Source organism: Miscanthus floridulus, chromosome 18 (assembly GCF_019320115.1).
Source record: "Miscanthus floridulus cultivar M001 chromosome 18, ASM1932011v1, whole genome shotgun sequence".
In the NCBI taxonomy this organism is placed as follows: Eukaryota; Viridiplantae; Streptophyta; class Magnoliopsida; order Poales; family Poaceae; genus Miscanthus; species Miscanthus floridulus.
In genome coordinates, this window is record NC_089597.1 from 118,117,939 (window position 1) to 118,187,836 (window position 69,898).

The window sequence follows — 69,898 nt, forward strand, 5'->3', positions numbered from 1 at the left end:
GTGCCGATTGGAGTTGAAGAGACACTTAGAGTAGTTTAGGACTTTGTTTTTCCTTTGGCCGTACTATTAAGGGGGTATGGATGGGTAGCTTGACCTAGGTAAGTCTAGTGAGTTAGGTGTGGTGCACACTTATTAAAACTAGCGCTAGGTAGCTCCTACATATGCCTAAGATCCAATGGAGCAAACTTCATTCACATATGATTGAGAGTTGGAAGTGAATGAAGGGTCAAATACTGACCGGACGCTGGCTCTGGTGTGACCGGACGCTGGCTCAGGGTCCGGTCAGTTCATTTGACCAAGGTGATTGCGTCTGGTTTGACCAGACGCTAAGAGGTCAAGTGACCGGACGCTAAGAGGCAGCATCCGGTCGACTCCAGTAAGGTTCCAGAGAGGGAAAATCGTGACCGGACGCTGCCAGCGTCCGATCACACTGTAAACACTGGAGTTCGGGGTACACTGACCGGAGCGTCCGGTCAACATGACCGGAGCATCTGGTCACCCCGCAAAGGCACATAACGGTTTGTTTTTTAGCCAATGTTATAAATACCACCTCCACTCGTGTGTGGGGGTACTTTTGCTCATTTCAACAGCTGAGAAACACCTTAGAGAGTGCCAAGAAGAGCAAGGTCCTAGTGAGGTGATTGAGATTTGAGAATCCAAAGAGAGACCTCATTAGTGAAGATCAAGAGTACCAAAGTGTGCATCCACCTTCTCATTAGGCTTGTCATGGTCAAGTGAGAGTTCGTGCTTGTTACTCTTGGTGATCGCCATCACCTAGACAGCTTGGTGGTGATTGGGAGTTCAGTGATCACCCGGCAGAGCTTGTGGGTGACCCAACTCAAGTTGTGAGCGGTTGTGGGTGATTCACCGTGACGGAGTGTCGAAGAATCAACCCGTAGAGAGCACTTGATCCTTGTGCGGATCAAGGGGGAGCTACACCCTTGTGCGGGTGCTCCAACGAGAACTAGTGGGGAGTGGCGACTCTCTGATACCTCAGCAAAACATCACCACGTTCTTTCCTCTCTATTTACTTTAAGCATTTACTTTGTGCAATTCAATTCATGTCTTTACATTCTTAGAATTACCATGCTAGAGTAGGATTGGAACTTAGGTTTCAAGTCTTTTGTGCGGTAGAACAATCAGAAACACTTTTTAGGCATAAGGGGTTAATTAGGCTAACCATAGGACTTAATTATTGCGAAGAAATTTAGAATTAGCCCAATTCACCCCCCCCCCCCCTCCTCTTGGGCATCTTGATCCTTTCAATTGGTATCAGAGCCTCATGCTTACGTTTTTAGGCTTTATCGCCTAGAGCAAGATGTCACACGGGGACGGACCTCCTCCTATCTTTGAGGGAGATGACTTTCCTTATTGGAAAATTCGCATGGAGGCGTATCTTGAGGCTCTAGATGTTGGTATACTTAGAGCCACCGAACAAGGCTTCCCAAAACCTCAGGATGCTACTAACCTACAAGGCGATGAGATGAACTATGAGAAGTGGAATGCAAAGGCTCGAAACACTATCTTTAGAGGTCTTTGCAAAGATGTGTTTAATCGGGTGAGGAACCACAAAGACACCCATGCACTATGGTCAGACGTTTGTGTGCTCCATGAGGGAACTAAGAGTGAGCGTGAGGAACGCTATCATCTTATCATGAAAAGCTCAACTCTATTGAAATGCTTCCTAAAGAAAGTGCTAATGAAATGTATTCACGTTTGAATGTTCTTATAGAGGAAGTCAATGGGCTTGGACTTACTCAAATGCAACCATCTAATGTTGTAAGAAAGATCTTGAGTGTCCTCCCCATTGACAAATATGGGCATATTGTGACCGTGCTACACCAAGGTGATCTTTCCACCGCTACATCGACACAAATCTTGGGGAAGATCAATGCTCATGAGATGTATATGCACATCACACCTCAAGATGGCTCATCCTCTATAAAGAAGAAAGAAAAATATTTAGCATTCAAGGCTAGCCAAGAGAAGGGCAAAGCAAGACTTGAGTATGAGAGCTCAAGTGAAGATGAAGTTGATGATGAAAGTCTTGCTCTCATGGTGAAGAAGACCGCCAAGATGCTAAAGAAGCTCAACAAGAGTGGCATCAAGTTTGATGGCAAGAAGAAGAAGTTCTTCACAAGCTCTAGAAGGAAGCCAATCTCCAAGATGGATTGCTACAATTGTGGAGAACTTGGTCATCTAGCTCATCAATGCACAAAGCCCAAGAAAGACAAGTTCAAGAACAAGAACAAGGGCAAGAAAGATGACTCAAGCAATCAAGATGAAGATGAGAAGAAAAAGAACAAGCCATACAAGAAGAGAGATGGCAAGAAGGACTTCCACAAGAAGAAGAAGAGTGGAAAGGCTTACATCGCCGGTGATTGGCTCACGGACATTGATTCATCTAATGGATCATCCGATGATGAAAGTGACAACGAGAAGCACTGTTCGCCTAAACGGCCGTTTAGCCTGTTTACACACCGTTTAAACGCTACACGGTGGTACACCGTTTCTGTTTAATCGGTTGTTTTGACCGTTTAAACGGCCGTTTTTCCCGTTTAAACACCCGTTTTGCCCGAATAATGGGCTAAACGGTAGGTGACCGACTGTTTACCGTTTAGCGTTTAGGATAACACTGATGAGAAGGTGGCCGCCATTGCTATTGATTCATCATCTTCACCGCCACCACCGCCATCATCCTCTACTCACCTATGCCTTATGGCCAAGGGTGAACGCAAGGTATCACATGATGATGATAGTAGTGGTGATGATCTTGCTCATAATGATGATAGTGATAGTGATAGTGATAGCGATGATGAATATGAGTCACCTACTTATAATGATCTTGCTAAATTACTAAAGAAATACACTAAGATCATTATAAAGACTAGAGCTAAAAATGGAAAGCTTAAGATTAAGAATGATTCTCTTTTAGCTAAATGTGAGATAGCCGAAAAGGCTAGTGTTGAGCTTAGAGAAGCAAATGATGCTATGTCATCCAAACTCAAGGAGCTCAAATCTTCTAAGAAAGAGCTCAAAGATAAACATGATAAACTTGAGTGGGTGCACAAAGAGCTCATCACTAGCCATAACAAGCTAAAGGATGAATATACCACTCTTAAGGTTAATCATGATACCCTTATTATTACTCAAGAATTTTTACCCAATGAGCCACATGATGCCACTAATGATGTTGTTAAGATTGATATAGCTACATCATGTGATGATCTAATTGATGAGAGCATTGAGCAAGGATCTAGTGGCAAAGGCAAGCAAGTGGTTGAGTGCAATGACTATGATGAGTTTGTCAAGCTCAAGCATGACAATGAAAAGCTAAAGAAAGAGTTTGAAGAGTTCAAAACCCACAACACCATTGTGCTAGAAACTCTTGATCATGATGGCAACTTGATTCTTGAGAATGAGAAGCTAAAAGAAGAAAACAAGAAACTCAAGGAAGAAAGAAACAAGGTTGCACTCAAGGAAGATAAAAGTAGTGATACACTCAAGGAAGAGAACAAGAAGCTCTAGTTGGAAAAAGAACATCTCAAGATTAGATTGAGCAAGTTCACTAGAGGCAAATATCTTCAAAGTGAGCTCCTAATGAACACCATCATGAAGATGGATAGAAGTGGCATTGGGTACATGGCAAACAAAGAGAAGAAGGCTCAAGCTCAACAACAACAATCAAAGCCAAAGCCAAAGAGATGCTTTGAGTGTGGACAAGAAGGCCACTGTGCTCATGAGTGCCAAACTCCACCACCACAACCCTTGCCCAAGCATGCTAGACCATTTGCTTTCAATGCTCACTACATGCTTAGAAAGGATTCTAGTGGAAAGATGAAAGTAATGTTCTTAGGACCTCCAAACAAGAATATGCCTAAGAAAATTTGGGTTGCAAAGTCACTTGTTGAGAAGGTGAAGGGCCCTCAACAAGTTTGGGTTCCTAAAGCTTTATCTCTTGTGTGTAGGTGAACTACAAGACCGGTGGAAGTCATTGGGTTATTGATAGTGGCTCACACAACATATGACCGGTGATCCTCGTATGTTCACCTCACTAGATGAAGAAGAAGATGGGTAAGAAAGAATCACATTTGGAGATAACTCAAAGGGCAAGGTCAAAGGATTAGGCAAAGTGGCAATATCAAATGATCATTCCATCTCCAATGTGCTATATGTTGCTTCTTTGAGTTTCAACTTGCTATCCGTTGGACAATTGTGTGATCTTGGCTTGCAATGCTTGTTTACCAAGAAGGAGGTTGTTGTATCTAAGAAGGATGATGACCATATGATATTCAAAGGATTTAGATACAACAACCTATATCTAGAGGACTTCACCTCCGAAGATGCAAATTTGAAGACATGCCTATTCACCAAAATAACACTTGGGTGGCTATGGCATAGAAGACTTGCTCATGTTGGGATGAGCTCACTCAAGAAGCTTATGAAGAATAATTTGGTGAGAGGGTTGAAGGATGTGAAGTTTGAGAACGACAAGCTTTGTAGTGCATGTCAAGCCAGCAAGCAAGTTGCAAATACCCATCCAACAAAAGCTTTCATGTCAACCACAAAAGTGCTAGAACTCCTTCACATGAATTTATTTGGACCAACAACATACAAGAGTTTGGAAGGAAATCTATACTATCTTGTGATTATTGATGATTATTCAAGGTATACATGGGTATTCTTCCTTCATGATAAATCCGAAGTTGCATCTTGCTTCAAGAAGTTTGCCAAGAGAGCACAAAATGAATTTGAAGTGAAGCTTAAGAAGATAAGAAGTGACAATGGGAAAGAGTTTGACAACACAAACATAGAAGCTTATTGTGATGAAGTTGGAATCAAACATGAAGTCTCTGCAATATATACCCCTCAACAAAATGGTGTAGTTGAGAGGAAGAACTGGACATTTATCACTCTTGCTAGAACAATGCTTGATGAGTACAACACCCTCAAAGCTCTATGGGCGGAAGCAATCAACACCGCATGCTATGCATCCAACCACCTATTCCTTCAAAAGTTCCTTGGCAAGACACCTTATGAGTTGCTCAATGGGAAGAAGTCGGATGTCTCCTTCTTTAGGGTGTTTGGTTGCAAATGCTACATCTACAAGAAGCGGCAACACCTAGGGAAGTTCCAAAGACATTGTGATATTGGTTTTCTTGTTGGTTACTAATCAGAGTCCAAAGCATATAGTGTACTTAATCATGCCACCGGCTTGGTTGAAGAAACATATGATGTGGAATTTGATGAATCTAACGGCTTCCAAGGAGCACATGAGAATCTTGATGATGTAGGTGATGAACCATTGAGGGAGGCTATGAAGAATATTCTGGTTGGAGACATCAAGCCAAAAGATGATGAAGATGATGTACAAGTGATTGATCCACCCTCTTCATCAAGTGTACCACAAGATGGTGAAAAAGATGGGAGAGTAGAAAATGAAAACACTCATGTCTCCCATGAGCAAATGGTGGTACAAGCACAAGATGTTGATGCTCCACAACCTCCTCCTCAAGTGGTCAATAGAAGAAATACACCTCTACTACAAGATCATCCACAAGATCTCATCATAGGTAGTCCATCAAAGGGTGTAATGACTTGATCTCAAAAACTTGCTTCATTTATTGCTCATCACTCTTTTGTCTCTTGCTTTGAGCCTACTAAGGTAGAAGAAGCTCTTCAACATCCAGATTGAATAAATGCCATGCATGAAGAGTTGAACAACTTCACTCATAATGAAGTTTGGACTCTTGAAGAGCGGCCAAAAGGTGCAAGAGTCATTGGAACAAAGTGGGTGTTCCAAAACAAGCAAGATGATCAAGGTGTTGTTGTGAGGAATAAGGCAAGACTAGTTGCAAAGGGGTTCTCTCAAGTTGAAGGTTTGGACTTTGGAGAGACCTTTGCACCGGTTGCAAGATTAGAAGCCATCCGTATCCTCCTTGCATATGCATCACATCATGAAATAAAGCTTTATCAAATGGATGTGAAAAGTGCTTTTTAAATGGCTTTATTAATGAACTAGTCTATATTGATCAACCTCCCGGGTTTGAAGACCCTAGATATCCTAATCATGTTTATAGGTTGTCCAAGGCACTATATGGGCTTAAGCAAGCCCTAAGAGCTTGGTATGAGCGCCTTCGGGACTTCCTCATTGAGAAGGGCTTCACAATTGGGAAGGTCGACACCACACTATTCACCAAGAAGCTTGATGGGCATATCTTCATTTGTCAAGTCTATGTTGATGATATCATCTTTAGATCATCAAATAAAGACTCTTGCAAAGAATTTGGTGAATTGATGTCGAAGGAGTTCGAGATGTCCATGATTGGTGAGCTTATATTCTTTCTTGGTTTTCAAGTCAAGCAAATGAGAGACAGGATTTTCATCTCTCAAGAGAAATACACTAATGGTCTTCTCAAGAGATTCAAGATGGATGAATGTAAGCCAATCAAGACACCAATGCAAACCAATGGACATCTCGACCTAGATGAGGGAGGTAACCCAGTTGATCAAACTCTCTATCGCTCTATAATTGGTAGCTTGTTGTATTTGACCGTATCTAGGCCCGACATCATGTTTAGTGTGTGTATGTGTGCTAGGTTTCAAGCTAATCCTAAGGAAACTCATTTAATTGCCATAAAAAGAATCCTTAGGTATCTTAAGCACACACCAAGCATTGGCCTTTGGTATCCCAAAGGAGCTAGATTTGAATTAATTGGCTATTCCGATTCGGATTATGCCGGGTGCAAAGTTGATAGAAAAAGCACATCTAGAGGGTGCCATTTGCTTGGTAGATCACTTGTGTCTTGGTCCTCTAAGAAACAAAATAGTGTGGCTTTGTCTACCGCCGAAGCGGAATACATTGCCGCGGGTGCTTATTGTGCACAAATCCTTTATATGAAACAAACTTTGCTAGACTATGGTGTAGTTCTAGATAAAGTACCTCTTTTGTGCGACAATAAAAGTGTGGTAAAACTTGCAAATAATCTGGTTCAACACTCTCGCACCAAGCACATAGATATCCGCCATCATTTTCTAAGAGATCATGTGGCTAGAAATGATATATCACTAGAAGGTGTAAGGACCAAGGATCAATTGGCGGATATCTTTACTAAATCGCTAGATGAGGCAACATTTTGTAGATTGCGGAATGAGCTTAATGTGCTTGATTTTAGTAACTTCACTAAATATTGAGCTTGTGTTGTTCCTTGCATTGCATTGTATATACAACATGTTTAATGTTTTATATTGCATATAGGGCTTGTCTAACATGGTTAAGATAGCCGTCGAAAAGCGTGTGAAGAAGCTTAACCTTGGATCAAACTTGACAAGCAACTAGATTTACTTTCAAGTATTGCATTGCATATGCATGAATGTTGTTTTCTCATTTATCTTAAATCGCCCTCTTATTGCCTATTTTCTTAAAAAGAATTATAGCCTAAGGCAAAATATTTTGAAAAACTTGAGGGTTTGAGAAAGGTCACTCACATCAGTCCCAATTGGTGTTTATTTGGATCTTATTGGAGTTGGGACTTGATTGGGAACAGGCAGCGCGAAGGACTTTGAAGATTTGCTAAAGAAGGAGTGACCGGACGCTGCACCGGACTCTGATGTCCAGCGTTCGGTCAGTTCACAGGAGGTGAACCTGCTGCCGAAGGAGTGACCGGACACTAAAACAGTGTTTTTCTAGCGTTCCGGTCAGAAGGAGCTTTAGCGTCCAGTCGATGATGAAGATGTCAAGGCTAGGTGACCGGACTCTGGCTACATCTGGTCGGTGTCCACCAGACACGTCCGGTCGCGATTCTAGAGGATTTGGACCTCTCCGGAATCGACCGGACGCTAGGTGGTAGCGTCCGGTCGCTACCACCGGAGCGTCCGGTCAGTAGAAAACGTGCGGCATTAGATCTCTTTTCTTGTTTCCTTCTCTGATTCGGGGGGCCACCTTATTTAATCCAACTGCCGGCGTTGACCTATCCTATTCCTCTCTCACTCCGCGCCGACTTCGCTCGTGCACCGTCGTGCTACCCTCCTCTGCACCGCCGTGCCACTGCACGCCCCAGCCGCCGCTGTTCCACGCCGCCGCCACAGCCACGCCTAGGTCGCCGGATCCGCTTGCCCGCATGCCACCGCAGCCGCCATCCCGAGCCCACATGGCACCAAGCTACCTCTCCCATGCCATGGCCTACGCCGCCGTGGTCCAGAGCCGCCCCTCAGCCATCCAGTGCCGGTAAGGCCTTGTCCTATCGCCGTCGTACCCTAACCCACATTGCTTTGTCCATAACCTAAATCGATTTCAAAGCATTGTTCTCAATTGCATTTAGGGCAGTCGCTTCACCACAAACCCTAACCCTAGATTCGATGGTTTCCCGCGGATTGCTTCTCTTCTTTTTGGATCACCGGTTCGTCAGGTAGCATGCCCGCGTTTCAATTTTGTACCTAAATTGCTTGCTTCCTAGGGTTTCACATCTATTAGGTATATTGTATTTATTTGTATACCCTATCTATTCCATCGTGCAGCGAGTCAGTGCCGTTGAGATTGTGTGGTAGTTGATAGTTAACTCGGGGCCAAGCTCGTGAGTAAGGATCAAGGCCAAGCCTCGAAAGTGTTAGCGGCAGTTGATCTTCAACAGAGGCAGTTGTTTCTTTGTCAGCGGCAGTTTTTCCTTAGATCTTTCAGATGGCTCGGACGAAGAACGTTGGAGGTGGTCCCGGTGATGAGGATCGAAGGCCCTCGCCTCGCCAGCCTGTAGACCCTAAAGGCAAGGCGACTAAGAAGCTGGCAGTCAGGAAACACAAGTATCTAGATGCAGATACAGTAAGGGCCACCACAGTTGTAGAGGCCGCAGAGCGTGCCGAGAGAGGAGGCGCTCGTAGTGGAGTTGTTATTGCATATCATCTGTCACCAGAGGCACAGGGTAGACTTGAGCGTATTGAGCGTCTTCATGGTAGTCCACCTGGGACTGTCATGATGCAAGGATGACGTCTTCCCATTATGGAGCCTCAGCCTCAGGGGGAGTCACAGTAGGAGCCACAACAGCAGCCCCCACCAGCAGAGCTGATAGAGCAGACTCAGGAGGGCCAGTAGGCCAAGGAGATAGAGTAGGCACCTCAGCCACAGCTTCGCCGCTCTGGTCGTACTCATGCCCCAGTCACACCGAGGGCTGACACACAGCGGAGGGGTTCTCGTCCACCGCCCAAACCACAGGGTCTGCCTCCATTGACCCATCTTGACTTGAGGGCCGCCATAGCCAAGCAGGTTCAGCAACTGAGATTTGTTGATTTTGAGGTATGGTTTCCGCCGAGGAGGGATGAGAGAGCTTCAGAGGGCTTCTACACTCTACTGCAGGAGGATTTCTACAATGCCTATCTCAACAGTGGGGCAGTTTTTTGATCTCAGAGGGTGTGCCACATTGACTCTATAGTTGCAGCAGCTGGAGAGCACATTCGCCCCTACCTCTCATATTTGCCGGGGCTATCAGGTTTGATTGGATGGACCAGACTATATGTTCCATCTAGGGTTCAGCAGTTCTATGCTTCCCTCTGGATTGACCCGTAGCATAGATATATTCACTTCGCATTCGGAGGAAAAGACTACCGCCTGACAAGCCAGAGAGTCAGGGAGATACTAAGGCCTCAAGAGCAGCCAGTCCGACTTCATGAGGTGGGCTATGTCTAGACAGCACCCCCCCTAACGTCCTCATGGTGGTAATGTGCCCCCTACAGACTTGGTTCACCACTGCTTCACTGAGCCCTTTGGAGAGGGATCACATAGGAACCCCAGTGACCTAAACCCCACTGCTCGCATACTTGAGGCTGTTATGAGGAGGACACTACTTCCCAGAATGGGATATAGAGAGGGCTTGACATGTATACAGTTGTGGCTGATCAACTCTCTGATGTAGCAGACAGTCTTTGATATTTGGGATCTTATTCTGTCAGAGATAGAGGACACTATAGCTGAGGGCTTCAGAGGACACAGGCAGCTACCTTATGCTCACTGGATCACATGGCTTATCCATAGGGCAGTCATAGTGAGGCCACCAGAGATGCTTACTGAGTACAGTGGTGCCACCACAGAGTTTCCTACCTATAACATGACACAGATGATCAGGCATAGTACACTTACAGCACCTAGTCAGCCGCGTCGATGTCCTGAGGTGCTAGAGTTTGCAGCCTAGCAGGATGATATTATCAGGGGCATTGCAGCTACTGAGAAGGAGGAGCTTGCTCAGCAGGAGGGTGTAGTCGTGAGCGACCCCAATGATAGTTCTGATGATGACTACCAGCCCATTCCTCAGATGCCTCCATAGCGACATGATCATGAGGCCAGCAGTTCTAGCTCAACGCCACCTGCCCCGCAGATAGACCCCGCTCTCCTTGCTATACTTAAGCGGATGAGGCAGGACCAAGCATGCCAGGCTCAGGAGACAGCTACTATGTTTGCACAGTTCCAGACTCAACAGGATGAGTTCCAGCAGCAGCAACAGGTGATCCAGCAGCAGCAGCTAGCTATTCAGCAGCAGACTCAGGCTCTATAGTAGCAACAGCAAGCCATGCATCAGCAATAGATACTCATGCAGTAGCGGCTTCTTGGATTTATGCAGCATGTAGTCACAGCTATTGGGGCTCCACCACCACAGCCTTCACCCCAGCTTGGTCAGGCAGCCACTACTTCGATGACTCCAGCGTTATAGCCCAGTGGGCTTCAGAGTCAGGGATAGCCACCAGTGTCGTTTGCTTCTCCTATAGAGCAGGTGTCCTAGTACTTTGCTTTGCCAGCACTAGCCCCATAGTTCACACCTTTTTAGACAGGCTTCACACCGGCTAAGATGTCTTCGCTGCTTGTGCCAGAGACCACTGTGTCTAGGAGCCTTGGTGCTTCATTCAGTGAGTTGACAGGGATGCCCACTCCTCCATATCTACATGTCCCAGATCCTTCTACAGTTGCACCTGTTACTAGAACTATAGAGACGCTCCCTTCCTTAGTGGCATCATCAGAACCTACTATAGTCCTACCAGCTCAGTCTATAGGAGCTCCAATTCCTGACCCGACCCAGACTGCTACAGCACCGATTATAGCTATAGAGGGTCAGACTACTTAGAGCTCAGGGTCAGATGATGATGGCACTCGGTTTTAGCTTGCTCCTCGTACTTCAGCGCCCGACTCGTCCGTTGTAGCCCCGCCGACCGACCCTTAGGTTTTGGTGTTTGACGCCAAAGGGGGAGAGGGTTCGAGTATGATAGTCTTAGGGGGAGTGACTATTTAGGGGGAGCTTAGTTATCTTATTAGCTTATATATTACATTTGGAGTTTTTATGTGTGATACACTATTATGCATTCATCGTGTGTTTACTTTCATGCATTGGACCCTATATATGTGATAGTGATATCTACGTGACCGTGATATATGACATATGTGCTCTCTACTTTAAATTATTTATATGTCATATCACTTGTGTTATGCTCATTTGCCTTTGCTTCCGCATTTTACTCCGATGCAAATGAGCTTTATTACTTGTACTCATGCTTAATTCATATCTTTTGAGTACATCATGTTGGCTTCGTTCATATAAGCTTGCCTAACCTTTTTGTTTTTATTGACAAAAGCTTATATGATCCAAGCATGTTAAAAACCTCAACTCTTTCACATACTCGATGTGGTATTGTCATCAATCACCAAAAAGGGGGAGATTGAAAGCATCTAGGCCCCTAGTAGGGTTTCGGTGATTAATGACAATACAAGATTACTATGACTAACGTGTGTTTTGCAGAGGCAATTAAGTTAGGTCACAGGTAATGGACATCGACTGGGCAATCAAGGTAGTCATGCCCCTACGATGAAAATCGTTTCGGTTTCAAAGGATGGACGACAAGGTTAAGGATGACTAGTTCTAAGTGCCGATTGGAGTCGAATAGACACTTAGAGTAGTTTAGGACTTTGTTTTTCCTTTGGCCATACTATTAAGGGGGGTATGGACGGGCAGCTTGACCTAGGTGAGTCTAGTGAGTTAGGTGTGGTGCACACTTGTTAAAACTAGCGCTAGGTAGCTCCTACATATGCCTAAGATCTAATGGAGCAAACTTCATTCACATATGATCGAGAGTTAGAAGTGAATGGAGGGTCAAATACTGACCGGATGCTGGCTCAGGGTCCGGTCAATTCATTTGACCAAGGTGATTGCATCTGGTTTGACCGGACGCTGAGAGGCAGCGTCCGGTCGACTCTAGTAAGGTTCCAGAGAGAGAAAATCATGACCGGACGCGTCCGGTCAGTGCTGACCGGACGCTGCCAGTGTCTGGTCACACTGTAAACACTGGAGTTTGGGGTATACTAACCAAAGCATCTGGTCAACATGACCGGAGCATCCGGTCACCCTCGTAGAGGCACATAATGGTTCATTTTTTAGCCGATGTTATAAATACCACCTCCACTCATGTGTGGGGGTACTTTTGCTCATTTCAACAGCTAAGAAACACCTTAGAGAGTGCCAAGAAGAGCAAAGTCCTAGTGAGGTGATTGAGATTTGAGAATTCAAAGAGAGACCTCATTAGTGAAGATCAAGAGTAGCAAAGTGTGCATCCACCTTCTCATTAGGCTTGTCGTGGTCAAGTGAGAGTTCATGCTTGTTACACTTGGTGATCACCATCACCTAGATGGCTTGGTGGTGATTGGGAGTTCAGTGATCACCCGGCAGAGCTTGTGGGTGACCCAACTCAAGTTGTGAGCGGTTGTGGGTGATTCACCGCGACGGAGTGTCGAAGAATCAACCCGTAGAGAGCACTTGATCCTTACGTGGATCAAGGGGGAGCTACACCCTTGCGCGGGTGCTCCAATGAGGACTAGTGGGGAGTGGCGACTCTCCGATACCTCGGCAAAACATCGCCGCGTTCTTTCCTCTCTATTTACTTTGAGCATTTACTTTGAGCATTTACTTTGTGCAATTCAATTCATGTCTTTACATTCTTAGAATTGCCATGCTAGAGTAGGATTGGAACTTAGGTTGCAAGTCTTTTGTGCGGTAGAACAATTAGAAACACTTTTTAGGCACAAGAGGTTAATTAGGCTAACCATAGGACTTAATTATTGCGAAGCAATTTAGAATTAGCCCAATTCACCTCCCCCCCTCTTGGGCATCTTGATCCTTTCACTCATGTCATTGGATATTACAATCTTACTAAGCCTCTTAACCTTGACTTTGCCATTGTCACCAAATGTGATACTATCATAACTATCATTGTCATTGGTATTGATTGAGTTGAATATTCTTGCATCACCAGTCATGTGTTGAGTGCACCCACTATCAAGAACCCAATGCCTTCCTCTGGCTTTATAATTGACCTACAAAAGAAGATCAATTCTTTTTAGGTACCCAAACTTGCTTGGGTCCTTGAAGGTTAGTGACTAAGCTCTTTGGCACCCAAATGGCTTTCTTCTTTGAGCCCATCCATGGTTTACCAATGAACTTAGCCTTTACACCATTTGCACCCATGGTAAGCACATAGAAAGAATGAAGCTTAATGGAGGATACATTAGCTTGTGACTTCTTGTTCATGCACTTTTGCTCAATATGACCAACTTGCTTGCAACTAGTGCAAAACAAATCATTGTCCATCACAAAACTAGTCTTATGAGGAGCAAAGGCCGCCTTACCTTTCTTGGGGATATAGCCCAATCCCTCTTTGTAGAGAGAAGCTCTTTGGCTACTCAAGCACATAAACAAACGGTCCTCACCACCATAGGCCTTAGCCAAGGTGTGAGTGAGCTTATTGACCTCCTTCTTGAGGTTCTCATTCTCAACCATTAGTGAGGCATCACAAGTGAAAACCATCACTACTAGATGAGGTGGAAGTAGAAGTACTACAAGAAGGGTTAGCGGGAGCAACAATGATAGGCATAGATAATGATTCATCAATTATATCACAAGTTAAGCCTACATCACAAGTCTCAACATGCTTCTTTTTATTTTGTTCATTAAGCAAAGAGGAATGAGCTTTTTCAAGCTTCTTGTGAGCCTTGCCAAGCTTCTCATGGGCTTCCTCTAGCCTCTCATGAGATGCATTAAGCTCATCAAAGGCTTGCTTAAGGGCTTTTAGTTCCTTACCCAAGCTTTTGCATTCCCTTCTCTTAATGCCAAAGTGTTCTTTAGCATCTTCTAGCATGTCAAATAGTTCATCCTTAGTAGGTTCATCATCATCACTATCACTATCATTTTCATTTTTATGTTCCTCATCACTTCCATCATCACAAATTTGTACCTTAGTGGCCTTAGCCATGAAGCATGATGGAGTGTCGAAGAGAGAAGGCTTCTCATTGATAGCAATGCTTGCAAGTGCCTTCTTCTTGGTAGTCTTATCATCATCATCACTTGAGGAAGCATCACTATCCCAAGTGACCATATATGAACCACCCTTCTTCTTCTTGAAGGTCATCTTGTCCTTCTTCTCTTTCTTTTCCTTCTTGTCCTTCTTGTTCTTCTTATCATCGTCTTTGTCACTATTGTAAGGACATTGAGCAACAAGCTGATCTTTGCTTCCACAATTGAAGCACCTTCTTGACTCTTCCTTGTTCTTGGATGAAGATTTCTTCCTTCTAGCACGATATCCTTTCTTCATCATAAACTTCCCAAATCTCTTGACAAAGAGAGCCATCTTCTTATCATCATCATCATCTTCACTTAATGTATCTTGCTTTGCCTTGCCCTTGGATGATGTGGCCTTGAATGCCATGCTCTTCTTCTTCTCATCCTTCTTCTCATCTTTCTTCTCCTTTTCTTCCTTCTCATCATCATCTCTATATGTATCATTGATCATTATATATCCCAACACTTGGTTTGGTGTCATGGTGTCCAAACCACTCCTCACTAAAATAGTGACCAATGTGCCAAATCTTGAAGACAAACATCTCAAGAACTTGTGGGAGAAGTCATTGTCCTTCACCTCTTTGCCAAGTGCTTTGAGATCATTGACAAGCACTTGAAGCCTATGGAACATCTCTAGCACACTCTCATCCTCCTTCATCTTGAAGCATGCAAACTTCTCTTTAAGATGTTGAATCTATGATGGAGATGAGTGGGAGGGTTTTGGCTAAGCTCATAAGGTTGCTATGTCAATGCAAATGTCCAAGAGAGTGAGCTTGAGCCGGCCATGGGGCTTAAATAGAAGCCTCCACGAAATAGAGCCGTTGTACCCCTTCACTGGGCATAGCTTGGGGTGACCGGATGCTCCGGTCAGATCAATCGGACGTAGGACCCCAGCGTCCGGTCGCTCAAAGCTTGCCACGTGTCATCGGCTTCAAACACTGATCGCCCGATCTCAACGGACATCACTACATTTAAGTAGTGACCGGACGCACTGCTCAAAGTGACCGGACGCACCAACACCAGCGTCCAGTCGTTTCTAGTAAGGTTCTAGAGGCAAAAAATCATGACCGAACATGTCCGGTCATGCCCGACCGGACTCACCCATCGTCCGATCACTCAACGTCTCCTCTGTGCGCTGCCACGTCAGCGGGACCGGACGCACCCACTTAGGGTCTGGTCACCAAGTGACCCAGCGTCCGGTCGAAGACAGACGCCAGCGTCTACACTGCTTCCACAATCGGACGCAGGACCCTAGCGTCCGGTCACTGCGTGACCAGCGTGACTAACTTCTTTTCAACTCTATCTTCTTCACCCTTGCTCAAATATGCCAACCACCAAGTGTATCACCTTGTGCACATGTGTTAGCATATTTTCACAAATATTTTCAAGGGTGTTAGCACTCCACTAGATCCTAAATGCATATGCAATGAGTTAGAGCATCTAATGGCACTTTGATAACGGCATTTTGATACGAGTTTCACCCCTCTTAATAGTACGGCTATCTATCCTAAATGTGATCACACTAACTAAGTGTCTCGATCACCAAAACAAAATAGCTCCTACCATTTATACCTTTATCTTGAGCCTTTTGTTTTTATCTTTCTTCTTTTCAAGTTCAAGCACTTGATCATTACCATGGCATCACCATCATCATGTCATGATCTTCATTTGCTTCACCACTTAGAATGTGCTACCTATCTCATGATCACTTGATAAACTAGGTTAACACTTAGGGTTTCATCAATTCACCAAAACCAAACTAGAGCTTTTAGTTGTGGAGGGTTTCCGCTTCAATTCCACCAGACGGAGCAAGAAGTCCATCACCTCGCCCGGGTCCTGCTAGGAGTAGGAGGCGTTCGTCTACTTGAGGCACTTGGACACAAGGATCCCGATGCCTTGGCCCCTCTTCCTTAACACCTGATGCCATATTGCCATGCCACACGACTAGATAATTAGCTACTAACAAATAGTCAAGATCAATCGAGCAGTGTTGGATGATGAGATGAGCACTTTGAAAGCATCCTCGTCGGTGTGGGGCCGTCACCGATGTACATCGGGAGGACGTCGCTGTAGTTGGCGAATCCTAGAGAGAGAGAGAGAGCAAAAAAAATGGTCGGTGCAATGTGTCATCAGCTGTGATTTGCTTGGTGCAGTGTGTCATTAGCTGTGATTTGTTTTGGACAGGGGTGTGATACGCAAGTAAAGTACTGAATAAAAATTGTGGTAAGCAAAAATGACTGTGATGACATGGAGATAGGATATCTCGCGCGCACGCCAGGGGAAAATTGAATTAAATACGTAAAAGGTCAGGGTCGTTTATTGTTTGTCGTAATGCACGTACCGAGCCATTCGAGCAGAAACTCTAAGGCCCCACATAATGCTCGGACGGATCTTTGGAACCTAATGCACGAAGGTTAGGGCCTTAGGAGAGGGCGAGGTTAAGAGGGCAAGGGCGGGAGGTGGGCGGTGCGGCAAGCGACGAGGCAGCCACTAGCTGCAGGGCAGCGGGGAGGAAGGCGAGGTTGGGACAGACAAAGCACGAGGAAGGAGGAAGAGGAGAGTGGATCGGGCGCTCGGTCGCGTCTTATCTGCCTCCTACTTGTAGCCTTAGGGTGGAGTATTGCTTCGACCGCTCATCACTAGCCGGTAGTGGGATGATCAGATTGGCCGGTATGAGTTGACCGTCTAGTGAGATCCTCTCCGTAGCGATTTCAAGCGGAGAGATCCTCCGTTTTCGGAAAAAAAACTCCATGCATATAGTATGCACTCAGCTTCCGTACATACGTGCTGCCATTGACTGCCACATGTCCACCTAACGAGAATCGACGTCTGTCCTCATTCGTTGTCCACCCGTGCTTCCGCTCGGCTCCCACTCGGCTACGGCATGGCTCCGACGCTGCTCACCTGTACATGCGGCAGCCATCAGGTGCATGTATGCATGACTACTCGGTGCATCCTGGATGCATGGAATTTTTTCCCGTTTTCGCCGCTGGAAATCAGAAAAAAAAAATCGGTGCAAACTCTATCCACCGTGCCTCCCTGTATACATGACATGGATGGTTGCCACGTGTCTAGTCAACACGATCCAACGGCGCATGGTGGAGGCAGAAAAGCAGCGGGCACGGGAGGCAACCGAAGCCACATGTGGACATGCGAGGAAATCTTCTAGGCGTGTGATTAGATCGTGTTGATTGGATATGTGGCAACTATCTATGGTATGTATGCAGGGAGGCATGGTGGATATAATTTGCACCCAAATTTTTTCATGGAAATCGCGTGCGAAAAAAGAAAACCTCAACTGCGGGCAGCCTGCAGACACGCCAGACGCCAGTGACAACAAGTTTTCGTTGGGCCGCGCAAACACGAGAGAATGAGCCGCGCATCTATTATTGGGCTTAGATGAAACCGAGCCCCGCGGCAAGAGCGAGCCAGGCCGCGTGGTCCGCTCGTGCAGTGCTGCGTGCAGCATGGCCGCGTGGCACCTGACGCGGCACGCCGTTGTTAAAAAAGAAAAAACTGACGCGACACGCGCCCAAGCCCAACGCCACCGCGCGCGGGCTCACCGGTCACCGCTGCCGGCCGCCGTGGTTGATGCCCCGGCACATGCCACATGACCTCACCACTCGTGTTTGCCTTGCCTTGCCTCTTGCAAGCACAAGCACAGACTGCGTCTGCTCGTTAGTCGTTACAGACCTAGCGAGTGCGGACGAATGTTTCTGCAATTTGCTTGCGATCCACGAATGTTTCTGCAATTGTCCCGCGCACGCACGAGGCCCGACAGTTCCGTCGGTCGCCCGTCCGTAGCCGAGGCCGCGCGCCGGCCGCCACGCGCTGGTGGGCGGTGGCCGGTGGCGGTCAGTCTTCAATGCGCACCAACAACCCGACCCGACTGCCCCGCTCTGATAGCTGCTGCCAGGCAGCTGACTCTACCTACAGGCTGCAGCAACAACCCCGCAGTCGCAGCCTCGTTGTCGTTGTTGTTGGACGACCCGCGCAGCTGCAGCACAGCGTCGTCTCTACTCTACGACAGCGACGTCGCAACCGACTGGTGGTGAAGCGTCTCAAGACTCATCCATGCACAGTCATGTAAGAGTGGCCTGACCGTGGCCGGGCGCGTACGTGTTGTCTTCTTCTGCCCAGAGGCATGCATACGCCGTTCAGCCAGCCAGCATTGCCAATCCGATCCCATGCATGCGTGCAACCAATCCACTTACGACGCGATAGATGTCACTGCATACGATGGCGGCACTGTGCGTGGCTAAGCTGTTCATGGAGGTTATTTCCACGCCATTGCCAGTTTGTCATATGCATGCGTCTCGAAGAGAATGATTAGCGAGCTCGAATGATGGAGGAAGAGGGGGGGGGGGGGGGGGGGGGCGGGTTGGGGGGGGGGGGGGGGGCGGGGGGGGACTAGGGAGTTATAACAACCGACCGAATGAGGAGGACAAGGGCTAGAGTTCAAGGCCGTCATCATCGAGCCACATACGGCAACGGTGGTGATCCGTGCCGTGATCATAGACAAACAATCAGCTGTAATTTGATTGGAATTATCCTTTGGTTTCTCTCCCTTCTTTTTGTCCTTGTCTGAATGTCTGTTCCCATCTCTGAAAGCACCCTTACTTTCTCGGCGAAGGCAGCAGGCAGAAACTGACGGATGATGATGAAGCAGCAGGCACAGTACCGCACAGCTAGTGCATGATTAGCAAAACCTCTGATCTAATGCTGATGTGTTTAACGCGCCTCTGTCATTACAGCCTATCAGCCTGTTCGCTTGGTGGTTTCAACCAGAACTTATCAGTTAGCCAACAGTGTTTTCCTCTCACAACAAACCAGCACCAGCTGAACTTATCAGCCCAGAAACAGCCAGCGAACGGTCCTTATATATCATTACGGTTGGGACTCACTTGGGACCCACACAGGCTGAAAGTGAGAGGTGTAGTTGACAGCCTACCTCTGACAGACAAACAGACAGAGATGCGAAGTTCTAGGCGATTTTCCAGGCACATGATTTGCCCATAAAAAGCGCGTGTCTTATATGCTATGCTAATGCCCCTGTAGGAAGCTTGGTGCTCATCTCTTTGCAGCAAGCAACAGTTACCCTGAAGAAGCTACCGGCTGCCTGCTGTCTGACCGAGCATGTTTGCTTGCCCCTGCAAGTGATTCCTGCAGGAACCATGTTGTAGTCAAGAAAGAAAGGGACGGTGATAGATTGCGCCTAGAAACACGTTTAACCGGTCCACAGCGTGAAGTGTAGCTAGCTTCAACTTGTCGATTAGCTGTCACTAACCAGATGTACATTGTGCTGAGCTCATCAGTTAGTAGGTAGCTGGCTGTAGTCATGTGCTCACATCAAAATCGTCAGTGCTTTATACATTTGAAATGGAAACGATAAATGGTGCTGGCAGAGCCAAATTAAACTAAACTTGTGCCCTAACCACTCTGATTGGACGGCGCAACGAATTTACGGTACGTATGAACGGATGGCCGGGCAGGGCAAGTGGCCACGGGAGATTCCCTCGGATTTGGGGCTCCGCCCCGGACGATCCGAACGAGGAAGGAACGGCACGCCCGCCTGAGCCGCGCTCGCTGGCGCTGGGTTGGTTGGCTTGAAACTGGAGAAGCCGCGGCGCGGGGGCCGCGCTGCGCTTTGATGAGAGGACACGTGAGGTTCCCCTCGGAGACTCGGGGCGGCAGCCCCTCCCGTCGGCGGCGAGGCTTCCTGACTCTCCAATCAGGGAGCGCAGGACTCCCCCTCGTGTCAAGCGTGTCAAGCGAGTCGTCTCTTATCCCGGCCCGGTTGACAGCCCCTCATCCAGAAGGTAGAGACGTGGCGTGTTCTCGCGGTTTCGGGCGTCGGCTCCATCCAAACCCAAAACCAGGGACCCGCTGGAGGGAGAAGAGATCCAGAATTTTTGGGGACAGCTGTGGTTCGTCTCCATTTCCAGCCCCAGAGTTAGGGTTCGAGGGGAGAGAGGCAAGAACCTGGTGTGGATTCACCAGGATCTGTGGCTCGCCAAAACCTGTTGGCAATTTCCAAAGCTAAGGAATCGGTGTTGGAAAATCTTAAATGTATTCTTATGTGGTACGAACAAATTTCGGGTATGAGAATCAATTTTCACAAAAGTGAAATGATCCCAATCAACTTAGAGGATAATGAAGTACACAGATTAGCCCATATTCTCTCCTGCCCTGTTGGCAATTTCCCTATTAAGTACCTAGGTATTCCGCTACATTTTGATGTTCTGACCAGAGATAACATACAACCTTTGGTGGATAAAATCATGAACAAAATTGCAGGATGGAGAGGAAGGCTGATGTCCCTTGCTGCTAGGGTAGTTTTAATCAAATCCTGTCTTTCTAGTATACCTGTTTATCTTCTGTCTTTTATCAAATTCCCTAAATGGGTCATTAAAATGTTAAACACCCACATGGGTAATTTTCTTTGGGATGATTCTGAGAATAATCATAGATATCACTTAGCCAACTGGGAGTTAGTTTCTATGCATAAGGATTTTGGTGGTCTTGGGGTCCCTAATCTGAGAGATTTAAACTTGTGCCTTTTGGCATCGTGGCTTAAAAGATATAATTTGGATAGAGATAAACTCTAGAAAGAGTTAATAGATTTCAAGTATGATACTTTGAATTCTCATGTTCTGCTCACTAGAACCTCAATTGCTTCTAGTTTTTTTAAGGGTTGGGCAGCACAGGCTGCTAAGATGGGTTTTCTGTGGAAGGTTGGAAATGGGAGGAAAGTTAGATTTTGGGAGGAGGTTCGTCCAGTTTGGCCATACAGTTTTGGCCTATTTACTAGATCATTAATGAGCATGGGAAGATAGTTGCAGAGGTGTGGGATGGATCAAATTTGAAATGCACCTTTAGGAGAACAGTAAGTGATGTCCTTTATCAGTTATGGTTAGAAGTAGTTGAATTAGTTTCAACAGTTCATCTTTCGGATGAGGAAGATGAGATGATCTGGAAGTTTACTTCTAAAGGAACTTACTCTTCTCAATCGCTTTACAAAGTCATTAATTTTAGAGGGATTAAGCAAGTGCATGTATCGGCTGTTTGGGGGATTAAAGTTCCTCCAAGAGTCCATATGTTTTTATGGATGTTGATTAATAACAGAACTTTAACTAGGGATAATTTAGCCAAGCGTAGAAAAGTAGAGGATGCAACTTGTCTTTTCTGTGTTGAGAATGAAAGCTGCCATCATTTATTTTTTATTGTGCTATTGCTAGGAGATGTTGGTCAGTTATCTCTGATATTTTAGGAATACAAGTAGGTGGCGACATAGTCAGTATAGGGCAGTTTTGGTTGAGTGACAAAAAGAATAATGTTATTAACATGATAACCTCTGCTGTGTTGTGGTTGATTTGGAAACTTAGGAATGAGCTTTGTTTTCAGAGGTCTGGATGGAAAAGCATAGAGGTGTTGTTCTACAAAATCTTGGGCCTGCTACAGAACTGGATAGTTCTGTGCCCGGTGAACAAAAGGGAGCAGCTGGATGGTTTCCTGGAGAACCTGAAGACTGCAGCAAGGAGGGTTTCTTGGCTTCCTGATTTCACCAGAAACGCAATGCAAAGTTCTTCAGAAGCATGACGGCGGCCAATGATGAAGGGGCTCAGTTGCCTGGGAAGTGCTCAAGGCTGCTGGTGTTTCCGAGCTTTACCTGATGAAGGAGCTGAAACTATCCTGTGATGTAATAGAGATGGTTCGTTAGTGCTGGTTTTTTTAGTGGCTGCTTCTGGAGTTTAACTATGTCAGTTTTGGTTGCTTGGTAGTGGCTGGTGGGTTGTTCACCGCCTGCCAGTTGGGCTTGGACGCTTTTTGAGCAAACTGTGCTATAAACTGTTTGGTCTTTTGATAATATTTGAAAGGCCGGGGCATTATGCCCTTGAACTCTAAAAAATATATATATATACCAAATGCGTAGAACTATGAACTGCACAGGGGATGTACTGAATGAAGAGTTTGGTGCTTGGCTTTCACGGCAGTTGGGGGAAACATACAAGAGTAGGGCGTCACAGTATTTATTTTTCTTCTTATGCATTCAAGATCCAACTCGCTTTGTACTATACCAAGTTCCAATTATTTGAAGAGTTGTTTAAGAATTAAGATCCCTTTTTTTTTGGAAATGTACAGTACCATTTCATTCGCCACAAAGTACACACACATATACACGCATATATACGTAACTCAACTCAACTACAAGTCTACAACAACGTTCTTAAAAGTGGCATGGTGTAATTAAAATGCTATATCTGCTTGCTGATGATTTAGTGGGTCAATTAGCGCACATTGTTAGTCATGATTTAGTGTATTATGCGTGTGGACTCAATAATTGTCCCCTTCAGGACCATTGTCTGCCAAGTGCCAACTACTCGAGCTGGAATGTGGCAGCATGAAGACTTCCTTCAGCAAACATTCTGCTTAAAAATCTGCTATTACGGCTTGCATTCCATGACAGAGTAGTGTGTCATGGACTCAAGGCTGTATGCATGATCAGCCGCCACTGCCTAGAAAAAAGTAGTGTTGCACTAGCTAGCTATAAGCTAGGCAGTACGAGTGATGAGCATGCATGCACATTATGCCCGTCATGATGGTGCATATGGAGTATCCACACCATACACGATACACCAGATCAGATGCTGAGCTGATTCTGTTCTTGAGAGCAGTCAGGAATAATAATGTCTAGACTGGTCCTGAAACACATGATCGAACTATTTTTTCACTCTCTTTCCATCACATCAATTTTTAGCTGCTTGCATGGAGTATTAAATGTAGGTAAAAAAAATAACTAATTACACAGTTTAGTTGAAAATCACGAGATGAATTTTTTGAGCCTAGTTGGTTCACGATTGGACAATATTTGCCAAATAAGACGAAAGTGGTACTATTCATCGGATTCAAAAAAAAATTTACAAAGTGAACCAGGCCTAAGCTGCTGAGAGGCGTTGCAAAAGAAATTTGCAGATTCTTGTTTAATTTGTAGGCTGCTCTCGTCAGAGGAAATAAAGCAAAATTAAAGTACTTCCTAAGTTGGCATTGCTTGTAACCCACAGCTAGCAATGCATGAGAGAGACCATTTGATCCTGGTCACACGCTATTCCAAAAGATCTTCTCCATTTGAGCAAAGCTAAAAAGAACCATGTTTACGCTGCGCTAGCCTAGTAGCTATAGGCCGGCTATGGATCAGGGAGCTGAGGAAGCAAAAGATGTGGAAGAGGGGGAAATGCTTGCTTGCTTGCTTGCAGGGAAAGAGTCATGCTTTTCATGGGCTTCACTTGACTCTCCCTTTCCTGTTTCCTCCTCTGTAAGACTGTAAAAATAAAGCCTCAGTTCCAGTGTATAATTACCTTATCTCGCAGTCGCAACAGTAAAATGTGATGCCGAATCTGGGTTACGGACGGTTGGGTAGTCTGCTTCGTCTATCTTGTATCTATCCGTTTATCGTTAAAATTATGAACCAATGGAAACAGTGTTCTTGGTGACAATGCAAACAACTGGCCGGCCGGCCGGCTTGTCAAGGCGACTGGTGGGCATCCATCAGTGTGGAAGCTGTCGGTGAGAACGACGAGACGACGGGAGAGCTAGGGCCCAGGACCAGGACTCAACAAGAGCAAGAAACATGGGTATTCGGTGAGCAGTGACGCGCCCTAACCACCCTGCACCTTTTACTTTGGAGGTCATCTCATCTCATCTCCGGATGGTTCAGTAGTTCCGTATATGGCCGTGACAACGAGCACCCGTGTGTCGTCTGTGTAACAGAAATAAAAAAAAAGATAAAGGAAAGGAAGCTTCATGAGCAGGAGCAGGAAGCCAGGAACAGCAGAGCAGGCAGCTAGCACTCTAGCAGGGCAGGAGCGTTGTTGGAGTTGCGTCCGTCGCTTGCCATCGCTGGGATTCTTGGTAGCCTCTGCTTTCAGGAGTACGTAGCCATGCGCCTATGCCCTACGTACCTACTCCCGTCGTGAACTCCGTAGCTACTCCCGTCGTGAACTCCGTGATAGTAGGTGACACATGCATGTACACAGCCACTAGGGCGCCAACCATGGCACGATGTGCGTCTACGGTCTAGCTACTGCTCTCTACTCGCCCTGCTTGCTGTTGCAGTTGCAGACCTTATCCCTGAATGATCACAGCCGAACCAATCGCCAGCCTGTTCGCTTTGGCTTATAAGCCATGGCTTATCAGTCAACGAATAGTATTTTTCTCTCACACCAAACCAGCCAACAGTACTTTTAACCATAGTTTATAAGCTAAACAAGTCCAAACGAACAGGGCGCGCAGTTGCTGGTGACAACTTAAACTGATGTTCCTCAATGCGCTGTACTTGTACTTACCAGATCATACATTATTGATGCAATCTGTGCAGAGTGTGCAGCATGATGCGGCCGGCCCAGAAAGATGAAGAGAGGGGGAAGTGCGGAGACGTGTCCCAGCTCCAGCCCCCAGCTTGTTCGTGCGCGCGTGTGGACGTGGGTGCCTGTGCCTCCTCCTCTCTCGCACTGCTTGGAATCATGGACGCACGGAAAGGAGGTGCTCGAAAGCGTAAAGAAACCCCCACCTCGTGATGGGGCCGGGGCTCCGCTGTAGCACACCCTACCGGCGCGGCGGCTAGGCTAGCATACCACGCACGGGCACGGCGAGACTCTCCTGTCCAATCTCCAATCTCCAATCTCAATCCGTGGGTCCGTCCGTTGCGAGATGGACATGGAAAGCCGACGGCTTTTCGCTCCATTAATACGCCACACGCCGTCCCGTGTGCTCCCATCGTCGTCCCTGGTTCAGTCCAACTGAAGAAGCCTACGACTGTAGAGTACGTGTCGTACACGTACCAATGGCGCGCCTGAAATTTTGAGACGACGACGACGGGCGAGGAGGGACTGAGGGAGTACCAAGTTGGCGCAGAGTACTACGTAGTACGCACTAGGAATCGATCATTTGCTAGGGACGGCAGTTCGTTGCAGGAAGCAAAAGAAGAAGTATCGGGCGGGAAGAAGTCCACGCGTAAAATCACCTACGCCTTGACTTGACGGGTGACACTTGGAGCAGAGTTCGACCGCCGCTGGCGCTGACATGCCGCCGGCCGACCGCCCCGGCGTCGTCACGACCGGCCTCCTCCATTTGCGCGCGCAGCAGGTAGCAGACGCGTGCTTGCGTACGGGCCGGCTCAGTAGCGTACATCGACCATAAGATACGATCGAACTGGGCAAGCCGCTCTACCGACCATACGCAGGTAGTTAGAGACGGAGACCTCGTCGTCCGCTTCTCAGTCCCCAGAATATCCAATGCGCAGCGGCATCGCAGGGCAGGGCAGCGGCAACCGAACCCCACTAGCGGACTAGCCACTAGCCAGTAGACAGTGGACACACGTCAGACGTCACCGTGCCTTGCTGTCCGGCACACTGTGTATTTATAGCGCAGCACCGGGCTCGGCACCTTGCTTGTACCAGCAAGAGCTCGAGACCGGTCGACGAAGTCAGTTGACACGGCGGAGAGCGAAGCTTGTGTTGCAGCCTGCTTGTAGGTGCAGCCACTAGCTAGCCAGCAGCAGCACTACTGCAGCAGTCGATCGAGGCGATGGTGGTGAGAAGAATGGTGCTGGCGGCGGCGCTGGTGGTGGCCGCCGCCGCCTCCGTCCTCGCCGGCGGCGCGCGGACGCAGCTCAAGGAAGGGTTCTACGGCTCCACCTGCCCGCAGGCGGAGAAGATCGTCAAAGAGTTCGTCAAGGCGCACATCCCGCACGCGCCCGACGTCGCCGCCACCCTGATCCGTACCCACTTCCACGACTGCTTCGTCAGGGTATGTAGCACTGCAGCTAGCTAGCTAGCATGCCAGCGTCCTGCCTCAGCTGCCTGCGCGCGTGCGCGCCGACGAATACCGATCGATGCCAATGACCGACTCCGCCATGCTCGATATTGCTCCCCTGCCGCAGGGCTGCGACGCGTCGGTGCTGCTCAACGCCACGGGCGGCAAGAAGGCGGAGAAGGACGCGACGCCCAACCTGACGCTGCGCGGCTTCGGCTTCATCGACCGCATCAAGGCGCTGCTCGAGAAGGAGTGCCCCGGCGTCGTGTCCTGCGCCGACATCCTCGCGCTCGCCGCCCGCGACTCCGTCGGCGTCATCGTGAGTGCTCCTCACTCCTCACTTCCTGAGCGCCCCCATCTGCATTATTAGCCCCCGGCCGCCCGCGCTAGCTCACGGCTCACCGGCAAATAAAGCAATTAAACGCGGATGCATCATGCATGCAGGGCGGGCCGTTCTGGAGAGTGCCGACGGGGCGGCGCGACGGCACCGTGTCCATCAAGCAGGAGGCGCTGGACCAGATCCCCGCGCCCACCATGAACTTCACCACACTCCTCCAGTCCTTCCGGAACAAGAGCCTCGACCTCGCCGATCTCGTCTGGCTCTCAGGTACTCCATTACCGCCACCATTCTGAGCTCAGCTACACTGCTTATTTGTTATTTCACCTGACGATGACTTCACCATCATTCAACAATTTGCTCAAAAAAGGAGAAACAAACAAGAAGGTTATCTTTTCACCTGTCAATCAATCAACTTAATTTACACAGACAGACAACTGACATGCCAAGGAACTAGACAGATTAGCAGTGACAGGTCTGACTAGTCCTCAGATTAGAATTAGAAGGCGCACTTGCAAGTTTATCTGTTTATATATTAAACGCGCTGATTCCAACCAACGGCACCGAGCCACCGACAGCGAGTGATGTTGCATTCCCTTTCGCTGGGTGAATAGTAGTGCTCTTATTGTACTAGATGATGACTGGTAGCATTGGCAAATTGTTTATCGTACTCTAGCTACTTCCTCTCTGCAGGACCAGTACTGATTATGTACAAGAGTAAACTGAGGCCGCGTTTAGTTCGCGAATTTTGGAAATTTGGTTACCGTAGCACTTTCGTTTTTATTTAGCAATTAGTGTTCAATCATGGACTAATTAGGCTCAAAACGTTCGTCTCATAATTTCCAACCAAACTGTGCAATTAGTTTTTTTTCGTCTACATTTAATGCTCCATGCACGTATTGTAAAATTCGATGTGATAGCTGTAGCACTTTTTGAGAAAGTTTTTGGAAACTAAACAAGCACTGAACAAACACTATGGAGCCTAGAACGTTTCAGGAGCCGTTAGTTCAATGCCATGGCCGGATTGGACGGACAACCCGAACATGCACACACCGGCCCTGCTACTGGTAGCAGTAGTACATTATTGAAATAATGGCATCCATTTGTCGGTCAGAACGTAACTAACTAACTATCTATCCATAAAAGACTTCGTTCTGTGGATCAAAATCTACATCAAAAGGTGAAAGTTCAGCACCTAACAGTATTTTAGTGACGGTACATGCATGCACAAACCGCAGCTTAGTTTTGTCTTTCTAGAGTGAATACGTTGCCAACAGAAAAGGAGGCTTTTTAAACTGGGCAGCTGCAATTATGTTCATCTTCAGTAGTGTCAAGCACAGCTGAGTAGAGTGTAGCTGACAGCTGCACATCGTCCCTGAGGAGAGAGACAGCATGTTAGTACTAGTTAGGGCCCGTTAGGCGTTTGGTTTCAAATAAGTCACATACTTATAAGTTAAAAAGTGAAATAAGTGACTTATTTTGCCAAACATCACCAACTTATAAGTCACCCCTGCTTATAAGTTTTAAGTTGGTTCACCCCTGCTTAAAACTTATAAGTCACCCTTTTCTGCGTGGGGCCCACACCTTTAATGAGCTTATAAGTCATCTACAACCAAACAGGCATAACTTATAAGTCACTGATTTTCAGTCACCTGACTTAATAAGTCACCTGACTTATGAAAATCAAACAGGACCTTAGCATCTACATGCATGCACAAAGGATGTTTTTGTCCTGCCTATGCATGTACTGGAGTTTGGTAGCCGGGAAATGATTCAGTACGACAGAGAAGATAAATTTGCCTAAAAACCTAGTTATGAGGATAACTGAAAGAGATTGTAGGTGATCACCCACTACATTGCATCCCGGGCAGAGGCAGGCTTAACTTACAGCATTCTTCAGAGCAGGTCATCTTGCTTGCTTAAAGTAAAAGAAGAGATTGATGGCATGTGGAGAAGAACTTGGGCGTCCATTGTTCGTATGTGCATGTCTGCATGACATTAATCGGCAACCTCTTCTGATGTCGACATGCACGCTGCTGCCAACTACCTTCCACCGGTCTATTCCAATCTAATATATCATAGATGATGAGCCTTTAGTATATACTCCTATATGCAAACACCAGACAGAGGATACTTCTGAAATGGTCCTTTTCCTAGAACAGATGCTTCTGATGAAGTAGGTTGATGTTGCCTTCAAATACGTGCCTCATATTTATAACCTGCCGACAAATATAAGGATATACAGTAATTGCAAAGCAATTCAGAGAACACTGATAATTTCCTGAATAGCTCCAAAAACTATACATACACTGAACAATTCAGACATTCCTAATCACTTTGTCAACGAGTTATATTAGCGCTGCTGCTGAATGCTGAATGCTGATGCTGATGATAAACCACAACCAATTCCACTTGCGTGTGCAGGGGCTCACACGATCGGCATCTCCCACTGCAACTCCTTCAGCAAGCGGCTGTACAACTTCACGGGGCGCGCCGTTCCTGGGGACGCGGACCCGTCACTGGACCCGCTGTACGCGGCGACGCTGCGGCGGAAGTGCAAGACGCTGACGGACAACACGACAGTCGTGGAGATGGACCCGGGGAGCTTCCTCACCTTCGACCTGAGCTACTACCGGGGCGTGCTCAAGCGGCGGGGCCTGTTCCAGTCCGACGCCGCGCTCATCACCGACGCCACGTCCAAGGCCGACATCCTCAGCGTGGTGAACGCGCCGCCCGAGGTGTTCTTCCAGGTCTTCGCGCGCTCCATGGTCAGGTTGGGCGCCATCGACGTCAAGACCGGCTCCGAGGGCGAGATCAGGAAGCACTGCGCCTTCGTCAACAAGCACTAGCGCGGCGGCCCATCTGGGACGCCGGAATTCATGCGGGAAATGGCTCGATTGCTCATCGGAAAATCCTTGTCAGATACATGCTCTGCATTTGCAGGCGTTCTCGGTGGTGTGGTGATTGGTGAACGTTAAATTGTACATCAGTGCATGGATTTTGTTGTTTAATTTGTACGTTCAGTTGATTTTTTTTTCTTGTATTCTTTTGGTTCCTTTACTCTTGTTATTGTTTTGTTTTTGTGACCTTTGCAACTGTAATTTTATTTTAGTGAATGGTATACATGGAGATATGTGATGATAATAAGGTGAGATTCCAATCATGTCCTTGCACCACTGTCATTTCGATCATGTTGTATGTTATTTTCCCTGGAAGGAAAGAAATAAAAAAATTTACGAGTGAAATGAATGAAAGTAGCTAAAAGCCCAAAACCTTGTTCGTGGTGCATGTAGTAGAGAGCAGGGTTCATATTAGTCCCACTTGATTTCTATGGAAGTGTGCTCTTCTTTCCCAACGTGCCATTGTGTGCAACCAAGGGGTGAAAAAAACGAGAGGCCAATGGTCCAAACATGTCAAATGTCTTCACATTGCGTAGGAATGGTAATAGGTACCCAAAACCCAATGGCTAAAAACCCTATTAGGGTGCAGGTATGGGGCCTTTTTAACCCCCATGAGTATGCTATTGGGGACATTTCTTCCCCCATCAGGTACATCGGTACGGGTACATTCCCTTCTATCCCATACTCGCTACCCAATATGGGACCCGTTAGCAGATAATGGCTCTGTTCGCTTATCTTATAATCCGTCTTTTTCAGTTTGTTTTTTCAGCCGGAATAGTGTTTTTCTCTCACAACAAGGCAGCCGGAACAGTGTTTTGGCTTGTTTTTTCATCGAAGTGAACAGGGACAATAGGTGGATCTAGAACGCAGGAGGGTACTATTTAGCAAATGCATATACTGAAAATCCTAGCCCTCTTCTCTAATCCTCGTGTTGCGCTACTTATCAAGTGGCGAGTGTGGGTTACCCGATGGGTACTCGTTATCCATCGAGTGATGAGAATGGGTTTTTTTTACCCGGCATGGATAGTGGGTGCGGGTGACGGGGGGTTATACATTAACGGGTGTGGGTATGTGGGCTTTTCTTCCACCGGGTTCCCCTACCCGCTGCCATCCCTAACATTGCGGTAGAGGAGCCACTATAGCTACACAAATTTGAGTCAACTACGGTAGACCAATGTACGTGGCAATACCTGCTTATTATAACAACGATTGGCCGTATACAGAACTATGATGGTATGCAGTAGCTAATCTTATCGTTCATTATGAGGATAAAGAGGTAGATCTAATGGGTATACTTGGTGGGGCACGACATACTCTAATATCACCGAGATGCTTGGACCATATTGGGAATGAATGATTTCCCTGTGGGGGCCATGACTAACGAATGCTGCCACGACTAGGAGGCGAAAACCAAAGCATCTTGAACAACTAGGATCTTCTCCAACTCCGCGATCACAGAGAAGAGGGATAAGCAATGGTGGCCGGGAAGCAACAACAGAGCATGGTGGCTGCAGCGGAGCCGAACGTGGTGTGGCGCTTGTGAAGGATGGTGCACGCCATCTTGCATTCCTGTAGTTGTTGTGTTGTGCCAAGGCCCGCTATTGGGTCGTAAGCTCGCCATGGACCTCCACCACCGTGGAAAGATTGGGGGAAGGCGTTCGATGAGCTCTTTCTCTCCTTCCACCATGGCCACGCCCGCCATGTCGTCTCCTCCTACGACACTGCCAGCGTGGATGGGTTGTTCTCATGCTATACGTTGGGCTCGAGTTTGGAGTTCCACAAGCACTCACGTGACATGCGGTCAAATTCAGCTGAAGCAACACGTTGTTGTCCGCCTTACGAGGTGAGACGGAGGTAGGCTCAACCTACTCGGTGATGCCATTGCGCAACCGCCAATAACACCACGACGAGTAGCCCATTCAAGAGTTGCACCTCCGGCATCATCTTCGTCTCCGCCTGGGGCGTCATCCACCTGACCACCATATGCTCTTCTAGCGCAGATTCATGCTCACCAATCATACGCCCACTAGCAGCACACATCCTATGATGTTATTTGGGTAACCTAGTGGCCCGTGGTGTAAGACAAGACACCAGAAAATAATAAACTAACTCTATAGAATCTCTACACATTTTTTTTTCAAATTAGGCGTTATTTCATTGGGTTACCCAACTTAACTTTACATCCCTAATATGTCGTCAATGGCACGCACCTAATTCCTGAAGAACCATCGCGGTCATGCAGCAAGAGGGGAGGTTCACTGTCACGAGTTCCACGATAGTCCAAGTATTCGTCGGCAAATTAAATTTCAAACCAAATAAAAAATGAAAATAGTTAGGCCGCTTGGCTGAGGCTGACACTGGGACCCACGGCAACAAGAAGAAGCGACCGAGCCGGCACCAACCGCCGACCGTGGGGGACGCACGCCCACGGCCACCCGCACGGCCGCACCCCCCACCTCCGAATCCGCGTGCGGCTGCGAGCCCTTGTCGTCCGAACTCGCCGGCACCGTCGCTCCCCGGGCCCGTCAACGGCCGGCCGCCGCCGACCTCCCCGCGCACTGCACCGTCCCTGCGGAAGCGCGAGCGGGGTCGCCTCCTCGACTCGCCCCCAGTCGGCCAGCTGCTAGCGAAGGCCCCGTCGCCACGCCGGCGCCGTGCCTCGTGTGCCTGGCCGCAGGGTAGTTGGTAGGCGCGTGCAACCACCCCCGTCGTTGTTGCGCGCAGCGCGCGGATGCCCCGGTGCGTGGCTCTCTGACGCGGTGGTGAGGCTGCCGAGGGGGGCGGGCGGGGAGATCTTGGATCCGGGTTGGTCGGCGACGTGGCGGTGTCCATAGAGATTGGATCCATGGGCTCGTCCTCCCAGCACGATTCCATCGCCGCATCAGGTAACTCGGCTCTCGTCGATAAACTTCCTAGCAAGCGGTTTCGTCATACAAGGATGTGGATTACGATTACTTGCCTATCAAATTTCCTGATAGAATGAGGTTGCGTGCTTCTCTCATCTTATCTTTCGTTATCACTACTACAATGATTGGCATATCAATGGGCGCCAATCTCGTGGGGGCTGTGCAGACATGGGTTGGTTTTCAGTTAGGAGCCGTTCCCTGGTTTGCAATGAGTGAATTGGGCACACCATTTGAAGAAAAGAAGCAATCTGTTACTGGTAATGGGACATAAGGTTGGTTTTTCAGTTAGGAGCCGCTCCATGGTTTGCAATGAGTGAATTGGGCACAGCATTTGAAGAAAAGAAGCAATCTGTTGCTGGTAATGGGACATAAGCAGGAACATGCTAGTCGCGGACAAGTTATAGTTGATACCCTTAATCTTCCAAACTGAAAATATATGTTCTGCCTAAATTTTGTTCCGTATAGGCGTATACTATAGATGACAGATGTCTCAAGCTCTTAGCGAATTGGTTTTTCTACACCAGATGTTGAGCTTATGGTTACTAACCTTAACAGGAAGTTTGGAGTCTGCTGATGGCAGCAGAAGCAGCATCAACAAGTGGACCAAGATTATGAGCACAAACTCGTGGAGATGGTGCCTAGGGTTGATTTACATCGTTGCTGTTGCCGGTATATGGATTGCCGCTAGCTACATCGTGCAGTCTGTCGTGGATGCCGGCGTCTCTCCGTTCTTGATCACCTACATATGCAATTCTCTGTTTGTTGTCTACATTCCCATAGTTGAGGCTGCCCGGTACTTTGAGGATTCTATTGGCGACTTTTGGACAAAGTTGAAATTCAAGGATGCTGAAAGCCTGCAGCAGGCTTCTGACCTGGAGAGTGTGAATCTTCTTCAAAGTGGGGGGCATGAGATCAGTGTTGCCTCGGATCAAGCACAAACAAGGCCGTCTGAAGACACTTCAGTTCCAGATACAAGCTTCCCTGCCCAGACGGAGCTAAGTGTTGTAGCTTGCAGCACAGGGTTGGATGCAAAAGGGCGGTGGACACGTGCTCGTGTGGCCAAAGTGAGCATGCTAATCAGCCCCTTTTGGTTCCTTGCACAGCTTACATTCAATCTGTCTCTAAGATACACCACTGTTACGGTAAGTGTTACTAAGAAGAGCCGAATGCTACTTCCATATTTTATTGAGACTAACTTTCTTTTGTCATATCACTAGTTGGTCTAAAATATGCTTCTGTTTCTGTGAACTTGCAGTCCAACACGATCTTGAGTAGCACGTCTAGCCTCTTCACTTTCTTGGTTGCATTAGTTTTTCTTGGAGAGACATTCACATGGTTGAAGCTAATTAGTGTGCTTCTCTGCATGGGAGGTACAATAATTGTCAGCCTGGCTGATTCAAGTAGTTCAGTTAATGCCATTGCTACAAATCCTCTCCTTGGAGATTTCCTGTCCATTGTTTCTGCTGGTTTATATGCTGTGTATATCACCTTGATTCGAAAAAAGCTGCCTGATGAGAAAGAAGGTCAAGGACAAGTGAGCATGGCTCAGTTTCTGGGATTCCTGGGACTGTTTAATATGTTGTTTTTTCTTCCTGTTGCATTGGTGTTGAATTTCACCAAGCTTGAGCCATTCCACAAGCTCACATTGGAACAAGTTGGTCTTGTTGTCGGAAAAGGTAGGTTTGCTCTCTATTCATGAAAGTTCCCTACTGTCTAATTCATAATGCAAACAATAATACTGCAATGCCGTATCTCAATGATATGTAGGAATACCTTGTAGAAATATTGAGGACCCATTAATAAAATTACACGGTGAGAAATGAACTGCCGCTAATTTATGATTTCGACATTCTTTGCAGGTTTGATAGACAACGTTTTGAGTGACTACTTGTGGGCAAAAGCGATCCTTCTCACAACAACTACGGTCGCCACAGCTGGCCTCACAATCCAAGTTCCAATTGCTGCCATTGTGGACACGCTCACCGGTCATGCTCCTCATCTACTGGACTATATTGGAGCTGCTGCTGTCCTAGTCGGTTTTGCTGGGATCAACATACCAGTTGGAGAGTCTCCACAGGTTGTCCAGCAAGAGCAGGAAACTCCAGTTGTTAGCATGGTTGATGACCCGATTCATTTGCCCAGCAGTACCAATGCCACTGATGTTGTCTCATAGTTGCCTGGGACCGTGTGATTTATCAACACTGTATAGAGGGGGGTTGGTCAGATGAGTGGTTTCTTTGTTTTTCCTTAAGCCGTGCCATCAGGACAAGAGATGAACATGGACTTAAGTTAGAGTAGCCTACTTAGTTTGTTCAGAATTTTGTGTAACAAGTGTTTTGGGATCTGTATTTTATTTTATCTTGTAATTATTTACATCTGTACAACCAGTTTCATAGGGAAGAGTAAATTCTGTTTGTGATTCATGGAAGGTGTTCGTTTCTAGAGTATAAGTAGCTGAAAATTGTATTATGTATATGGTGAAACGCAGGCAATGGTAACTGAGCCTATATGTAAAGAGGGGTTTTAAGCCATATGGTCCTTCCAAAAAGTTGAAAATTCCAACCATCAGAAACAAGTTGTTTTACTAACACCACAACATTAGCTTTAAGACACTTTTTTGTCACTCTATCCTAAAAGGTCTTCTGTCTTCTCGATTGGAGTAATATTACAGGATCGAGTCCTCTTCAATCCTGAAGGACCGCAGCTAGTTATGCTTCAGGTGAAAAACATGTCATAGATTATCAAACCAGGCACAGCTAAATGTGTTTCTCCTTACAAAAAGAAGCCTACAGTTTTGGACAGCTTGCTTGACAAAAGAGGCTGTGGTTGCAAACTGTAAAGCATATATGATGATCTTTGCAGACCAAATTGATCCTGATTTCCATTAGTTTATGGCCCCGTTTGGCCGGGCTCCGGCTCCTGCACTGTTCACCTATCGGCTCGTGGGTGGCCGACAGGACACTACACTGTTCACCAGAGCCGTTTTTCTCTCTCCTCCTTTCCTCTCTCACTGACACCATCGGAGCCGGAGAAGCTCGTTTTTCTGGCTCCCGCGGCTCCGGCTCCCATGGGCACCTATCGGCTCGTGAGCGGCCGACAGGACGCTACAGTGCAGGAGCCGGAGCTGGAGCCCGCGGGAGCCCAGCCAAACGGGCCCTATTTTTTCGAACCAGAGTTTTTATTAAAGATTAAATTTTAATGTCAATACAAAGGAGGGCAACAACGTCCCTAGAAACAGAATAAAAAACACTCGACCCTCACGGCGTCTAATAGCTATCTGACATAACTCGTGCGCCACTTCATTCTGATCACACCTAATCTTCAAGACTTGCTCTAGGCGATTAAGAGAGGTCACTTTCTCGAAGAACTTATTGGATCAGTGGTTGTATCAATGATCTCTCTTGACATCGCGCCTTGAGCTTTCCAGCCACTGCAGCACAATCAGCCTCCAGGATAAACGAGCAATGAGCCCAGAGAGCCGCAAGACCGATACCTTCGAGACAGGTTGCAGCCTCAGTTCCTTCAGCATCCCAGCATTAAGAAAAGCAATCGCCAGGAAGTAAGTTTTGGCTGGCCCTCCCAGTCCCAGATAATCATGCCCACTGCTGCTGAGCCAGTGTCAGACTATCAAGGTTAAAAGCCCCATCAACATTAATTTTTCGAGTACCCTGACATGGCGGCATCCAGCTCTTGCACAAGACTTCCTTGGTATTAGCTGAGGACTTAGCACTCCATGGTAGAAACTTCCCTTTACTGCTGTAATCAACCTGCTGCCACTGTTGTCGGACAAGTGACAGAGAGTCCTATATACTGGGCTAGGAAAACAACTGAACCATGCATGGATATCTTGCCATTAGCTTTTAAAACATCAGTCCAAACAAACCGATCCTCCAAATGATCATTAAGAAATTTGCTTTTACCTCCTCTGTACAGTTAGACAAGAGAACGAGTAGTCAGTCTGGCCCTGTCCATTGATGTCATTTCTGCAGGTAAGGTCAAGTACTTGTGCATTTCAAATCTGAGAGCAGCTGCATGGACAGGAATCACATGCATGGAAGCGGTCCTCCATGTCATGATCACACGACTCACAATTAGCCTGTGTAGATAAGTGTCGAAAGCATTTGATAGCTCGAGGTAGCAATCCGTTGTTTATGACTTTCCATGCAAAGATTCTGATTTTTGCCTATCTTGAGCTCCCATAGCTCCTCCCAAATCCGTCTCCCTTCCTCAGATGTTGAGTTTCCACCAGTTTTACCACAACATGGTGCAAGTGGCCAAGCACATGGCAACTCTATATGCACTCCTGATTGTAAACAGTACAGTTTTTCTTTTTCATAATGACACACAAAGCAGTCCTGTCGTCTTTTTCACCAGGAAGCTCGATCTTCAAATTTTCGGCAACGTCATATGGATAGAAAAACCTCCTCACTGCAGTTTCATCCCAAGAGTTACATTGAGAATCAATTAACTGATGCACCCACCGAAGACGGCAAACACGGGTACTACCTATTGGTCTCAGTTGTGTCCCCGAGGAATCCAGTCATCCCTCCATATCCTTGTATTTCTCCCATCACCAATCCTGTACACCACACCAAGTTTTAAAAGCTCCAATCCATATTCAACTCCTCCTCATGTTTGGGATCCATCAGCTGCTGGAGCAGTATCAAGTAAGTTACCCTGAGGGAAATATTTAGCTTCCAAAAGACACACACAGAGGCTATGTAGGAAGGCCCCAGCCTCCATGCCCGTCTAGCAAGTAAAGCCTGATTGAGAACTCTTAAATCCTTGAAACCCATACCTCCAGAATCCACTGAATCTTTTCTTACCATTTTCAGATCCTCACCCGAAGGCCTGTATGTGCTTCATCAGATCATCACATAAAGTCAGTGGAAGTTTGAACACACTCATCACATATGTAGGGAGGACTTGTGCAGCAGATTTGGAACAAGACCTGCTCAAATTCATCCGTACAATCGAGAAATGACTTTAAACATTATTTCAGATACCAGAATCACCGCCAAAGCTATATCAGTCATATGGACTGCATTTCCTGATGTCCTTAGAGGCTACAGGTTGTGAGGCTGCCTCCTTAGCATTACACATGTATAGTTTGCTTCTGTTTACATCAATCCAGCTTGTTCCGGCTTCTTTCTTTACCTTCCTTGATTTCATCAGCCTCCTTACCTCTACAGCGTCTTCCCATCGCCCAATCGTCCTATACACATTTTCAAGAAGAACATAGCTCAGGTGGTATTGAGGTTCTAATTCCATCATCTTCTTTGCAACCCTTACTGCTACATCTGGGTTAGTATGTGTGGCGCAGGCACCAAGGATTGCTGCCCACAGTGATGAATCATCTCTAAATGGTGACTTGTTTACAAGATCTTCAGCCTCTTCTAGAAGCTCTACTCTACTGAGGAGGTCAACAATGCAATTGTAGTGTTCAATACCAGGGGGGATACCATAGTCCTTGCTCATTGAGTTGAAGTAGTTCCTTCCCTCCTCAACCATCCCAGTATGACTACAAGCAAAAAGAACGCCAATGAAACTGATGTAGTCTGGCTTGACCCCTTCTCTAACCATCTCATTGAACAGGCTGATGGCTCGCTCACCATGGCCATTCTGAGCACAACCACAAATCATGGCATTCCAAGTAATCATGTTGCGGACACTGCTCCTTTTAAAAACTCTGTAGGCGTATTCTACCACACCACATTTCGCGTACAGGTCCACGAGTGCGGATTCAACAATGACGTCTCCGCAGCCTCTCATCCTTATAAAACAGCAGTGGATTTCTTTTCCTAGCTTCACTGCAGACAGACCAGCACAAGACCGCACAAGAGTTCCAAAGCTATACCAGTCATTGTCCTCCACATACATCTGTCGAAACAATGAGAGAACCATCTCATGCTTCCCGCTTTGACAATACCCCCCAAGCAGGGCACACCATGAAACTGCATTCCGGACCTTCATCCTGTCGAACACCTTGCGTGCATCCACCATCATCCCACACTTGGCATACATGTCAAGTGTGCTGCTCTCCACGATCACGTTCCCACACAGACCACGTGTCACAACCTGCGCGTGCGCCTCCCTACCCTGCCTCGCCCTCTTCAAGTTCCCCAGCGCCGTCATCATGGAGCCAAATGTGCAGCCGTCCGGCCAAACCCCATCTGTTGCGAGCATAGCCCGGAACCACCGCAGGGCCTCATTGAACCAGTCGTTCCGCACGAATGCTGATATCAACGACGTGTAGCATATCCCGTCCGGGGCGCGCATTTCCTCGAACGCCCTCCGCGCGTCGCCCGGCGCGCCCGAGTGGCCGTACATGTCCACGAGCGCGCTGAGCACGACGCCATCGTCGCCGTACCCTCGCACGACGGTGGTCCCGTGCACGCAGGCTCCCGCGCGGAGGTCGCGCAGCACGGCGCACGCCTTGGCGGAGGCGGAAAGCGCGTGCGCGCTGGGGGCGACGTCGTCGTCGGCGCCGTAGCCGCCGGCGGCCATGGTCCTGAGCTGGAGGAGCGCGCGGCGCGGGAGGCCCGCACGGAGGAAGGCGGCGAGGACGGAGGAGTGCGCGACGACGTCGCGGCGGGGCAGGTCGTCGAACGCCCTGAGCGCGTGGGGCAGGTGGTCCGGGAGACGGACGTAGAACGCGAGCAGCGCGTTAGCGAGGTAGCGGTCCGCGAGGAGGCCCGCCCGCGCCGCGCGGGCGTGGAGGCCGTAGCCGAGGCGCGGGGGCAGCGGGCGGTGCAAGAGGACCGCGGCGAGCGGGAGCGGCGAGGAGGAAGCAGAGGCGGCGGCGAGGCGCGCGGCGGCGGGAAGGTCGCGGGACTCCAGGAGGCGGAGGACAGCGGCCACGTCGTGCGGCGTGACTGGGGACGGCGGCATCTTGTTTCCGGGTCATGAGTTGACGGCAGCACGGCGCGCCGGCGGCGGTCGGAGCGGCGACGAGTCACCTCGGGGCTCGGGCTCGGCAGACTACTTTTTTTTTATTATATCTTTTTTGAGGGAATGGTGCCCTTATTGCGGATCAATCTACCTGGCGAAGCCCAAGCAATGCAAATAGGCCCACAAAAGCCCAATCAGTGTAAACAGGCCCATGAAATCTAGGTTTTCTTCTTTTGTACAACCAGAGGCTATAAATAATCACTTCACCCTGCCTCTTTCCTAGGGTTATGGCTTCCACCACCGGCTGCCGCCGCCGCCGCTGCCGCCTACGGCGACGACGCTGATGCTTCGACAATGCTTCCTTCGCAGCTCTTGCTCTACGTCCTGTCGGCGCCCTGCGTCTACTGTACTGTTGATTTGGTCTGCTGTTCTGTTTCTTTTTCTCTCTCTCTATGTTTGCACTGGTTGAGGTTGTGATAGGAGCGGTGATGAACAATCTTTTGTGGACTAGAGTTTCTGATACTACCACGGTAGTATTTGACGACCAAACCCTTGGCTGTCTGAGCTCCCAATTATCAGTATTCAACCTTTTTTACAGTTTGTTACATACCAGGCCGGTCTTTATTTCCTGCTGCAATGGTTGAATGAGATTTCGAGTAGTGATGAACAACTATGTTTTGGACTAGAGTTTCTGATGCTGCTACTTTGTTGGTGGTAGTTGAAGACCAAACCCTTGGCTGTCTGAACTCAAATCTCACAAACTAGCATATTCTTTGTTTGTTACATTGTTGTTATTAGAAATATGTTTTGTTACATGCGTCCATTACCAATTCGGGAGGATGATTTCGTTCCTCACGGTATAATGGCTCGGGCGCAACAAGCTATTCTCTTGATGTGTGGTTATATCCTGATTGGTGGCGTTCTTATGCCAATCCGATCCTGGAAAGGCCACATATATTCATTCACGTGTAAACTTGCTAGATATTGCTTACTTTTTTGCCCACTTGTTTCGGGATCTAAATGATGTGCAACTTCGAAAGGGAAAGCGTTCAATCTTTGTGATTGTGACGTACCATGACAGTACTTTCATATTGAATAGGAAGATCTGATAGATCCATGAAACTTGTATTTGTTTCTATGCTCTGCTCTGTTTAGAGATGTGGATGATGATAACACAAATAAAATACAGTTATCCCTGTCTGATTCCTTCAAAAGGGTGCTGATAACATTGTTCTGACACATTTATGTATTTAAAAATTTAACATCTTTTTTGCACGAGCTTTTTATTTTAAGTAATTGGAGCAATCTTTTACTATGGTCGTTGATCTTGGCCTTTGATGACATGATGGTTACAGAAGAGGCAAAATTTTGTCAAATCTGTTGATATTTATCATGAACTAGGACGGTCTGAGGCCATTTGATGACCATGAATCCTTCTGGTAATTTGTGCCCAGTTGTTTCCTTAAACAATCATTAATGATTTTTAAATGTTAGATTAGATTGGTATTTGGATCAACAAAAGAGTGGCCATGGCGACTTGGAAATATTCAAGCTCAACAGACCAAATCACATGTCCATCTCTATTGATGAGATTGATCTGTATGCTGATTATCCCACTGAACAGAGCCAATTTCTTTTTTCGTCCTTGTTTTATTACATTTTAATTTTTTTTCTGTCTTTTAATTAACAATTTTTTATGTTGTTGTGATGATGTGAAACAAGCTCCCTCTTCTGAAGGAATTGTGGACACTTGCTGGCAGAATCGAACCAATTAACCCTATTGCCACCACTGAGTAACTATTCTCCCCTGAACGTTTTTTTGCTGTTGCTTGCTTTTCTGGTCCATGAACTATAAATAATGATGCACTGTGTAGTAACTCCTTTGATGATTAGCTATACATCTGGAATTACCGTCAGATTTACTTATGACGACAGTTGTCTGGCTTTCTGAGGATTTATCTCACTTGTGTATATCCTATCTGTTTTACCCAGCTTAAGTTGCTTGTCTACAAGTTACTATGAGGTTTGATACGATATGCATTATTATTGTTTCATGCCATCTTTTTACAATCAATATGCAAATCAGAATTTGTATTTGGTCCCTGTGAAGATCTCAAGACCTACCGATAGGAAGTGCCGTTTGACACTGTAACCAGCAGCTGGCTCTCTCAGCTGCAGGTGTCCATCCAATCATAACCTCTGTGGTTTGGTCTGTGATGGGGCTCACGCCTGCAGTTGTTTGATTCATCTGTGGTGTGTGATTTAAATCGGGTCTCCGAGGGATTCTACATGACCTGTGATGCTTTGATTTGTTGTTGATTCTTTGGTTCTTGTGGATCTTTAGTCAGAACGGTGTTGTTTTGCCTCATTGTGATTTTGTTTTGTTCATTGTTGGCTGTGTTGGAGGATGATGATATGGTTTTGTCGCCCCAGTCTTAGGATCCGGATTTCTGGACCTGTGCTGATTGACATGTTATTGAATCTGACTCCATTGTCTAACTATGATTTGTACTTGAGCATTTAGCTATGATGCATTGATTGGACCTAGGCATGTTTAAGTGCATTGCAAATGATGACAAAATCAAGGCTTGTTTCTCTACATTCGCAGTTGCTGCCTAAGAGCTTTCGCCTTGCCAGGCTTGAGAGCTAGTGCTGCTAAATCCTTCCTTGGATGTCTGATGCAATGCCATGCAATTCTTTCTTATTTCTCTGCATGTCTTTTCCTACTTTATGTAATCTTGGTTTGTGAAGTTTCCTGTTGGTTTTGTTGCTTTTGTTAGAGCTTGCTAATAGTTTTATGTGTTTATAATGGTTTCTTGTTGGTTTTGATTAAATTGTTTGCTATGCAAGATCAGCTTCTTGTTTGGACTTTGAAACTGAAATCAGTCCAGGCAATTGGCAATCATCCTGCCATCTTGCGAGATTCAATCCGAGCCAGCTTAAACTCACCTGGATCTGACACCCTGATTTTCTGGGCCCTTTCGGCTGGTACATGTCTCTTCTGCTCAAAGAATTGTTTGTCCTTTGGTTGTTTCGTTTGAGAGGGATGTATCCGAGAAGTATTTTGATGGATGTATCGTCCTATGGTTGTTTATTTGGTCGTTAGTATTGTTATTTTTTACTATAACTGTCATACTCAAGATGAACTAAACAGGAAACAACATAGCTGGGTGTTGGTTCGAGTCTTACTGGTAGTTACCGTCGCTACTCCAATGTCGTTACCGTCGCTGAGCTGCGCACCGTGTTGGCGTCTGTCGGGGACTCGGTTCAAGCACGACTGCCACAGCATTATCGACCAGGCTCACAAGGACTGAATGTGAATGCCAGAAATCGTGAGTACAACCAGATGATGCGGCAGGTTCCGCTAAGTTCTGTTGAGAATGTGTGGAGGTGGAGGCTCTCCGGTCTCATTTTAGCAGTACTGTATTAAATATGAAATAAGTACTATTATATTTGTCGTGTGATCAAGTTTCATATTTGTCATGAGATCAATTTGGTAAGTGTTTTGCCAAGGAGAATCTGGGACAGAAATTTCTACCAGCCAAATGATTTCGTTTTAAAAATCATTGCAGCCAAATTATTTCTGATAGCCAAATGATCTCAAGGGACAATAACTATTTTGTATAGCCCCCTCTACCTTTGATTAGCCCTTTGCTCGCATCCCATCCATACGGTGTCAAATGTGCATGCCTTCCTTTACCATCCAAAACCCCGTTGCCTACCTCGCGCCACACATTGACAATCTATATGCAATAAGGTTGGTCCTATGCCATAGATTATGAACGCCATGTATTTTTCGGTATAAATAAATATAAAAACAACAATACTAAAAATGAAATATTCAATAGATAATGGGTCTTGCGATTGTCTGCTTGAGGTCTTATGCATGCTTGTATAGTGCTCAAAGCAGGCCCCATTGTTCACTAGATTTTTATAGTATTAGACAACACGGCTTGTACAAGCCGATGCATCGCAAAAAAGAAATATTCTCGTTCTAATGGTCTACTTGGTCTCGCTCGACAACACGGTTTGTACAAGCCGATGCAACACAAAAATGAAATATTCTCATTCTCGTACTTCTAGAAATATGAGATCTCAACTATAGATGGCCAAATGGTCTACTTGGCCTCGCACGAACATAAAATGAAATATTCTCATTCTTGTACTTCTAGAAATATGAGATCTCAACTATAGATTGCCAAATGGTGTACTTGGCCTCGCACGGACATAGGCTACCTAGGGCTACTGTCTCCACAAGGAACCCATATTGACACCCAAATCTAAAATAAGTAGTAAGAGACCTAAAATCAGCCTATGATGAAGATATGAGCTCCATGCATACGACCATGCTTGGAGATAGAGGGCGAGGAGATCAGCGAGGGTGTCCTAATCGAGAAGAAGGTCCGAAACTCATCCGGTTCGAGTCACCAAGGTGGAGGCACAAATCAAGTTCAAGCCCATCTCGGGTTCTAAGACTAGTCTCTCATAAAACTGGTCACACGGGCGCGTCCGGACTCCGTTTTCGACGATTCACATATGGATGGAAAGCTAATTAGATAAGAAAGCCAATGCAACTGGTCTCACATCAAAAGCCATTCGGAATCAACGGGGATCGTCGAAACAAGCTGCGACACCGTCTTTTGGTCCGTTGGACCGTATATCGTGTTTGGGTCCATTAGGGGCGCGTCTAGGGGGGTGATGTCCAGGGCTTTATAATTAACAGTCGTCGCTCTCCTTAGGGTTTGAGTTTTGTTTAGTTCTTAATTTTCTCGTGAAACAGGCGTCGTTTTGCTGCAACTGTGCCGCCAAGGCCACTTGCTATGAACCAGGGCCCCTGTTCTTAATCTTGTTCGCATGTGACGATTAGTCCTTTCGAATAAAGACTTAAACTCCTTCTCGTTATCATAAGCCTCATATTTATTTGCAATTTCAGATTTCGTTCATCCCGTTCTGGCTTGTTCTCGATTCGCTTGCAGAAAAGCCTCATATTTATTTGCAATTTCATATTTCGTTCATCCCCTAGCTTTTTGTGCGACCCTCGCGCATCCTTTTTGTTTGGACAGAGGGGTTGTTTGCTGAGCCCCCTCGAGTGCTCGCCTGGGTCGCTAGGTCTCGGCAAGGTTGCAGGAAAAGCCTCCTAGCCTATGCACAGAGTGAGAGGGCCGTCAGGAGTTCCCCCGGCTTTTTGTGCGACCGTCGCGTATCCTTTTCATTCAGAAGGAGGGGGTTGTTTGCCGAGCCCCCTCAAGTGCGAGCCTGGGTTGCTGGGTCTCGGCAAGGTTGCAAGAAAAGCCCCCTAGCCTCTGCACAAAACAAGAGGGCCGTCAGGAGTTCCCCTAGCTTTTTGTGTGACCCTCGCACATCCTTTTCGTTCGAAAGGAGGGGTTTGTTTGCTGAGCCCCCTTGAGTGCGAGCCTAGGTCGCTGGACCTCGGTAAGGTTGCAGGAAGAGCGCCCTAGCCTCTGCATGGAGCGAGAGGGCCGTTAGGAGTTCCCCTAGCTTTTTGTGCGACCCTCGTGCATCCTTTTCATTCAGAAGGAGGGGTGGAATATGCTAGGCTACCCTTGATGGGCGTGAGCGGTGACACTTCTGGTGAGCTGTTATCGGGTAAGTCCGAGTGGAGGCCTATGCCCCATTCGATAGGGGTCGGCTAGCGATCTAGAGATGCACTCCAAGGGTACCAGAGGGCTTCTCTAGTGGTTGCCAGGGCCGTTCGATGGGCCCCGGTGGCTCGGTGCCTCCCTACGGTGGGATCCCATTCGAAGACCTCCCTGCTGGTCTCGGACATGACTTAGGGCATCCCAAGCATTTTGCTTGCTTGGGCCTCAGCCCTGTATGGGCTTGCCCATAGCCGTCCCTGACTTTGTTGCCCTGGGGCAGCTATTGAAACCCTTGGGGGCCCAGCCTTCGAACCCCTGGACCATAACGAGCTCGGTGCCCAGTTCCTTCATCTGGAAGGAATCGGGTGGGGGATATTCCCCCCCCATTGGCTTGACAATGGCAGGTGCGCCTTTTGAGGTGATTTTCTCAGGGAGGTGGAACGACGCCTGCCGCTGCTACGGTTGGACGCGATGCTGTGTCAGCGGATGGGACATAACTATTTACACGATTAATAAGGAGAAGGTGGGTACGTGGGCGGTAAAATCAGATCTGGATTAACTGTGCCGGTTCTGAGGGAAACTTCCCCAATTTCATCGCCCACCCATTTCGCCCCCTTCCTACATAAATACACAATGAGCCTCACCCCTCCCCTCCTTACCTTGCCTGCATTCGCCTTTGTCGCCCTTGAACCATTGCTAGAACAGAGAGCACCAGGGAGAAGAAGGGAGAAGGGCGAGGCAGAGAGAGGGAGCGAGAGAGGCATACCGCCGTAGTCATATTCTCCATCGCACTCATGGCTAGCACTGTTGTCATTGAGGCGGACCCTTAGGGTCAGTCCAACATATCTGTGGAGACGCTCCAGTCGCTCGTCGATGATGGCCTTCTTCATTCGGCTACTGACCCCAACAGGCCAGAGTGGATTGCTTCGTCGGGTGAGCCGGAGCTGAGGCCATGCAACGGCTATGTTGTGAGCTTTGTATACTTTCATGAGCATGGCCTCAGCCTGCCGGTGGACCGGTTCATGCAGGCGCTCCTGCACTACTATGGCGTGGAGCTCCACAACTTCAACCCCAACTCCATCGTGCAGGCGGCCATCTTTGTGGCCGTTTGCGAGGGGTATCTAGGGATCGCTCCCCATTGGGAGCTGTGGCTCCACCTCTTCTGGGCAGGGCATACCACCAAGCCGACGGGCACGACGGGCACAAGGAAGGCAGCGAGGGCCGGTGGCTGCACTCTCCAAGTGCGCTAGGACCATCAGCACCTTTACATCCTGGCCCAGCTCACGTCAACCAATTGCCGCTGGTACACCAGCTAGTTCTATCTCCGCAATGATGACGGCAGACTTCCCCCCTACATCGGGCAGATTGTGGAGAGCTGTCCAGAGAAGTGGAGGTATGGCATCCTGAAGGAGGATCAGCCCAAGCTGTAGCCACTCCTGGAGGGGCCGGAGAGGCTGCAGAGCCACTGCCTAACGGCGGCTGTGGTCGTGGCTGCCTTCCACCGCCGGAGGGTGCTGCCGCTGATGGCTCGGCGGCGGCGCCTATTCGAGATGAGACCGAATGAGCCGATCGAGGGCATCTGGATGTCCGCCTCCGCCCTCTCCGCCCTCATCGGGTGAGGGAGACGGTGGAGGCAAAGCTGAGGAGCGGTGGCCTGACCCCCATCGTGATGCGCCCGTCATGGGGATACCTCTCCTTGGTAAGTCATGCACCACTATAGCCCCTGAGGCCTCCCTGTTCCTCACCATCTCCTATTCCCTTACCCATGTTCGTCGTTCCCACAGGGGATGAGGGAGGTGCAAGCCTCCCCGCCGCCTATTCCCGAGGACGTAGCATGGCGGGCAGTGAACCGGGCGCACGCCGAGGCATAGAAGAGGCAGAAGGATGCTAAGGAGGCAAAGCATACGAGGAAGATCCTCACACGCGAGGGACTGGAGAAGCGCCACCGGCAGTAGAGGCAGGACGGTCTCCCAGTGGAGTCGTCTCCATCGCCATCACTGTCGATGGACGCTTCAGATGGAGATGCCGAGAGCGAGAGGGGGTGGGGTCCCCTAGACCATCTCCCTGACGTTAGGGAGACGGCGCCCGGGGCATCGGCGAGTAGCCCAACACTCCCAGGAGGAGGAGGAGAGGACACCACGGGCCGGCGATCGCCCGCCCTAGGGCCGAGGCCAACACACCCGAGGCGCGGGTGTTGGGAAGACGCGCCATCAGCCTAGTGGGCTCGATGGCAGAGGTGGATTAGGTGGCGGCAGGGGCGACACAACTACCCCCGCAGAGGACCGAGGGGGTGCTGGAGTCCAGCGAGGGCCGGCTGGCACTAGCGGATACGGAGGCCATGCTATCGCCGCTGCCACCGCCATTGCAGAGGTGGGTCGCAGTGCCAAAGCGGTTGCACCCCTGCTCGAGGTGAGTGTTTTTTCAGCGGAGTTCACATCATTTCCCGCTTGCTTTATGGTCATATGCTGACCAAGTGGGTGTTTTGCCTTTAGCCAGAAGCATAAGGTGGAGGTGCCTGCCCTAGCACCACTTAAGTTGCTCAAGGTGAGCACGGGCTCCACCGCTCATCAGGTGGTGGAGGCGCAGGCCACCGCACAGCGCGGTGGGGCATCAGCGAGGGCCGACCTGAAGGAGCTGGTCACCCAAGGGGAGGTTACCGGGGTGGCCACGGAGCGAGCGGGGGAGGAGACGCCTACGCCCCACGAGGCCGAGGCCCGTGAGTTAGATGGGGCCGAGGCGCCCTCAGTTGCTGAGGCCACCGAGGGCGAGATAGAGCCCCCCCGGACTTCTGAGGCCGAGGCGATGGAGGCTGGGGTGCCTAGGACCGCCAAGGCCAGGGTGGCGGGTATCGGAGCCCCCGAGATCACCGAGGCCAGGGTGGCGGGAGCCGACATGAGCGCAGCGAAGCCGGCGGCCCAAGAAGTGGAGGTGGAGGCAAGGCAAGCCTCAATACCACCGCCGGTCCAAGGCCCACCGCCATTGTAGGAGAGCGTCCAAGAAGTGGAGGTCCATTCGATCTCCTCCGACGATACTTCCCAGGCGAAGGAGGTGGTCGATACCAAGGCGGCTGGCACTATGGAGCAGCCGGCTCTGACCTCGGGCGAGGGAAGCTCGGCCCTCGTGCGGGTATGACCTGAGCCCCACGGGTGGGATCACCCGCGTGTCTTGTGGCAAAGCTGGGACAACCCTGAGGGGGAGCCTCTATTCGCCCTCGAGGACGTGGTCGAGGGGGGAGCTAGGACACCTTCGAGCAATACTGCCAGCTGGCAGAGCGGTCACTATGGACAGCACTGTCCGTCGTGGCCAATGATCTGCCTAGGGTCGCCCAGGTTCACGCCTTCTTTTCTCATGTGGTGTCATCTTTTATGAGTTTTCTTGTAGTGAATGACCCCTGTTTTTCCTATTTAGGAGCTCGAGACCCGGTCCCTCAGGAAGTCATTATTCCTCCAACGAGAGAGGGACGTCTAGGACCAGCTCCAGTGGCAGAAGGGCTTGCTCGTTGACGCCAACAAGCTTTCGTCGGCACGGAGCATGGAGGTGGAGGACCTCCGCCTCTGCTATGCCGATATGAAGGCCGAGGCGGCCATGGCTCAGGAGCAGTTCGCCCCTTTGGTGGCGCGGGTCAAGGAGCTGGAGGAGGAGCTGACCCGGGTGGCCGGCGATCGGGACGCCTTTTGGTCTCGGGCTAAAGAAGCGACGGCCTCCACCAAGGCCCTCACTGGGTAGCTAGGGGTAGAGCAGGGTGCACACCTACTGGTGAAAGGTGCCCTGGCAGAGGCCCTCAAGGTAGCCGAGACCTCCCGGACCGAGGCTGTGGTCTGGAAGGGAAAGGTCGAGGGTGAGTCCTGTTCCCCTTGTTTTATTTGTTTCTCTTGTGTTCGACTCCTAACTCCCTGGTGTGATGTAGAGCTGGAGAAAGAGGCTTCCAGGGTGGTCGAGGCTTCTCGGGTCGAGGTCCAGGGTTGGAAGGAGAAAGCCGAGGCCTGTCGGGTTGAGGCCCAGCGCTGGAAGGAGAAAGCCGAGGCCTCTCGGGTCGAGGCTCAGCGCTGGGAGGAGAAAGCCAAGGGTGAGTCCCGTAGGCCTCTACCCCTATTTGGCTCATTTTCCTTTGCGCTTAACCCCATTTTGTTTCTTTTGGCATAGAGTTGGAGAAGGAGGTCACCCAGGCAGCCGAGGCCTCTGTCATAGTACAGGCGGTGCTTGAGGCTGAGATCAGGGAGCAGGACGCGCTGAAGAGTGCCACCCGTACCGTGTCCGAGGCCCTGGAGGTTGAGGGGGCCTAGGCGGGCAGCTCCCTTAAGAGCCGCTTGGTCATGTTGAGTGGCCAAGTGCGCGAGCGACTTCGGGGGGCGCTGCACGCGGGCATCAAGCATGCCCTGTTCGTCATCTCCTCGCACTATGCCAGCATCGACCTCGAGGCCGTCAGTGACAGCTATGTCTTGCTAGAGGACGGCGAGGAGGCCGACGAGGAGGTCGCAAAGCTGATGGAGTTAGTTGAGGGCCCTGGCATGGCGTTGGCCAAGCTGTTTGAAGAGGAGGTGGTCCCTCCCCCGCCGTCCACCGATGATGGAGACCTTGAGCCCTAACCTAGGCCTAAGAGGCCATGTAAATAAATTAGGGATTACGTTACCGTATCATAACGCTGGTGGCCTGTCGAGGCCTTTTTGAAATACTTATGCGTCTACGCTCCTTAATTGTTTTTCTTTATTGTATTTCTGAGCCTCTGCCCTTTGTCTTGTTTCTGAACATATCATTTGCAAAAAACTTCCTCGGAGCCTAAGTTTCCCCGAGGGCAAAAAGGTGGTGAGGGAGTGCCGTAGCCCTAAGGCGTAGGCTGTCTCATGACTCATCTGGCCTTTTGACCCTGAGACAGACTTTCGGTCCTTAGGTTCTTTATAATTAATATGTCAGAGCGTGCTAGAGGGTTTGGCGTGGATTTTTTTTTTCGAAAAACGACTAAAAAATGGTGCGTGGGACTTAGGGGGAGTCCCCCCTTCTAGCCTCCGAGGGAGGCTCAGTTCTGCAGAGGCAGAGTCGTGTCTCCCTAATGGAGTTATCATATCGCTGAGGCCCTTGATGGGCCTGGGGGTTTCTCGAAAGATTAGAACAACTAAAGAACATTTCTTAATTGTATTTTGAGAAACAATATATACAATGCTTGGAAATTTAAGGGTAAAAGCAACATAGCTATTCTATGTTCCAAGCGTTGGTGAGGATTTTGCCCTTCTCGTTAGCTAGCTTGTAGGTTCCGGGCTTCAGCACTTGGGCGATGATGTACGGTCCTTCCCATGGCGGGGTCAGCTTATGGCGGCCCTTGTTGCTCTACCTTATCCTCAGCACCAGGTCGCCCACTTTCAGGTCTCAACTTCGAATGCGCCGGGCTTGATAGCGTCGTAGGGCTTGCTGGTACTTGGCCAAATGTAGCAGCGCAATGTCTTAGGCTTCCTCCAGTTGGTCGAAAGCGTCTTCGCGGGCAGTGCGGTTGCTTTGCTCGTTGTAGGCCTGTAGCCTCGGGGAACCGTATTCCAAGTTAGTGGGGAGTACGGCCTTGGCTCCATAGACCAGGAAGAACAGTGTGAACCCCGTGGCTCGGCTTGGAGTGTTCCTTAGGCTCTAGATGACCGATGGGAGTTTGGCAAGCCATTTCTTGCCAAACTTCTTCAACCGGTTGTATATTCTTGGCTTGAGGCCTTGTAGGATCATATTGTTGGCATGCTCTACTTGGCCATTTGTCCTAGGATGTCCTACGGCCGACCAGGCCACACGGATGTGGTGGTCATCATAGAACATCAGGAATTTTTGGCTGGTGAATTGTGTCCCATTGTTAGTGATGATGGTGTTTGGAACCCCAAACCTATGGATGATATCAGTGAAGAACAGCACCGCTTGCTCGGACTTGATTCGATTGATCGGACGAGCCTCGATCCAATTGGAGAACTTATCAATTGCTACCAGCAGATGGGTGTAGCCCCCGGGGGCCTTCTACAGAGGCCCAACCATGTTGAGCCCCCACACGGCGAACGACCATGTGATGGGGATGGTTTGGAGAGCTTGGGCTGGGAGATGCATATGCCGTGCGTAGTACTGGCATCCCTCGCAGGAGCGTACTAGCTTGGTGGCGTCAGCAACAGCCGTTGGATAGTAGAACCCTTGGTGAAAAGCATTTTCGATGAGCGTCCGAGGCGCTGCATGGTGCCCGTAGGCTCTCGCGTGCAAGTCCCAAAGTAGGGCTATACCTGCCTCGGTGGTGATGCATCATTAGAGGACGCCAGATGGGCTTTGCCTGTACAATTCACCATCGCTGAGAACATAAGTCTTGGCTCACCGAGCAAGCCATTGGGCTTTGGTCCTGTCAGCAGGAAGCTCTCCTCAGATGAGGCAATCAAGGAATGGGACTCGTCAGTCCATGCCCTGGTTGGCCTTGGGAGGCTTTGTGTTGACTTCCATGACCTCGGGCTCGACTGAAGGAGTCTCAGCGACAGAGGGGGCCTCAAGCCCTATGGGGGGCTCAACCACTAGGTTCTCTTCCACCGTTGAGGTGTGGCAGAACCTCCTAAGAAATCGGCCCCACGTGCACCTATCATTGTCTTAACAGACCTCGGATAGCGTTCACGAGTTCCCAACAACTTAACAGGTCTGTCGGGTGTCCTCGGGAAACCCGAATCATCCACGATTCTCTTTTCAAACAGGATCCCAATCATAGACATTGCAGATTACAACAGTTTATTCAAATATATACATCAGAGTAAAAGATTGTGGAAGTCTTAAGATAACATAGTTTACAAACCAGTTGTTTTCAAACTTACAATACCATAAGTGTCATACAACCATAGTAGCGGGATAATATTACATTAACATTATTTATCATACAAACTAGTGCCTTGTCCAAAGGCCATTCATCACTCCTCATCGTCATTGACTTCAAACATAGACATGCAGCAGGGACCAAAACAAGCCTGTGCATGCGACTCACCTGCAACAAGGGTTAACAAACCCTGAGTACAAAAGTACTCAACAAGACTAACCCGACGTAATGGGGTGTAAGACTTTAGAGATGCAGGGGTTTGGGGCAAGGTAAGGATGTAGCAAAATTCAAAGTTCTTTGCTAAAAGCTTACTATTCTTATCCTATTTTCAACTTTTACCCCTAAGACCTTTTAGTTCATTATCTCAACTAAATGTACATTTCCCACATTCCATTCCTTCTCATTCCATTCTGTTTCTCATATTTTAGTAATTCACCAGTCCTGCATTGCTTCTATAATGAATCGAGTCTCCATATCCGTGGAGCACTGGCAATTCGAATTGATTCAAGTCCCAGCTGGGGATTCCTTATCCCACGATATATGTAGAACTTAATCTTGCATATATCAACCTTGCTACCAGATCCTCCTATACTAAGCCGTCTCCATGCCACCCGAGAGCACAACACACCTCAAATCCAGCCACATTCTAGCCACGAGGGTACACGCTACTCCCACCATCTCTCCACTCCGAGTGTGTGGGCATTCGTCTTAGTATTGGATTAGCCGAAGTAGGCTTACCGGAGTATATGACCAGTACTACAAAGTGTCTCGTTCAGAAGATCCACAATGAGTGGCCTTTAAGCGACATAGTCAGCAACATTACCCAAAATTCAAGATAAGTCACCCGACTAGTCTTTAGTTCATTCTATCTTTTTCTTTGGCCAGTATGCCATCTTTGATTGTATCAAAACTTTTACTTTGAAAGCCTACCATAAAGCACACTAAGCAATCTACGCCTTTGTAAATAAAAATATCTTCAAGGATGGTAAACAATTAACAAGGTAGGTAATGCATCAAGTAGGTAACATTTGAATTAATCAACTTAATGCAATAAGTAACATAGGTGATAACTTTTCAAAGTAACAAGGTAAGGTTTAATGCATAAACCGGGGCTTGCCTTCATTGACGATCGCAGGTTCCGGATCAGTATCACGATTATCGAATCCCGTGACAACCGGGAATTCTTCCAGAACTTGTTCAACTAGAATCATTTCACTCTCGGATTCTACACAAAATGATAACATATGCTTTAACATGATGATAATGTAAACATGATGCTTTTACGGTACATGAAATATAAAAACACCCCGAATACGATTTTCCTTCACAGTACAGTTGCAAGCCAACAAAACCAACTTGCAATCCTACCGTCAAGAACCATACATGTGACTTGACCAAATGAATCTTGAAACTCTACTAGTCACAAAACATGACCAAAACAAGATTCAACACTAATCAAACACTTAGGGTTTGCTTTTATTTATTTTTTAATTAATTTGGAAATAAGCCCAAAAATGAACTTGCCCAAATGACCTGAAAATTTTATGTAAGCTTCCTTATGACAAATTAGTGTACCAAAACAAATTTCATAATTTTTGGAATTATACAGTGACCTTCAAAAATCATGGAATTGCATTTATCAATTAATGGACTGAATATTTGAACATTAAAAATTTATTCACATTTCAAGTTTCATATTTTTAAACCATACTAGAGCATGTACAGAAGCTACACAAAAATTTTCAGAATTTTTGAAGCTATGATTATTTTGCTACAAATTTCCAAAGATTCAACACTATTCAAAATCAGAAAATAACAAAACATCACTGTTCTTCTCCTTCCTCCTCACTAACAGGCTGACCCCACCCGTCAGCGACTCATACAGCTCATGGTGGTGCTTCCCTCACTGGCTAGCCCCAAAATGCATCGACAGTGACGCTCCAGTGAGGCAGACCTCACCCAAATGATCTACACACTCCTACGAACCCATCCCCGTCCTTGGAATGGCAGAAGGTACACCGGAGAAGACTCCACGCCAGCCATGGCGGCTCGAGCACGTCGGCTCACGGCGTAACCCTAGGAAGAATGTGGTAGAGTCAAAAGCGAAGTGAACATCACATTCAGTAGCTCACCACGGTCACGTCTGTGGGCTTGGTGAAGGCAGAGACGGTCTGGAATGGCCTGGCCACGTCGAGGTGATGGTGGCGGAGCTCCGGCCGGGCTCGGGGAAGAAGCTGTTGCGCTGGGCGACTTCGGCCAACTCAAGCGGCGTGAGCAAGTCGTAGAGAAGCGTAAGACTGAGGCGATCGCGTTGGCGTAGCTGGGCACGATGAAGACTGCTCGACGATGGCTACGGCGAGCGGCGGAGCTAGCTGGCGGTGGAGCAGAGCAGAGGAGAAAAACAGGGACGACGGCGGCGACTGTTGCTATTTATAGCCAGGAAGGGACTGCCCGGTGATGACAGCGCACGGACGGACCCGCCACGGCACCAGCTACGTGTCAAGGTGCGAGGAAGCGACGAAATCTGATCGGCGGCGACATCCGCGTGGCACCGGCGGCAAGCAGAGAGGTGGATTTTGATTTTTGAAATATTTACAGAACTGCCACTGAGTCCAATTTTCAAATTACTCTCAAATTTTCTAAAGAAGTTGAAAATCTCCAAAAATGAAAGTTGTTCAATTTTTCAAACTCTACAACTTTGCTTCTAGGAACATTTTCAAATTCTGCCTCCATTTTGAAATTTGAATTTGGGGTGCATTTGAGCATTTGAATCATTTCAAAATTACTCCAAATTTTATATGTAAACTTGAAAAACTTTGAATACCAAAGTTGATCTACATAAAATAATCTCCAACTTTGCTTTTTGCCTCAACCCCAAATTTCACATGGATTTTGAATTAGTCAAAAGGGGCAAAAAGGACTTTTGTGATTTGAATTTGAATTCAAATTTGATTTGTCTTCCTTTTACTTAAATTTTGATTTTTGACCAGTAACATGGCCCATTAGGGTTATTTGAGTCAAATGACACATGACCTCACATGATCACAGGAATTTTGACCCTTGTAGTCATGATCTTTATTTAGGGTTTTGAATCACATCACATGAAATAACAACATTACGAAATAAACCTTATTTAGTGAATGCATTCAAAACTTTATACTATATGAATGCTTTGCAATGCATATGATGACATGTCAAATTTTAGTGCTAGGTCAAAACACCAGAGGTGTTACAACCCTTCCCCCTTAAAGAAATCTCGCCCCGAGATTTAAAACTCAAGGCTAAGTAATGGAAAAGGAAATGTGTCAAGCTAACACATCATAACTTTATTCAAAAGGCTAGTGAGGGGGTTTTCCCTTCTATTGACAAATGAGACAAGTTACAATATAGACAAAGTATTGCAACTAGATAGAAGTGAAGAAGTCAGGAAAGTTCTCTTCTAAGTAATCCTTGGACTCCCAAGTAGCTTCATCTTCAGTGTGTTGATTCCATTGTACTTTGTAGAACTTGATCGTACGTCTTCGAGTGACTCGATCTTTCTGATCTAAGACTCTAATGGGGTACTCAGCATAAGTCAAATCAGGTTCTAGTTCTACATCACCAAAGTTAATCTCTTGGTCAGGTACTTGAAGACACTTCTTTAACTGAGATACATGGAAGATATCATGCACAGCCGACATGTGATCTGGTAGCTTGACGCGATAGGCGACTTGTCCACATTGTTGTAGGATTTGAAAAGGACCTACATAATGGGGTGCCAACTTTCCCCAAATCCCAAAACGATGAACTCCTTTCATCGGTGATACCTTGAGGTAGACATAATCTCCCACTTTGAATTCTAGCGGTCGTCTCCTCTTATCAGCATAGCTTTTCTATTGGGATTGAGCTACCTTCATATTGGCTTGTATGAGTTTAACTTTCTCTTTAGCTTCCTTGACCATATCCGGTTCAAAGAACCAATGTTCTCCAGCTTCTGACCAATTTAAAGGTGTTTGGCACCTACGGCCATACAGTGCTTCGAATGGTGCCATTTTAATGCTCTCTTGATGGCTATTGTTATATGAAAATTTAGCTAAGGGAAGGCATTCATCCCATTTAGCACCAAAGGAAAGGACACATGCTCTCAACATATCTTCAAGAATTTGATTTACCCTTTCAGTCTGTCCATCTGTTTGTGGATGATAAGCAGAACTACGGATAAGTTTAGTTCCTAAAGACTCATGTAGACTTTTCCAAAACTTGGATATGAACAATGACCCTCTGTCAGAGACAATGGTCTTGGGTGCCCCATGCAGACTGAAGATTCTATCAAGATAAAGCTTTGCATACTGCTCCGCTCGATATTTATCTCTGACTGGTAGGAAATGAGCTATCTTGGTTAGACGATCAACAATAACCCATATTGAATTGTAGCCTACAGATGTCCTGGGCAATCCTACGATGAAATCCATACAAATATCTTCCCACTTCCAAGATGGAACTGGCAACGAATGTAATGGACCTGCAGTCTTCATATGAACCGCTTTGACTTTCTGACAAATATCACACTTGGCTACATATTGAGCTATTTCTATTTTTATTTTGGTCCACCAATATCTCTTTCTCAGATCATGATACATTTTGTTGCTACCCGGATGAATGGAGTATCTTGTAGAATGAGCTTCATCTAGAATCTGCTTTCGCAGCTCCAGATTCTTGGGTACTACCAATCTATCCTTAAACCATACGACATCTGATTCATTGATCTTGAAACATGTTGGTCTGCCAGATCTGACTTTATCCTTGATATGGGCTATGCCCTTACTTTTCTATTGAGCAGCAATGATCTGATCTTTGATAGTGAACTCAACTACAATATTGGACAGGGACCCTTGTTCTATGATTTGTAAATCCAGATGCTCCATCTCTTGACACAATGTTCGTTGCATAGGTTCTACAATTAGGCAATGACAATGACTCTTGCAACTCAGGGCATCGGCAACCACATTAGCCTTGCCCAGATGATAGTGTACTTCTAAATCATAATCTTTAATAAGTTCCAACCATCTTCTTTGCCTCATATTCAATTCTGACTGGATGAAGATGTATTTCAAACTTTTGTGATCCATATAGATATGACATATATTGCCCAATAAATAATGTCGCTAAATCTTGAGTGAATGAACAACATTAGCTAATTTAAGATCATGGGTGGGATAATGTTCTTCATGCTTCTTGAGTTGTCTAGAAGCGTATGCTATGATTCTGCCTTCTTGCATCAGAACACAGCCAATACCAATTCCAGATGCATCACAATAGATATTAAATGGCCTCTTGATATCAGGTTGTGCTAATACTGGTGCAGTTGTCAGCAACTTCTTCAATGTCTGAAAGGCCTCCTCATATTCTGCTGACCATACAAACTTAGTTTGATTTTTCAACAGTCCAATAATTGGCTTCAAAATTCTGGAGAAGTCAGGGATAAACTAACGGTAATACCCTGCCAACCCCAGGAAACTACGAACTTGATGAACAGTTGTAGGTGCTTTCCAGTTAAGGACTTCTTCTACCTTGCTCGGATCAACAACTATACCTTCAGTAGATAGTACATGACCCAGAAATTGTACTTCCTCCAACCAAAATGCACATTTGCTGAATTTGGCATATAATTGGTGATCTCTTAATCTTTGTAGAACAATACGGAGATGTTCCGCATGTTCCTCTTTGCTCTTAGAGTAGATAAGAATGTCATCAATAAACACTATGACAAACTTATCCAACTCGGGCATGAAAACTGAGTTCATTAGGTACATGAAATGAGTCAGGGCATTGGTCAGCCCAAAAGACATGACTAGATACTCATATAGACCATATCGGGTAGTAAACGCTGTCTTCGACACATCCTCTCGTCTGATCTTAATTTGGTGATAGCCTGATCTTAAGTCTATCTTTGAAAACACCTTAGCTCCTGCAAGTTGGTCAAAAAGAAAATCAATTCAGGGTAAGGGGTATTTGTTTTTTATGGTGACTTCATTTAACGGCCGATAGTCAATACATAACCTTAAGGTTTGGTCCTTCTTCTTCACGAAGATAGCAGGGCATCCCCAAGGTGACGAACTAGGTTGAATAAAACCCTTGTCTAACAACTCTTGTAGTTGCATTTTCAATTCTGCTAGTTCTTTGGGTGGCATCCTATATGCTCTTCTGGACACTGGTGTTGTCCCTAGTTTCAGATCAATTCTGAACTCTATGTCTCGGTCTGCTGGCAGACTAGGTAGATCATCGGGAAAGACATCCGTAAACTCACATACCACTGAAATTTTCTTGGCTCCTTCAACAATAGTTGCACAGACTGTTTCCACTGTACTCTCAGGAAAGGGAAGTTGGATGAGAAGTTGAGTTTTGCTGCCAGGTGCATTTACCCTTATGGTTCTACGCAGGACATCTATGATAGCCCCTTGTTGGGTTAACCAGTTCATACCAAGGATCACATCTATATCTTGATCCTTTAATATCAGCATATTGGTAGGGAACTCATATCCTCCCAAATCAATAGGTACATGCTGAACTATCTCCCTTGTATAGATTCATCCTCCGGGCAACTGTATATGATATGGTTCTTTTGTTTCCCCAATAGCTATCCCATGATTCACAACAAATGTACGATTGATGAATGTATGGGATGCACCAGAATCAAATAAGGTAATTGCAGGATGCTTAGCAATGGGAAACATACCCATCATTACTGGTTCTCCTTCTGGAATAGCTTCCACTTGAGTATAGAAGACCCTTCCAGTTTTCTTCTCAGCCTGACCCTTCTGATTGTTCTAAGCATTGCCCTTGTACTAATTCTGAGCTTGAGTAACAGGGGCTTTGGGTGCATCAGGATTGTTCTTCCTAGGATACAGACATTCTCGGGAAAAGTGTCCGGGTTTACCACAATTATAGCATGGAAAATTGTGATTCTGGGGAGTAGCATTGCGGTTTGCATTATTTGTATTATTTTGCTGCTGCGGTGCTTGATGAGTATAAGGCGTATTAGTTGCAGGGCAAATGAAGATCTGTTGCCTGCTTTGGCCTTGTTGTGGGCGGAATGGTGCATGGCCATGATTCTGAGGATGGTATACTATCTTCTGACGCTTGCCACTTGATAATCCGGAAGCAAATATTTTCTTTTTCTTCGCCTCCTTGTGTCGGCGGTAATTCTCCTCCGAAGTGATAGCAATGTTGATTGTCTCATGGTAAGTTGCGTTACCACAAGTTGCCATCATGGTCTGAAGTTTAGTGTTTAGGCCTCTAAGAAAATGATTCTTTTTCTTCCTGTCAGTATTCACTTACTCAATAGCATACTGCGACAGGTGATTGAAACGCCCAACATAATGCATCACCGGGTGCTCTCCTTGCTTAAGAGCCAAAAACTCTTCTAACTTCATGGTCATCACACCGTCTGGAATATAGTGTGCCCTGAAGGCATCCTTGAACTCCCTCCAGTTAATTTGGTGACCAGCAGGCTATACTGCTACCAAATTTGCCCACCAGGCACCAGTAGCTCCTCGGAGTTGCTGTGCCGCAAACCTTGGTTTCTGAACCTCAGTACAGTGAATCAGCTCAAACTTTTGCTCTATTATCCTAAACCAATCATCAGCTTCTAAAGGTTCTTCTACCTTAGAGAACACAGGCGGACGGGTGTCAGTAAAATCCACATAGGTTGACTTGTCATTTCCATTATTACGACGGCCATGATTAGGGTATGGTGCCTGTTGGTTCTACACCAATTCCCTTAATAGCCTAGCATTCTCTGTCATTGCGTTGACGAGTGCGGCTATGGCATCTGCCATAGTCGAAGGCATTGGTGGAGGATTTGGGCACTCATCATTGTCATGCAAGCCACTAGCACCAGTTCGGGTGATAGGACAAGGCATCTGTTAGAGAAACACGTTTACTTACATTATTCTTTATTGAAAGCATTTAAAAGGTTTCATGCTACAAGGGTTACTTATTTAAATTACATGTCTTGTCTCCCACAAGACAACCTTGGTTTACTAGGAAAGCAGTAAAGGAACTATTACTACTTCGAGCTTTCAGTCTTCGGCATCTGTGCCCATATCGGACGAAACTTCATCTTCATCTGAGAAGTACACTAACTCCTCAGGATCCTCCTCCTCTTCTTCATTCTCGACTTCTCCTAGAGCTACAATCATTTCTTCATCTGTAACTTCACCATCCCCATGAGGAGGATGAAGTTGAGCATACAGCATGTGGACATTCTCATGAAGAATGGCATTGTCCATCTCCAGGTCTTCTATGTAGAACTCCAACTCATGGACGCGTTCATTGGCTGCATCCTCTCATGTCCAGGCTTCATTCCACAGCTCCATGGTCATGGTGATACCCCTTTGCATTTCCGCCAGTTCTTCTTGATCTTTGGCATGAGCTCGACGAAGAGTGTTGAGCTCCTTGTAAAGGTTCTCGACGTTGGCGGGGTCGCTTGAAGATCCTTCATCTCCTAGGGTCTTGGCACTTCCTTCACCAAGCTCATGATTACGCAGTGCCAACTGGTGATGAGGGACTCCATGAGGTCCGGTGGACTTGCGTGCAGTTTTCTTGGTCTTTGCCATAGCCTGTAGAATTTAGGGTAGGACTATAAGAATAGCTTGAGGATAAAGGAGGTTAGCAAGAATGGGATTGACATTACTTACCCAACCACTATTAAGGGGAATTATTATGCAAGGTGCTCAAGCATGATGCATGAATCGATCTTACGAATCTAAGTACAAAAGATTAATATAATCATAAGTACTAGATTTTTAAAACATAGGACAAACCTAATCATATTATCCACTACAAATTTTTAAATAAGACAGGATTGAGACTAGATCAAAGGTAAGAAGAAAGAAACTGAACCTTTAAAATACCAAGTTTACTTTCTTTGACCCAAATCTATTTGAAGTTTTTCCAAAGTAACCTACAATGATCTTAGATGGGAACTGCTCTGATACCAGCTGTGGCAGAACCTCCTAAGAAATCAGGCCCATGTGCACCTATCGTTGTCTTAACAGACCTCGGATAGCGTTCACGAGTTCCCAACAACTCAACAGATCTGTCGGGTGTCCTCGGGAAACCCGAATCATCCACGATTCTCTTTTCAAACAGGATCCCAATCATAGACATTGCAGATTACAACAATTTATTCAAATATATACATCAGAGTAAAAGATTGTGGAAGTCTTAAGATAACATAGTTTACAAACTAGTTGTTTTCAAACTTACAATACCATAAGTGTCATACAACCATAGTAGCGGGATAATATTACATTAACATTATTTATCATACAAACTAGTGCCTTGTCCAAAGGCCATTCATCACTCCTCATCGTCGTTGACTTCAAACATAGACATGCAGCAGGGACCAAAACAAGCCTGTGCATGCGACTCACCTGCAACAAGGGTTAACAAACCCTGAGTACAAAAGTACTCAACAAGACTAACCCGACGTAATGGGGTGTAAGACTTTAGAGATGCAGGGGTTTGGGGCAAGGTAAGGATGTAGCAAAATTCAAAGTTCTTTGCCAAAAGCTTACTATTCTTATCCTATTTTCAACTTTTACCCCTAAGACCTTTTAGTTCATTATCTCAACTAAATGTACATTTCCCACATTCCATTCCTTCTCATTCCATTCTGTTTCTCATATTTTAGTAATTCACCAGTCCTGCATTGCTTCTGTAATGAATCGAGTCTCCATATCCGTGGAGCATCGGCAATTCGAATTGATTCAAGTCCCAGCTGGGGATTCCTTATCACATGATATATGTAGAACTTAATCTTGCATATATCAACCTTGCTACCAGATCCTCCTATACTAAGCCGTCTCCACGCCACCCGAGAGCACAGCACACCTCAAATCCGGCCACATTCCAGCCATGAGGGTACACGCTACTCCCACCATCTCTCCACTCCCAGTGCGTGGGCATTCGTCTTAGTATCGGATTAGCCAAAGTAGGCTTACCGAAGTATGTGACCAGTACTACAATGTGTCTTGTTCAGAAGATCAACAATGAGTGGCCTTTAAACAACATAGTCGGCAACATTACCCAAAATTCAAGATAAGTCACCCGACTAGTCTCTAGTTCATTCTATCTTTTTCTTTGGCTAGTATGCCATCTTTGATTGTATCAAAACTTTTACTTTGAAAGCCTACCATAAAGCATACTAAGCAATCTACGCCTTTGTAAATGAAAACATCTTCAAGGATGGTAAACAATTAACAAGGTAGGTAATGCATCAAGTAGGTAACATTTGAATTAATCAACTTAATGCAATAAGTAACATAGGTGATAACTTTTCAAAGTAACAAGGTAAGGTTTAATGCATAAACTAGGGCTTGCCTTCGTTGACGATCGTAGGTTCCAGATCAGTATCACGATTATCGAATCCCGTGACAACCGGGGATTCTTCTAGAACTTGTTCAACTAGAATCGTTTCGCTCTCGGATTCTACACAAAATGATAACATATGCTTTAACATGATGATAACGTAAACATGATGCTTTCACGGTACATGTGTGGCAGAACCGCCTAATTTAATGCCTCATAGGAGTGCTTGTCTTCCATTAGACACTAAGCACTCGAGGGAGAACACTAAATTACTCGGTTCCATCGGGCACACCCCAGGGGAGAACCCGAAAATCCACATTTTTGCCATCGGGATCACAAATGAGAGAATAAAGCTTACATCATTCGTAACCATTTCTTACATCACTTTTAATACAACGTCAGAGTATAATATCTATTAATATAATAGCGGAATGAAATCATATTATCAGAGTTGTAAACAATTTAATTGAACAGCGGAATATAAACATGTGATCAGAGTTATAGTGGAAATAAACCTCTATTAATGACATGATGAAGTATTGATATATAGACTACGACAACAGATTATTATACTTCCATTTATAAAAGCATTTGGTGAGAGTTATAAATAACAACTACGATCGCAGCGTAAAGGAAATCCTCGCTGAGCCCACCAGGAGGAATCCACACACAAAGGTCAGCTCTAGCATCCACCTGTCACCTGCAACAGGGGGAATAAAACCTTAAGTACTCAATTGTACTCAGCAAGACTTACCCGATAGGAGAAAAGAAAAGACTCCAAGGATATGCAAAGCTATTTGGCTTGTGGGTTCATTGCATTTGCAGGAAGCATTACTAAACATGAGTCCTTATATTCGATTTTTATTAAAAGCCGCATTGGTTCATTAACTAACCATTCTATGTAAGCACCTGTGCTACTTTCAAGCAGGTGGTAAGCAATCATATTTCCTTTGTCCACCTTCCATCTTTCAGTTCTTACTATGATGCTAAACCATAGACAAGCCATACCGGATAGCCCGGCGATTCGTGAATCAATGCTCCCAGCTGGGTACCCCAAAAACACATGCCCCGCTTGTACCCTAGGCACAAGCAGGACCAACCCATCACTCTCCTGTCCTAGGTGTCTAGGTCCCCGTCCAAACTGGGACTCCAAGCCCCCACCCCTAAGTCCCGGACTCAGCGCGGTGCAAGGACCTCCTCCACCAAAAACAAACCCTAATAGTCAGTCCGGAAAGAGCCGGATCCGTGACAAGAGAGCAACAAGCCTTCCAAGCACCCATACACAAGTATGTGCTCAGGATAATAAGTCTGTTTCCTGCCCAGAGTCATATGCAACGATCGGTCCTTAACCGACCAGATAGGGAAAATGGTGTAACCAGCTATGATCCGCCTCCGCGGCGACACAACTTCTTACACCCACCAATACCCAAACCATATCCCTGCCTGGTCACCATTTTCCTTTCCACCATTTTATATATTCCAGGTGATAATCATATAGTAACATATTTCCTATATCTCGCGAGTGACAGGCAATCACTCGACTTCTACCGGAGTCCTATAGCATAGCAATCTATATGATCCTGTCATACTAGTAAGACTCATAGGATAAAGATATATATGCAAGTGGGTTTCATTCAACTCCTTAAAACTTAATGCACAAATATAATTTAAACTGCAGAAAAGTAGGGGTTATGCACCGGGGCTTGCCTGGGTAAGATATATTTAAAAGTTAGTATCTGCATCTTCAGATCATCCACCATCAACTGGATAGAAGCCCATTGCATCATCTTCTGGAGAGAATACCCTTACACCATCTTCGGATTCCCAATCATCCTTCAATTGATCCATTGATCCATCATCGTACCTATATGATATGCATGCGATGCAATGCAAAGATATAATTAATCAACTGCAATCGTGACTCATAAAATACGGCGTATGCCTCTCGAGCTAACGGGCTAGTTCTAACAACGACCATACTTAGGCTACATGTACACGTTGCCGGATAAGGCATTATTTCCCAACAATTAGTTTAGTTATATAAACCAACGGTGTTCCTTTATTTTTATCCTATCGTTAATGTTTACTCGCAGTAGGACATTATTATCTAATTAGCAACTAGTTATTTCAAAGCTACAAAATTTATGGTGAGTACCTAATATTGCTAGGGATCTACTGTAGAAATTTCAGATCCAATGCTATTACCAATTTACCACGGAAAATCCCTACAAGTTTATATTTTACAATATTAAGTATCCCATTTTAATTATATAGATCCTAAAAACATCATCAAATTATGTGAACGAATTACACCAATAGGTAGGTTATGATTTTAGCCTAACAAAACTAGTTTGGCATTTTTATGATTTTTCTACACTTCATTCTCAATTTTAGAAAGGCACTAAATTAACAAAACTAAAACAAAGCAACAAGGCCAGGCCCGGACGGCCAACTCGGCCCGCAGGCACGCGCGTGGCCCAACACAGCGCGATGGCCCAGCAGCTGCGCGCGCGGCCCGTTAGCCAGGCGTGGCCCAACGGTGCGCGGCCCAGGCGCGCTGGCAACCGGCCGGCCCAGCACGCGGCAGCGAGCGACCCGGACACGGCGCCAACAAGCCGGCCCAGCAGCTGGTAAAGCTCAGGGCGTGGCTCGTTTTGCAGAAAACCCCTTATTCAATTTGCTAATCGCCAAACCCTATTTGCACTATTCATTCGAGTCTTGTATTTTTGCAGTAAACACCCTGTGTATTTCTATTTCTTGGATTTCTTACCCTCTTCTACCTTCACAAAGCAGAGCACGACACAGGACATCGACCGGCGGCGGTGGCAATGGCGCATTAGGGCCGGGGACGGCACGACGGCGGCGAACCACCCACCGGCGAGCCGCACCAGGACCTGCGCGGCCTTGGGCGAACCGCGGCAAGAGCCAAACTGGCCCTCGGTAGTCCGCCCGTGTGAGGTGGAGCCGCGCGGACTCGGCGCGCACACGCGGCCCGACGCTCTATGGACAAAACGCGCTCGCGTGTGGTGGAGAAGACAGCACGACGACGACGCAGCAGGCGCTAGGAAGGAACAGCGCGCTTGGCACGGACGGGACGAGGCGCTGTGGCTGCGGAGCAGGGACGGCAGCGGGACCATGGTTCGGCGCGGACGTAGAGCTCGGACGCGCTGCAGTTCTGGTGACGGGCGCTTGAGGCTGCAACGGTGCACATGAAGGCGGAGCAGCAACGTGGGCTTCGAGCACGGATGGCCCTCCAGGCGCAGTGTGGAGCTCACGCGGAGGTGGGGGCGGCATGGACGCCAACGAGGTGCTGCGGCTGCGAAGCTGGGTTGGCGGCTCCTGTGCGGGACCAAGGGGCTAGCGCGGCCATTGCGCAGCGAGGTCCACGGCACCAGCGAATAGACTAGGGCCAGGCGCAGCAACACGGCAGGGCTTGCCCTCGCGTGCGGTGTCTGGCACCAGAGCAGCGACGAGTGGAGCGGGGAAAAAAAGGCGGTGGTGCTGCTGCTGTTGGGAGCGAGGAGATGCGCGCGGCACCATGAGCTGTGGCGCGCAGAGGCAGCGAGGGCGCGGCGTGGCTCGGGCGAAGATGCTACGGGTCGCAGTGAGGCAGAGTCTCACGGCAGCAACAACAACAAGGCGGGCCGGGCGGATGACGGTGAGGCAGCCTTGGCAGCTGTAAACGAGACAAGCAAAGGTGGACAGAGACGGAAACGACTTGACTGCTGCTTGTACACGTATTACTGTGTGACTCATCTCTTTGTGGGGGGGTCCCTCATCCTTTCAGGTGCAGTGCAGGGAGTTGATCTTTGATCCTTTCCTAGAGCATGCATGGTAGTGACCGTGGAGAAGAACAAGATGGAGAGGAAGAGAGGATAGGAGAGTACACGGCAACAGCGGCAGCATGCTACGGCTTGGAAAATTAATCTGAGACAGAGACAGATAGAGCAGATGGACAAGACAGCAAGGCAGGCACAGAGGCAGCACGGCCGTCAGTGGCGTGGTGCTGTGGTCCAGAGCAGGGAAGTAAAAAAAATTAAGAGGGCGCTGGTGCCAAGCGAGAGCAGCAGCATTCATGCCATCCGATTCTCCTCAGTACTAGTACCTGTACATGATTGGTTGGAAATGAAAAGTCATACATGATAGCATCAATAGAAAAAAAAGAGAAGGCAGCTCGCGACCCACTTCCAGTACGCGTGGCAGCTGAGATAATGAAGGCAGCTGCAGCCGCAGAGAGCGAAGACAGACATAGATAGGCCGCAGAGGAGCAAGTCAACAAGCACTGCTACAAGTTCTTTATTAAAGTGACTGCCGTAACGTGCGTGTGTATATATATATACACACACATGCATACCTATATATATACATATATATATATATATAACGGTTTATTACTTTAGTCAATTTACAACGTCTAGGCATAGGAAAAATTCAGCAAGCTCGAATTTAAATTTGATTCTAAATCTATATATATATATATATATATATATATCGTTCTATTTATTAACGGATTTTATTTTATTTATAAACATTGCTTTTCATGCTTAATCTAATAGAACGAACCGTTTGCTATCGACTGGCTCGAAATTCAACACTAATCAAACACTTATGGTTTGCTTTTATTTATTTTTAAATTAATTTGGAAATAAGCCTAAAAATGAACTTATTCCAAATGACCTGAAAATTTTATGTAAGCTTCCTTATGACAAATTAGTGTACCAAAACAAATTTCATAATTTTTGGAATTATACAGTGACCTTCAAAAATCATGGAAATTGCATTTATCAATTAATGGACTGAATATTTGAACATTAAAAATTTATTCACATTTCAAGTTTCATATTTTTAAACCATACTAGAGTATGTACAGAAGCTACACAAAAATTTTCAGAATTTTTGGAGCTATGATTATTTTGCTACAAATTTCCAAAGATTCAACACTATTCAAAATCAGAAAATAACAAAACATCACTGTTCTTCTCCTTCCTCCTCACTGATAGGTAACCCCACCCGTCAGTGACTCATACAGCTCACGGCGACGCTGCCCTCACTGGTCGGCCCCAAAATGCGCCGACGGTGACGCTCCGGCGAGGCAGACCTCACCCAAATGATCTACACACTCCTATGAACCCATCCCCGTCCTTGGAATGGCAGAAGGTACACCAGAGAAGACTCCACGCCGGCCATGGTGGCTCGAGCACGTCAGCTCACGGCGTAACCCCGGGAAGAATGCGGTAGAGTCAAAAGCGAAGTGAACATCATGTTCAGTAGCTCACCACGGTCACGTCTATGGGCTTGGTGAAGGCAGAGACGGTCTGGAATGGCCTGGCCACGTCGAGGCGATGGTGGCGGAGCTCCGGCCGGGCTCGGGGAAGAAGCTATTACACCGGGCGACTCCAGCCAACTCAAGCGGCGTGAGCAAGTCATAGAGAAGCGCAAGACTGAGGCGATCGCATTGGCGTAGCTGGGCATGACGGAGACTGCTCGATGATGGCTACGGCGAGCGGCGAAGCTAGCTAGCGGCGGAGCAGAGCAGAGGAGAAAAACGGGGGCGACGGCGGTGACTGTTGCTATTTATAGCCAGGAAGGGACTGCCCGGTGACGACAATGCACGGACGGACCCGCAACGGCACCAGCTGCGTGTCAAGGCGCGAGGAAGCGGTGAAATCTGATTGGCGGCGACATCCGCGTGGCACCGGCGGCAAGTAGAGAGGTGGATTTTGATTTTTGAAATATTTACAGAACTGCCACTGAGTCCATTTTTCAAATTACACTCAAATTTTCTAAAGAAGTTGAAAATCTCCAAAAATGAAAGTTGTTCAATTTTTCAAACTCTACAACTTTGCTTCTAGGAACATTTTCAAATTCTGCCTCCATTTTGAAATTTGAATTTGGGGTGCATTTGAGCATTTGAATCATTTCAAAATTACTCCAAATTTTATATGTAAACTTGAAAAACTTTGAATACCAAAGTTGATCTACATAAAATAATCTCCAACTTTGCTTTTTGCCTCAACCCCAAATTTCACATGGATTTTGAATTAGTCAAAAGGGGCAAAAAGGACTTTTGTGATTTGAATTTGAATTCAAATTTGATTTGTCTTCCTTTTACTTAAATTTTGATTTTTGACCAGTAACATGGCCCATTAGGGTTATTTGAGTCAAATGACACATGACCTCACATGATCATAGGAATTTTGACCCTTGTAGTCATGATCTTTATTTAGGGTTTTGAATCACATCACATGAAATAACAACATTATGAAATAAACCTTATTTAGTGAATGCATTCAAAACTTTATACTATATGAATGCTTTGCAATGCATATGATGACATGTCAAATTTTAGTGCTAGGTCAAAACACCAGAGGTGTTACATGAGGCGCAGTCGATGGAAGGTTTGTGGAGGTCTTTGGCGAAGACGTTTGGGGGGACCGGGGCCCGTGCCGACGCCATCTTTGCCAGTTCGTCCACGGCCTCGTTGAATTTACGCATGATGTGGTTGAGTTCGAGACCGTCGAACTTGTCTTCAAGGTGACGTACCAGCTTGTAGTACGCCTCCATCTTGGGGTCATGGCAGTTCGACTCCTTCATCACCTGATCGACAACAACCTGTGAATCACCCTGCACGTCAAGACGCCGCACTCCGAGTTCGGTGGCGATCTACAAGCCGTTGACGAGGGCCTCGTACTCGGCTGTGTTGTTGGAGGCGGCGAAGTGGAGCTGAATCATGTAGCGCATGTGTACTCCGAGGGGTGAGATGAAGAGCAGACCCACGCTCGCTCTGGTCTTCACCAGGGACCCGTCGAAGTACATGGTCCAGCATTCCGCCTGGACTTGGGTTGGTGGTAGTTGGGTATCGGTCCACTCTGCCATGAAATCGGCCAAGACCTGAGATTTAATTGCTTTCTGAGGCGCAAAGGACAGAGCCTCCCCCATGAGCTCGATGGCCCACTTGGCTATCCTACCCGAGGCCTCCCGGTTATGGATTATCTCTCCTAGGGGGAAAGACGATACCACGGTCACCTGGTGGGACTCGAAGTAGTGATGCAGCTTGCGTCGAGCCAGGACCATGGCGTAGATCAGTTTTTGGATATGGGGTAGCATGTTTTGGTCTCGGAGAGCACTTCACTGATGAAGTAAATATGTCATTGGATGAGTAGAGCATGCCCCTCTTCCTGTCTCTCGACCACTACGGCCGCGCTGACCACTTGGGTCATTGCAGCGACATTGAGTAAGAGGGCCTTGCCCTTGGCTGGTAGTACCAGGATGGGAGGATTGGTGAGCAATGCCTTGAGTTTGGCGAGGGCTTCCTTGGCCTCAGAGGTCCAAGAAAAACGTTCCGATTTCCTCAAGAGGTGGTACAGGGGCAAGCCTTTTTCACCAAGGTGCGAGATGAAGCGGCTTAGGGCCGTAAGGCATCCCATGACCCTCTATACTCCCTTGAGGTCTTGGATCGATCCCATGTTGGTCACGGCCGAGACCTTCTCCGGGCTGGCTTCGATGCCGCGTTCCAAGACTATGAATCCTAAGAGCATGCCTCTGCAACGGTGGTCTCAGATCGGTCCCATGTTGGTCACGGTCGAGACCTTCGTCGTCGTTAATGCGGTGGTGGACGTCGTGGGCCCTCCATCGGGCTCCTCCGCCATCACTACGACCTTGCTACTCCTGCTCGAGAGTGTCTCGAAGCTGCTGTAGGAGGAGTCGGTCTTGTTCAACCTTGGCCTGAAGCTCTCGGAGCTGTTCCAAGTTCAGGCGTTGAAGTTGTCCGAGGGCAAGGTTCTCATTTTGGGCTGCCAGTGGGACAACACGTGGAGGTGCGGCATCACCTGCTCCCTGGCGAAGTGGGGAACGGTTGCCTACCCCCTCGTCCTCATCGCTCATGCTTGGCATCCCGAGTCCGACGTGGAAGCACTCGCGAGTGGGGTCATAAGT

The 69,898-nt window shown here is 47.3% G+C and overlaps 3 protein-coding genes, 10 non-coding genes and 1 pseudogene across 14 annotated transcripts; 13 read left to right on the forward strand and 1 right to left on the reverse strand.

Annotated features, from left to right (window-relative positions):
* Window positions 1-25,797: 25,797 nt before the first annotated feature.
* LOC136521023 (peroxidase 3-like) lies at window positions 25,798-29,671 on the forward strand. Its single transcript, XM_066514743.1, has 4 exons — window positions 25,798-26,165; window positions 26,299-26,490; window positions 26,616-26,778; window positions 28,933-29,671. The coding sequence occupies exons 1-4, from the start codon at window positions 25,944-25,946 to the stop codon at window positions 29,355-29,357; spliced, it is 1,002 nt and encodes a 333-aa protein (XP_066370840.1). The 5' UTR covers window positions 25,798-25,943; the 3' UTR covers window positions 29,358-29,671.
* Window positions 29,672-31,800: 2,129 nt separating this feature from the next.
* LOC136520606 (uncharacterized vacuolar membrane protein YML018C-like) lies at window positions 31,801-34,735 on the forward strand. Its single transcript, XM_066514170.1, has 4 exons — window positions 31,801-32,293; window positions 32,870-33,456; window positions 33,570-33,990; window positions 34,174-34,735. Exons 1-4 carry the CDS (start codon window positions 32,254-32,256, stop codon window positions 34,485-34,487), a joined length of 1,362 nt encoding a protein of 453 aa, XP_066370267.1. The 5' UTR covers window positions 31,801-32,253; the 3' UTR covers window positions 34,488-34,735.
* A 747-nt stretch (window positions 34,736-35,482) lies between these two features.
* Window positions 35,483-39,285, reverse strand: LOC136521843 (pentatricopeptide repeat-containing protein At1g03540-like). 2 transcript variants are annotated; one of them, XM_066515607.1, is made up of 2 exons: window positions 37,141-39,285; window positions 35,483-36,963 (listed from the first exon to the last, which is right to left on the reverse strand). In XM_066515607.1, the coding sequence occupies exon 1, from the start codon at window positions 39,203-39,205 to the stop codon at window positions 37,343-37,345; it is 1,863 nt and encodes a 620-aa protein (XP_066371704.1). In that variant the 5' UTR covers window positions 39,206-39,285; the 3' UTR covers window positions 35,483-36,963; window positions 37,141-37,342. The 2 variants fall into 2 exon arrangements, with proteins under 2 accessions (XP_066371704.1, XP_066371703.1); XM_066515606.1 differs by having other exon boundaries at window positions 35,483-36,742; window positions 36,821-39,285.
* A 396-nt stretch (window positions 39,286-39,681) lies between these two features.
* LOC136525019 (small nucleolar RNA Z157/R69/R10) lies at window positions 39,682-39,777 on the forward strand. The gene has a single exon (XR_010776353.1). It is a non-coding gene; the product is annotated as a small nucleolar RNA Z157/R69/R10 (small nucleolar RNA).
* A 78-nt stretch (window positions 39,778-39,855) lies between these two features.
* LOC136525018 (small nucleolar RNA Z157/R69/R10) lies at window positions 39,856-39,958 on the forward strand (annotated as a pseudogene).
* A 72-nt stretch (window positions 39,959-40,030) lies between these two features.
* LOC136525057 (small nucleolar RNA snoR80) lies at window positions 40,031-40,165 on the forward strand. Its single transcript, XR_010776386.1, has one exon. It is a non-coding gene; the product is annotated as a small nucleolar RNA snoR80 (small nucleolar RNA).
* A 195-nt stretch (window positions 40,166-40,360) lies between these two features.
* LOC136524997 (small nucleolar RNA R38) lies at window positions 40,361-40,449 on the forward strand. Its single transcript, XR_010776334.1, has one exon. It is a non-coding gene; the product is annotated as a small nucleolar RNA R38 (small nucleolar RNA).
* An 86-nt stretch (window positions 40,450-40,535) lies between these two features.
* Window positions 40,536-40,619, forward strand: LOC136525049 (small nucleolar RNA snoR20a). The gene has a single exon (XR_010776379.1). It is a non-coding gene; the product is annotated as a small nucleolar RNA snoR20a (small nucleolar RNA).
* A 108-nt stretch (window positions 40,620-40,727) lies between these two features.
* Window positions 40,728-40,836, forward strand: LOC136525045 (small nucleolar RNA Z107/R87). The gene has a single exon (XR_010776375.1). It is a non-coding gene; the product is annotated as a small nucleolar RNA Z107/R87 (small nucleolar RNA).
* Window positions 40,837-40,902: 66 nt separating this feature from the next.
* LOC136525009 (small nucleolar RNA R30/Z108) lies at window positions 40,903-41,002 on the forward strand. The gene has a single exon (XR_010776344.1). It is a non-coding gene; the product is annotated as a small nucleolar RNA R30/Z108 (small nucleolar RNA).
* Window positions 41,003-41,081: 79 nt separating this feature from the next.
* On the forward strand, window positions 41,082-41,164 carry LOC136525048 (small nucleolar RNA snoR77Y). The gene has a single exon (XR_010776378.1). It is a non-coding gene; the product is annotated as a small nucleolar RNA snoR77Y (small nucleolar RNA).
* Window positions 41,165-41,303: 139 nt separating this feature from the next.
* On the forward strand, window positions 41,304-41,489 carry LOC136525027 (small nucleolar RNA Z112). The gene has a single exon (XR_010776361.1). It is a non-coding gene; the product is annotated as a small nucleolar RNA Z112 (small nucleolar RNA).
* A 119-nt stretch (window positions 41,490-41,608) lies between these two features.
* On the forward strand, window positions 41,609-41,694 carry LOC136525063 (small nucleolar RNA U31b). The gene has a single exon (XR_010776392.1). It is a non-coding gene; the product is annotated as a small nucleolar RNA U31b (small nucleolar RNA).
* Window positions 41,695-41,769: 75 nt separating this feature from the next.
* LOC136524928 (small nucleolar RNA SNORD14) lies at window positions 41,770-41,888 on the forward strand. The gene has a single exon (XR_010776275.1). It is a non-coding gene; the product is annotated as a small nucleolar RNA SNORD14 (small nucleolar RNA).
* Window positions 41,889-69,898: the final 28,010 nt, after the last annotated feature.

What these genes read in the sequence shown, in the direction of transcription:
- LOC136521023 (XM_066514743.1), top strand. Translation starts at nt 25,944, where the DNA reads ATGGTGGTGAGAAGAATGGTGCTGGCGGCGGCGCTGGTGGTGGCCGCC. An exon ending in GCGACTCCGTCGGCGTCATC is followed by an intron (nt 26,491 to 26,615) that starts GTGAGTGCTCCT and finishes TCATGCATGCAG; the next exon opens with GGCGGGCCGTTCTGGAGAGT. An exon ending in CGATCTCGTCTGGCTCTCAG is followed by an intron (nt 26,779 to 28,932) that starts GTACTCCATTAC and finishes TTGCGTGTGCAG; the next exon opens with GGGCTCACACGATCGGCATC.
- LOC136520606 (XM_066514170.1), top strand. Translation starts at nt 32,254, where the DNA reads ATGGGCTCGTCCTCCCAGCACGATTCCATCGCCGCATCAG. An exon ending in TAAGATACACCACTGTTACG is followed by an intron (nt 33,457 to 33,569) that starts GTAAGTGTTACT and finishes GTGAACTTGCAG; the next exon opens with TCCAACACGATCTTGAGTAG. An exon ending in TGGTCTTGTTGTCGGAAAAG is followed by an intron (nt 33,991 to 34,173) that starts GTAGGTTTGCTC and finishes CATTCTTTGCAG; the next exon opens with GTTTGATAGACAACGTTTTG.
- LOC136521843 (XM_066515607.1), bottom strand. Translation starts at nt 39,205, where the DNA reads ATGCCGCCGTCCCCAGTCACGCCGCACGACGTGGCCGCTGTCCTCCGC.